Raw genomic sequence first — 60,948 nt, 5'->3', positions numbered from 1 at the left:
ATATTCAAAGACATGATAGAGGATTCCTTATGGATGGTTAGGATCTGCCTTCATCCTATCCTATGGGGGTCCAACTCCCAACCAAATTAACCAATACTGGCCCGCCTGGGCCATATTCACAGGTTCTTAAGCACAACTATTTACCTGTCATACAAGTTTTATTCCTTGTAAATATTCACGTTTCGAATAAAGTTTCTTGACAAAGATAGGAGGTGTTTGGCAATATTTTTAAAATAATAAAATGCTAGATCAACAAAATTGTATTGCCTTTGTCTATCTGACAGTTGTTTTTGTTTCTAAAAACAAAATTATACATATTACAAAACACGATAAAATATTGGCTCATACCTGGTCGGAGGACGTGTCCGGCAAAATGCATTTTTTCACTTATATTTTAGGGTTAAGATTTAATGATTTAGGGCTTAGGGTTTAAGATTAGGGGTTCAGAGTTAAAAATTTAGGGTTTACAGATATAAAAATAAAGAGGTGAATGTCCGACCACGGCATGAGCAAACTAAAGACAGGAAAACACCACCATAGTTTCAAGTTTCATTAAAAAAAATAAAATAAAATATAGTTTCAAATCCTTTTTTAGCACCAGAAGAAAGACAAAAAAGAGGAACAGGAAAAGAGGAAAAGCTATTACATTTATTCATAAGACCCAAGGCTGTTTTGGTTTGTTAGGAAATGGGAGAGAAATAGAAAGTTTAAGGATAAGTTCCCTCAGCTTTTTATTTCTCTCTCATCCTAACTCCTAAGATGAAAGGCCAAAAGGCATAACCAGCTGCATTGCCTCTCCATATACAAGGTACAAAGACCTAACAGGTGGTGGCAATCAAAACTAAAACCTCTGGCCATCACATCAAAATTATTTAAAACTGTAATTCTCTATTTAAAAAAAATTAAAACAATAAATTGGGTGGAGCTGGACTGATGCTTGTAAAAGGGTCAAAGCCGTAGTACATTACATCACACATGGACCCATATCAATTGAAATTTGAAACCCCAACTTCCATCCAGTACCAATCCATGTCTAACTTAAATCCTTATCCCCTCCCTCCACAGACACATACGGACACAGAATCATGGGGTTGAAGGGCCATGGCCGAAATTAAACACTTAAACAGTCAGTAGTTGAAATTTGAAAGTAATGCAGATCAAGAGGTGGGCATCTCTTATAGAGATAGGATGGTTATATAACTATACGCCTCATATCTCATTTGAAGGCCTGAAGGGTGACCGAGGACCAGTGACCCTAAAATGGCCAATAGATGCTCTAGGGATGGTATCCTCCTTAATATTTCTGTTTATCATTATCTATAAGAAAGAAAAATATAACCAGGTTGACCATATCGTAGGCCTCCTCTCTCCTCGTCCTTCGCTGTTGCTTGTGGTAAGTAGGAACATCTGAATTCGACCTAACAGAGGCAATATGAATCTTTTACGAATGAAAGAACTATTCTAATAATTTCATAAAACGAAACACAAAAAAGAGATGACAAGGCTGGCCGGATGAGTGTGCAAATTGACATGGTCTTTGATCAACTTACACAAGCTCCCTCAACATATCCCATGGATTAATTCAGCTACATATCCCATGGTCGCAATTCCTCCTCTTTCGAGAAGGGCAAGAGCCAGCTCACATTCATGCCACCCTCTCAATCCACTGGCCAATTTCCTTAAGATCTCTTGCCTCACCTCTTGTATCCAAGCTGGAGCAAAATGTACTACCAAACCTACAAAACACGATACGTATGCCTTCCAAGTTGTAGGATCACAACCCAGTGATATGTTTCCCTCTAGTGCCCCAGCAACGAAATCCACATGAACTCCCACAATGCGGGCCCGTCTAGAGTGTGCCCTTGTAGAGGACGTGGCCCCAACACCCCAGACAAAAGATCCTGACAGGAACACCAGATAAGCTACTGCATATCCCTCAAGAATTCTGGACACAGGACCCACGCCAGTAGGTTTCTCTTCCCTCGTTGATAGCAGCCATGTGGGTATAGTCTCCTTGTACAGTAGTTGGACAAGCTGGACACCACCTGCCACACATAGAAGGCTTGCACCTAGTGTGGCCACCTCCTTTGCCCAGGATGTCGCAGAGGCCAGTGATACCCGACTAGACTTCAAACGGGTGGAGTCGGCACAGGCCCATCTTGCAGCTGATTCTTGAGCTGACTTGGAAACAAGTCCTAGAATCACATCATTCACAAATTGAACATTGTGTATCGTCCTACATGTGCGGAGGTAGAGGAAACCAGGTGCTATGGAAGGGCGAACTCCACATGCTGAGATCTTGCTGCCCAAGAGACCATTCACACCCCTCTGAGCTGTCATTGGAGAGACTGTGACATGTGGTGATCCAAGGAAGGAAGTGAAACAACTCCTGAGGAGCTGAGCAACTGCTGCCTGATCCTGTTTGAATGCAGAACGAGAACATGAAACGACAATGAAGTCATGCCACCGGCGGGCCTTCTGAGCCCACAAAGCTCCAATAATTGGCATGCTAGGCCAAGGGCAACTTGATGCACAATTGTCCAGTGCAGATCCAGCAACGGTGTGGATATATTCCAAGTTCTTGTCAAGTTTGAATGTTAAGGTTAAACTGAGCATTGCTGCCATTGGCAATGGAAGCATCACAGGTGGACCTTCTGCAGGAAGAAAGAAGGTGAAATGAAGAAAAAAACGGAAATCTCAGATATGTACGCACTCTATATCATCATTCAGGTACCAACAACAAATGTAACAACTAAACAACCCTCAGAAACATAGTACTCTAGGAGAATCTAGGTGACAGTGGAGCACCTAGTTGCCTAGGAGATAGATATAGCAATCCTATTTACCAAATAACAATGAATCTCATAGCAAACCATAATATCTCAAAGACAAATAATTTACACCTTTTAACTTTAATTTCATAGTAATGTAATGTGAAAACTATTTAATAAAGCATTTGCATATAAAAAAGTGAAAGAAGGATACACTTTTTAACAAATAAAAGATTTGATTTGAAGAAAGTTGACATTGAACAAGTTACATATAACTTCATAAGAGTGTGGATTTTAGCTACTACTAACAGCCTCATACTAAGATGGTTTGAGCATGTGCATAGAAGACCGCCAACTGTGCCGGTTAGAAGAGATGATTTGTTAGTCATTGAAGGGGCTAGAAGAGCTCGGAGTAGACCGAAAAGAAAATGGGTAGAAGTAGTAAGAAATGATTTAAGCACTAATAATTTAGCAGTGGATATAGCTGCAGATAAGGAGGCTTTAGTGGTAGATTCTTTCTTGTGTCAAGATGGCAGATTAGTTTGGGTTCCCCCTTTAGGAGAAGTTTTAATGACTGGGAAATTCAGCAGGTAGCAGAGTTTCTTAATCTGTTACAAGACCAACATCTAGATGTTCAGATGCAAGACTCAAGAGTGTGGAAATGGTCAAAGTCAGGAGAATACTGAGTCAAATCTTTTTACAACTTTGTAGTGGGGAGGTCTGAAACTCCTTTCCCTAGTCAGGCAATTTGGGGGACTTTGGCTTCTCCCAAAGTCAAGTTTTTTGTTTGGGTAGTGGTTCTTGACAGGTGTTTGTCCAAAGAAATGCTGATGAAAAAAGGGCTCTTTTTGTCAGATTGGATGTGCTGCCTTTGCAATGAGCAAGTGGAATCATCCGGGCATCTCTTCCTCCACTGCAAGTTTAGTACTGCAGTTTGGTCTCACTTCTTCAAATCTCTGAATCTAAGTTGGTGCATGCCATCCTCAGTTAGAGCTCTGTTTGAGGAATGGAAGATTCAGGGGATGTCTAAAAAAGGAAAATTATGCTGGAACTCCATCCCTTTGGCAGTGCTGTTGGCTGTGTGGTCAGAAAGGAACAAGAGGACTTTTGAAAAACAATCTTCTACAGAAGCGGAGGTCAATAACTGGTCTATAGAAGTTTTGAAAAGTTGGATGTCTATACATACGGTTTTTAAAGATAGTTTTTCTGATCATACTTTTTTGAGGATGGCCTTCTTTTGAGGTCCTTCTTTTGTACAGCTTCTCAATGTACACAGGGCCTATTATTAATAGAATCATACTTCACCTTTTCTCAAAAAAAAAAAAAAAAAAGAGAAGTGGATATGGTGTTGAATAGAATGGATTGGTGAAACAGGATTCATATAGCCAGCCCCATATAGTTGGGATAAGGCATGGATGATGATGATGATTTTTGGTAGATTATTTACTGACCATATGAAGCTGAATTTTTAGGTACTAAAAAAAATAGAAGAAATAGCCACAAGAAAAGAAAGAAAAAAATGAAAAGGAACTCTTTTATCCTCTCACATTTTGTCAAGAAGTATAAGCATCAAACCACATAAACTATTGCGGTTGTTAAGTTTTATTCCTTTATTCTTGTGGTGCCATCAAATCCAAGATTGCACTTCTTCAGTCTTTACAACTATTTCTTTTTGAATTATAACAGTTTTTTAATTTTAATTAAACAAAAAAAAGTTTTGGTGTGAAAGAGATTTAAGGGTCTTCAACAACAAAATCTCATCACAGGAGGCTATTTTGAGGAAACTGAAGGGCATGTCGTCTTTTTGAGTACTGACACAGACTTCAGGGAAGTGCCCCATTCCCGATTTTTTATTTTCTATAATTATATACTGTAAACATAAAACCTGTCTTGATATTTTATGCTGTGGGCTCATTTGGCTGTAGTCTCATGCTATAGTGTCTTGTTGTACATGAGCAGATTTTACATGGTTTTGTAGTTTTTACGTCATCATCATCATCATCTACATGAATCCTGTTTCACCATTCTATGCTGTTCAGTGCCATATCCATCATTGAATTATGGACGCTCAAGTCATATCTTATTACTTCCATCCAAATCCTTTCCAGTCTGCGCCTAGCTTTTCTCACCCCTTTAACTTGTAACAAATCACTTTTCCTAACAGGTGTTGTAGATGCTCTTCTATGTCTGTAACCTAACCCTCTCAATCTACTTTCTCTCATTTTATCACCTATTGCTACTCCTAGGTTCCCTTGTATGATTTCCTTTCTAACCTTGTCCTTTCTATTTTTACCACTCATCCAAGTATTCACATTTTTTTTGATAAATGATTAATACTTTGTTGATATTAAGAGCTTAGATCAGTACAAGCATCCCTTTGAGAGGCGTGAGTTACAACCTCCCCCAAATCTAGAACAAAAAGAAACAGATTAAAAGCAAATTACAGCTGAGCCCAGTATAAAGTATCCCCGTTTGTCCCTTGTTTAGCAAGACAATCAGCCAAAGAATTTGCTGATCTTCTGACCCAGTTACTCTTACATTCATGTCCCTTGTATACTGTTAGAATAATGTTAAAACAACTTAGTTGCAGATGTTAGGGCCTGTTTGGATAATTAAAGTGTTTTTTATTTCTGTTATGTCTGTTATTGTACTCAGGGGCACAAGGGTCTTTTCCCTTGTTATTTCTGTCGCCCTATATATAGTAAAATAAACACTGACGCCGCTAGTACTGTTACATTGCAAACCTTCTCTCTTCTCTTCTCTTCTCTCTTCTTCCTCTTATCTCTGGTCAGCCACACTGTCAAGATGGTATCAGAGCGGGAATGCTGATTAAAAGAGAGCAGATCGATCAACCCAAAGAACAGATCGAACAGACTAGCAGAAAGAAAATCTGATTCTGGACTACAGAATAGCTACGACTGGTACAGTTCTCCCTATTTTTTCTCTTCTTTACTCTCCTTGGTCATGTGCCGAGTGAAAACCCTATGAATCTGGGGCGGCTGAATGTTGTCGAACCTATGTAACCCTAGTTTTCTTGGATCGTGTGATCCTGTTCATGTGTTAAGACAACTATAGGTCAATGCTGACCTGTCTTCTCAATGGTTTGAGTTGACTATAAGTAAGAAGGATCTCTCCTGCTGATTAGTGGCTGTTAGACATTCTAGAATTCTAGTAGGTGGGGACTGATAAAACTATACAGGTCTGAAATCTGCCGAATATTACCTCAGTTTTGTCCGGAATTTGGTACTGTTTGTGCTCAATCTGGTTGGTAAACCCGAGTGAGCTTTCCCATGGCTGTCATTCCCTTTGATGGTCTGAATTACCTTGAGTGGTCTAAGGGGATAAAACTCTACATCACTACTAGGGGGCAAATAGGATACATCAATGGGAGAGTAAAGGAACCGAAGTATGGAAGTGTTGAGCATGATAGGTGGAACCAAGAGAACAGTATGGTGATGTCTTGGCTCTTGGTTTCAATGCTGCCACAAGTAAGGAAGACTTTTATGTGGGTTGAAATTGCTTGTGAGATATAGGAACAAGCGAAGTCCACTTATTCAGAACAAAAACACTATGCCAAGATATATCAACTACAAGCTGAATCTTCTACTTGCAAGCAGGGGGAGAGGAGTCTCTCGATGTACTATTCTGATTTGACATCAATATGGAAAGAACTTGATCACTATCAGAATGTGAATTGGAAGTGTGATGGAGATGCAAAGGCCTATAAGTCACTTGTATCACAGCAACGCGTGTTTGCCTTCCTCCTAGGGCTGAATCCGTCATATGAGTCCGTCAGGGTACAGATCTTGGGTAGTAAAAACTTGCCATCAGTCCAGGAGGTGTATGCCTTGGTGCAGTCAGAAGAAAGCAGAAGAAGTGTGATGAATGGTGTAGAAGGGGAGTCAGTTGCCCTAGCGGTCTGGGGAAATTCAGATACAAATGTCGGAGGTGGCTTTAAAAGGGGTGACACTCAGAAAAAATCAAAAGATAAAAGCAAGCTTTGGTGCACTCACTGCCAGAAGACACGACACAATAAAGATACATGCTGGGATCTCCATGGAAAACCTAAATGGGCACAGGATTTGGGTAAGAAGTCAGCACCGGACCAGGGCAAGAAACCAGGCCAGCAGAATAAAAAAAGGTATAACTCAGCTAATATGGCATCGACAGAGACTAGTCCTTCCGTAACTCAGGAGAGACATCCCGGTCTGACCCTAAGGAAGATATTATCAACTCCTTCCGTGAACATTTGGAATTGTATGGTAGGACTCTTCGCCAGGTGGATTCTGGGCCTACTCCTACCTCATTTGCGTCTACATCAGGTAATGACACAGCCTTCCATGTGTCATCTCATACTACTGATTCACCTTGGATTATTGACTCCGAAGCCTCAAATCACATGACCGGTAAGTCAAATTTGTTCCAGACATATAACCTTCTCTCTGGGAGAGATAAGGTACGATTGGCTAATGGTTCTTTTTCTACCATAGCTGGCCGAGGCACCATACACTTGGCCTTACTCTTCCTAATGTCCTGCATGTTTCGAAATTACCTATTAATTTGCTGTCCATTAGTAGTATTACTCACTCTTTGAACTGCTCAGTCACCTTTTTTCTGTCTTCATGTGTGTTTCAGGATTTGACCTCGGGGAAGATGATTGGTAGAGGAAGCATGGTGGATGGTCTCTACGCGTTGGAGAATAATGCTGGTCTAGTGGCGACTGAGTCCACAAGTTTGTCGAGTGAGAGTCAGGCCTATTTATGGCATAGTCGTTTAGGTCATCTTTCTTTTGAGTCGTTAAAAGTTATGTTCCCAAGGTTGTTTGAGTCATTGTCAGTGAGTCAGTTACAGTGTCAAACTTGTCAGTTGAGTAAGCATTGTAAAAGTTCTTTACCTTTACGAAATAAAAGATCTGAATTTCCATTTCATATTGTTTATTCTGATGTTTGGGGCCCTGTTACTCTACCTACTACGGCGTATTTTGTTACTTTGATTGATGATTATTCGTATGAAGTGCCACAAATGTCACAAATTGTGACATGAAGTGCCACAAATTGTGAAAGATTTTCAGCGCATGGTGTTCACTCAGTTCCAAACGGAAATTCATATCTTCCAGTCGAACAATGCAAAGGAATATTTCCATAGTGATCTCACGAAATTCTTTGCTTCGAGTGGGTCATTTCAACGAAGCTCTTGTGCTAGGACACCCCAACAAAATGGTGTGGCTGAACGAAAAAACCGTCACCTTCTCGAAGTTGCTCGTGGCTTGCTGATTTATATGAATGTGCTAAAACAGTTCTGGATGGATGCAGTATTGTGTGCGACATATATCATCAATCGCATGCCCTCTCGGCTACTAGAGTATAAGGCCCCACATAAGCTCTTGTTCCCTACAGCCCCGCTGTCCATTCCGATGCGTGTTCTTGGGTGTTGTTGTTTTGTCCACAACCTGTCACCTACTCGTGGTAAACTTGACCCTCGGGCTCTTCCTTGTGTTTTTCTTGGTTACCCTTCATCTCAAAAAGGGTATCGTTGCTATGATCCCATTGCCCGCAAGTACTATGTTTCCACTGATGTCTCATTCTTTGAGAGTCAACCGTTCTTCTCGGTTTCTCCTCATGGGGAGAGTAAGGTTGAGGAGAAACAAGCGACGACTCAGATTCAACTACCTCCTTTACCCGATCCTCCTCCGTTCCGGGTTTTCCATCGTCGCCATAAGAGCCAGCAGAGTTCAAGAGTCGTGGAGCTGGATACTATGCAACCAACATCATCGGATTCACCCGAGGCAGATCCGTCTCATCAGCCAGGTACACTTGCTCCCATTGCTCCTTTAAATGTTGATTCACCTGTCACCAATGATTTTAATATTCCTATTGCTAAGAGAAAGCGTGTTAGATCTTGTACCACTAATCATCATATCTCTAATTTTGTGTCCTATGAGCATGTTTCACCTTCGTACCGTGCCTTTCTCTCTTCTGTGGATAATGTCTCCGTTCCAAAGACCGTGGCAGAAGCTTTGTCAAAACCTGAATAGACAGATGCAATGCAGGAAGAAATTGATGCCTTACACAAAAATGGTACTTGGGAGTTGGTAGATCTTCCTGAGGGGAAGGAACTAGTGGGGTGCAAGTGGGTGTTCACAGTGAAACACAAAGCTGATGGAACTGTTGAAAGGTACAAGGCTAGACTGGTAGCAAGAGGCTTCACACAGGTATATGGAGTGGACTATGCAGAGACTTTTGCTCCAGTAGCGAAGATGAACTCTATCCGGATTCTCCTTTCCTTGGCAGCAAATCTTGACTGGGATCTTCACCAATTGGACATCAAGAATGCCTTCTTAAATGGTGACTTGGAAGAGGAAGTGTACATGACCCAACCCCCAGGGTTCTGTGCCAAAGGCAGTGAACAAAAGGTGTGCAGGTTAAAAAAGTCCCTATATGGGTTGAAACAATCACCTCTGGCTTGGTTTAGTAAGTTCCATTTAGCAGCCCAACAGATGGGATTCAAACAATGCTAGTCAGATCATACCCTGTTTGTGAAAAGAGGTGAAGGTAAAATTGCAGCTCTTATTGTGTATGTGGATGACATAGTGATCACAGGAGATTGGGAGGCTGAAATCCAGAGACTAAAAAAATTCTTAGCCACTAAATTTGAGGTGAAGGATCTAGGCCCCTTACGATACTTTCTTGGAATTGAAGTTGCCCACCCTCACAAGGGCATTTTTATTTCCCAACAGAAGTATGTACTAGATCTACTAGAAGATACAGGCAAGTTGGGGGTAAAACCATCTGATTCACCTATTGAACATAATCGCCATTTGGGAGACAGTCAGGGAGAGTTTTTGAAAGATGTAAAGATGTTCCAGAGACTCGTGGGGAGACTTCTGTATTTTTCTATGACCAGGCCTGATATTGCCTATGCAGTGGGTGTCCTTAGTCAATTCATGCACAGCCCGAGGACAACTCACTTTGAGGTTGCAGAGAGGATCTTGAGATATCTCAAGAAGTTTCTTGGAGCTGGTTTGTTGTTCCAAAAACACATCACTTAAAAGTGGAAGTATATACTGATGCAGATTGGGCAGGAGCAGTCAATGACTGAAATGGAGTATAGAGCGATGGCTCATGGAGAAGCAAAAAACAAAGTGTGGTGGATACATCCAGTGTTGAAGCAGAGTATAGAGCGATGGCTCATGGGGTTGCGGAAATCATGTAGATAAGAAATCTGTTAGGTGAACTGGGTTTAGCAGTAAGCAATCCTACGTCACTCTACTGTGACAATAAAGCTGCCATCAATATTGCTGCTAATCCAGTTCTGCATGATAGGACGAAACACATTGAAGTGGACAAGCATTTTATCAAAGAGAAACTTGAAAGTGGAGAAGTGTGCACACCATATGTCAGCTCGGAAGAGCAACTTGCAGATATCTTCACCAAAGGTCTTCATCATGTGCGGCACAAAGATTTGTGTGACAAGTTGGGCATGATTGACATCTATGCTCCAACTTGAGGGGGAGTGTTAGAATAATGTTAAAATAACTTAGTTGCAGATGTTAGGTCCTGTTTGGCTAATTAAAGTGTTTTTTATTTCGTTTTTTTTTATTTTTGTTATGTCTGTTATTGTACTCAGGGGCACAAGGGTCTTTTCCCTTGTTATTTCTGTCACCTTATATATAGTAAAATAAACATTGGCGCCGCTAGTACTGTTACATTGCAAACCTTCTCTCTTCTCTCCTCTCTTCTCTTCTCTTCTTCTTCTTTTCTCTTCTCTCTTCTTCCTCTTATCTCTGGCCGGCCACATTGTCAAGACCATTTAAATTTCTTGATATCATCTCTATAATATCAGGGAACAGAATCCGGGTTTTTGCAGCCATCCCACCACCACCTTGAGAATCCGGCTAAGCTGGTGAGCAATCTGAATTCCTTGTAATGCAGCAAGCAGTTCTGCCATAGTAGAATCTCGGTTTATATATATATATATATATCTTTGAAGGGCTACACAACCGGGGGTAGCCCATCCCGCAATGGCCCAACCCATAACCCTCCCAACCCAGCTGCAGGTGGGATTTGATCCCAAATCTTTGCTATGACCAGCAGGAGACCTTGCCAACCAGCTGGTTGGCACCTTGCCCCTAGTAGAATCTCCTTCCCCCACCGGTCCTGAGGAAAGTGCCAAGATGTTCACATCCTTGTTCCTCACAACCCCACCCAGACCAGACTGGCCTGGATTTCCTTGATTGCTTCCATTGAAATTCAGTTTTAAGCACTCTTATGGAGGTGGTGTCTAGTCTAAATGTGTTCTAACTTTTTCAGAACTACTATTTTCCATCTCCCTCCATTTTGCCCATACAACGTAGCTGGCCTTACAAACATTTTAGAGAATTTCTTTTTAGTTGAAGTGGTATTTGCTTATCACATAAGACTCCGGATGCACCCTTCCATTTTGCCCATCTTGCTCTAATTCTATGGGCGTTTCAAAAAGCTTGTCTACAACGGGACAACTATTTCCTAATGGGCATAATAAGCTTCACTCCACTAGAATACAGCATTATCCTATTTACTGGTTGGCAATTATTTCCTAAGGTCTCCGCTACGACCAACAGGATACCTTATCAACCAGCTGGTTGGCACCTTGCAACATGTAGTGTTTCTCTAGAAGAAAAACGACAGAGTCATCAATGGATCAAAGTCAACAAGATCCACACAACATTCTGACTATATATATTAAAGGAAAGCCCACAGACTAGAGGACTTATCCTTCAGACACATGGCATTCTATTTTTTCACGAAATAGCATCTAAGAAGTGGGTGTTTCCACGTTACAAACCCACATATTTACTTTTCTAAAAAAAGGTATTTATTGTAAGAGTGGTGGGGTCCACTTACCATTCTAATTGAATTTTAATCAAACACAAATTCTTAATTGACAAAGTCTCTATCAATTCTAATGGAGGGAGAAGGGTAACTATGATTCCAGCTTAACACCCTTTCCCCTTTTACTATTTCTTGTGATTTCTTGAAGATGACCTTAAAGGGTCAAACAATGAAGATCAAAATTGCGCACCATAAAAAAGGTAGATTTTCTTCACAACAGAACCTGTTGTCAAGGTTGGTGAAACAAGATACCCTGCTCTAAAAAGGTAGATTTTACTTTCTTTCATTTTATGGCTCGAGTTTTGCTTGCAAATAGAAAGATTTTATAATCTGTTCTGCAAAAGGGATTGAAAATTTTCAAGCTTTTCAAAATATAAACAATGAAATCCCATATGCCAGGCCACAATAATTTTATAGCCTCTTTTCTATCCTATCCCTATTCTGAAGATAAATAAAAAAAACATTCAAATCAAATGATCAATAGTCAAAGAAAAAATGATTTCAAGGCAGTGCTTGGTTTTGAGATAGAGAAATGGGAGAGTTCGTGGAGATAGGCCGCTGGAGGAAAACTCTGAAGATTGAAGCTAAGGAGCTGCTATTCGAGGAACAGAAATTAAAAGGTCAGCTGAGATTGAAATTCAGGGAAGCAAAGAAAGGGATGGTGCTACTAGAAGGATTGGGGGTGATTGAAGGGTTCAAGAAGTTTGTGGGAGGTGTAAGTAAAAAGGGTAAACAAAATGGCTAGAAAGAGTTTCTCTCTGAAACTGGAAGAAGATTTGTAGTAGAATGTAAGAGAAATTATAAAGGTTCTTTCATATCTTTGACAGAATTTTTTGGCAAGGGTAGGAAGCAGATGGTCTGTTTCCCAGAGGGAAGGAAAAGTCAGGGCTGGAAGGAAGTTTATGGGGCATTATGTGAACTGCTGCAATGGTGGACTGCTAAAAGAGAAGGAGACTTAACAGAAAAAGGGAAGATAAATAGATCTACTAGCCAGGAGAGCAAGAATAAGCTAAAGCCTCTTTTAGTGACAGCTGGAGCAGGTAAACACAGAATGGGAGCAAATCTAGAGAGACAAGACTGGGAGAGCAAACTGGTAGTTAAAGCATCTACTTGGATTGTAGATTGGAGGAAAGTTGCAGATGTGTTAACAGCAAGTTTGAAGTACGTTTATCTTAACCCCCTTTGAGAAAGATAAGGCTCTGCTGGACTTGATTGAGAATAGAGTAGAAATTGAGGCCTTAAATCTCCACACTGATTTTGGAAATTTCACAATATCAAGGTGGTGTCTAGGGTCAAACTCCAAAGATGTTTATGTTGAAGATGGGGTACTGGTGCGACTCTTAGGTCTACCTTTTCACTTGTGGAAGCAAGAAACTGCTGAAGCCATTGCTCTGATGTATGGAGGATCACTACGAGGTGCTTTTTGGGGAAACCTCTACTCAGCTTCCATCTTAATAAATGGAGTAAAGCCTGAGGAGACACCTCGAAAGATAGAGGTGTGAGTTGAAGAACAGTTTTATTCAGTTTGGCTGGCTTCATCCATTGAAGCTGGGCTCTGGAAAGAGGCTCGTAGGGAGGAAGATGAGAAGGTTGAAGAAGAAGAGTTGCGTGGCAATAAAGGATTGGTTGGTGGCAGCAATGGACTGGGGTGTCTGCAAGGAAATGAAAGTTCCACAAAAAAGGGCAAACAATATGTGAGAAGTTCAAAAGATTGGCAGGAAGAGGAAAGTTTGAAACGTGCTCTACAAGCTAGCTGGCAAGGCCTCTGACAAATCTTATGCCCATGCAGTTACAAGAGGCGTCAGTCCTAAACCATCAATTACACCTGCTATTCTGTGAGAAGACCAGAAAGGGTTAGTAAAATATGCTGAAGTTGGAAAGGTTAAACAGGTGGGTCAGGGGGAAAAATACAAATCCGGAGTTGGGGGGCCCAGAACTCAAAAGTCTGGGTCGACTAAGTTGGGAGTGGGGAGTTATGGGCTTTATAGAGGAGGCCCTTATAAAAGAAAAGGGGTGGAAGTATTCAATGGGCCGCAAACTTCGAGCCCATATAAGGTGGGTCAGGCAGATATAAGATGCCCACTTCAGGGGCCCAACTTAAAAGAGGAAGTGTTAAAGCGGCACGTGACTAAGGGTGCGCCTCTAATAGATGGTAATAACCATCTATTTTCTTCCTCTTCGAGCTCAGCAGACTGATTAGCAGGTAATGCGACTTCTGCATGTTGGAGGTTCTAGGCAGTGGACTGCGACGATAAGGTTAAGAAAATCGTCGCCCGAAAAGCGCAACCCAAGGTGTGTGAGACGAAGTGATCCAGAGGTGAGAAGGAAGGACTTCCCTGAGTTTGAAGATCCTAGTGATTCAGAATCAGACGATTCAGTGAGTCTGGGTAGCATCGACCTAAACAGATCGAAGGACATTTCTGAGGAAGACAACTTCGGAACGGAAGTCTTATTTCTGGAGGAAGAGAGAGATGGTTCTCAACGCTTTGAGGGAGAACCGAAGTTTCTGAAGGATCGGCGGAAGGCTACTACGGATAGGACCCAGGTTCTGTCTTTACCCGCAAGGGAGGCCAGCCCGGTAGCCCAGACGTACAGGTTTTTGGTTTGGAAGGGAAAGACTCTACCGACATAGCCTGTAATGTATCGCCTGAAGCCAGACAGCAGTGGAAGCCCAACTCAATTGCGGAAGGTAGCAAGGTGTTGATCTCCTATGAAAATTCTCCTATGCAGTTCAGACCACAGGAAACAGGGTTAGACTTGCTTTCCAACGCCGGTCTCACTCACTTGGAAGAAGCTCATATGGTCCCCAACAATGCAGGTATTTTTGTTCTTTCGGATTTAGTTAGTGATACTCTTCCTGTGGTTGAAACAGATACTCCAGCATCCCGAGAGGATTTATTAGGCAGAAAGGAAGGCAGAGAGATGATTATGGGTGAAGGTGAGAGGAGTGAGGGAGAGTTGGAGGTTAAGAGAAAGCGGGAGGAAGAGTTAGAGAGAATATGGGAGAAGATCTGTGCATTATTGGAGGATTATAAAGCAAAGGAGGAGGGGTAGGAAGGCGGGGAACATGAAGCAAACCCTCAGATTATGGAGTGCTACCCAAGCCCTAGGTTGGGGGGGGGGGAGGTGGCCCAAGTGGATGGAATCAGTGGGCCGGCTAAAAAGATAGAAGTCCAAAGGAAAAAGAAAAAGAGATCAGAAGTGGAGAGGCTAATATCGGATATTGAGGGTGATATCGAGTTTAGTGGAAGGGGAGAGAAAAGGAAGGGTTCTGTGCGAGACAAAACCAGTTTAGGTAGGGGTGTCAGAAAGGAGTTTTATAATGAAAATCATTAATTGGAATGCGAGAGGGTTGGGCAATTAAAGACCTGCTTAGAAGAGAGAAACTTGACATTGTCATGTTACAGGAAACCAAGTTGGCAGATTTGGATAGAAGATGGGTCAGAAGTGTGTGGAAATCAAGACGAGTTTGTTGGACTTTAGCTCCTTCTTGCGGAGCCTCGGGAGGGATAGCTACCTTGTGGAGGGAGGATGTTGTAGAATCAGTGGAAGAACTTATAGGCAGATTCTCCGTGTCTTTAAAATTCAAAAGTGTGGAAGATGGATTCACTTGGGTGTTAACTAATATCTATGGGCCAAATAGTTATAGGGAAAGGAAAGAAATGTGGGAGGAGTTGTATGGAATACAAGGCTTGTGGAACGGTCCGTGGTGCCTGGGGGGATTTCAATGTAATCAAGTTTTGTAATGAATCAAATAATCCCCAAAGAACGATTGCTACAAGCATGAGAAATTTTAATGATTTAATTAACACATGTGGTTTAAAGGAATTACCCCTCCTACAAGCTAATTTTACATGGTCTAATTTCCAAGAAAACCCCTTGTGCTCCAAACTTGATAGGTTCCTTTTTAATGTAGAGTGGGAGGATCATTGGGGGAATTTGGTGGCTAGATCTCTTCCTAGAGTTACGTCTAATCACTGCCCTATCCTATTAGGTCAAGAAACTTTAGGTTTTGGACCTCGGCCATTTAGATTCGAGAATATGTGGTTGACTCATCCGGATTTTGTACGGCTGGTGGGTGAATGGTGGAATGAAGAGTTGGGAGGGGTAAAGTGGAAAGGTGTAAGGTTCCACAAAAAGTTGAAGAGATTGAGAGACAAGATTAAAGAGTGGAATCGAGAGTAGTTTGGAAGGATAGAGGATCAAAATAATAATCTGTTGTCCAGGATTGAGGATCTAGACTCCAAAGAATTTCAACGAATCATGAATGAGCAAGAAAAGAATTTGAGAATAAGCTTAAAAAAGGAATTGGAAGAAGTTCTTCTTAGGGAGGAGATTTCCTAGAGGCAAAAGTCTAGGCATAAATGGATCAAAGAAGGGGATGGCAATACAAAATTTTTCCATGCATTGGCTAATGGTAGGAGAAGAAAAAACTGTGTGACCAAATTAGAAGTGGATGGAGAGGAAGTAACAAACCAAGATGAGATAGCCAAAGTGTTGGTGGATCACTTTAAATCAATTGTAGGGAAGCCATTGAATAATAGACCTAGGCTGGAAGGACTAGATTGGCCTAGATTGTCTGAAGAGCAAGCAATCTGGTTGGAGAGGAGCTTTGAAGAAGAGGAAATTAGGCAAGCAGTTTTTTCTATGGACAGATCCAAAACTCTTGAGCCAGATGGATTCACCATGGTTTTTTATCAAGATTGTTGGAATGTGGTAAGAGAAGATCTTTGTGCTGTGTTTAAGGAATTTGAGGACAACAACAAAGTAAGCCCGGGAATCAATGCTACTTTCATAGCTTTAATCCCTAAGAAGAAAGAAGCAAAAAATCCTAAAGATTTTAGGCCGATCAGCTTGCTGACTAGCCTTTACAATATCCTGGCTAAAATGTTATCTTTGAGGATTAAAGTAGTGCTACCCTCCACCATCAGTCAAGCCCAAGGAGCATTCATGCAAGGGAGCCAAATAACAGTTCGGATCCTAATAGCTAATGAGTGTGTGGAGGATATGAGAAAGTCTGGAAATCAAGGTTTTGTTTGCAAGTTGGATTTAGGAAAGGCCTATGATTTGGTGGATTGGAGTTTTTTATTAGAGATCCTAGGGTGTTGTGGGTTTGGAGCTAGATGGCGTAATTGGATAAAGGGCTGCATAAGTTCTTGCCATTTTTCGGTCTTGGTTAATAGGGTAGTGAAGGATTTCTTCCCAGCTGTTAGAGGATTAAGGCAAGGTGACTCCCTTTCCCCTTTCCTTTTCACCCTAGTTGCAGATGTGTTCAATGGGTTGATTTCTAAGGCAGACTTGGAAGGAGTAGTGAGAGGTTGGAAGATAGGAAGAAATGGAATCAAGGTGACCCACTTACAATTTGCTGATGACCTAATAATTTTTTGTGAAGGGGGCGATAGGGGAACAACCAGGAATCTTAAGTCTCTTATAAAACACTTTGAGAGAGTTTCAAATCTGAAAATAAACTTGGTTAAGAGTTGTGTGGTGCGTGTGAATTTGGATGAGAGGGCTATTGAGTCTATGGCTGAGTGTCTAGGTTGTCCTATCTCCTCCTAGCCCTTACAGTATTTAGGTCTCCCGCTAGGAGCTAACCCTAAGGAGAGTAGCTTTTGGGCCCCGGTTCTAGAAAAGTTTGAGAAAAGGTTAGCCCCATGGAAAAAGAACTATATTTCATTAGGGGGTAGAGTAACATTACTGAAAGCTTCCTTAGCAAACTTGCCTGTATACTACTTCTCTGTGTTTAGGAAAGAGGAGGGTGGGTTGGGTTTAGGAAAATTTTGGAGAGATTAATGAGAAATTTTCTTTGGGAGCCAGGGGAGGATAAAAAGGATCATTTAATAAACTGGGGAATAGTATGCAGGAGGAAAGAGGAGGGTGGGTTGGGCTTAGGAAATTTAGTTTTGAAGAATAAAACTCTCTTAAGTAAATGGTTGTGGAGGTGGCCCTTAGAACAGGAGAGCCTGTGGCATGAGGTGATAGAGAGTATACATGGCAGTTTGGGAAATGGATGGGATGCTGGTGTATCGCGTCGAGCCACGTTGGCAACTCCTTGGAAAGCAATTCAAAGTATCCTTCCTTTTGTCCTGAACTTTATCAAGTATGATGCCTATTCTGGTTCTTCTGTTTTATTTTGGGAAGACATCTGGGTGGGCAATTCTGCCCTTAAGGACAGTTTCCCTTCTCTTTATTCCCTATCTTGTCACAAGAATAAAGCAATCTCACACTTTCTTCAAACTTCTGCTTCCCCTTCCTCTCTGAATTGGGACTTTATCAGGTATGATGTCAATTCTGGTTCTTCTGTTTTATTTTGGGAAGACATCTGGGTGGGAAATTCTGCCCTTAAGGACAGTTTCCCTTCTCTTTATTCCCCGTCTTGTCACAAGAATAAAGCAATCTCACACTTTCTTCAAACTTCTGCTTCTCCTTCCTCTCTGAATTGGGACTTTGGGTTTCGTCGAGGCCTGAGGGATCATGAGCTTGTTTGTGTTTCAGACCTCTTGTCACTACTTGGAAGTGTCTGTATGGACCCTCTCAGATCTGATGTAAGAATTTGGTCCCCTAATCCAAAAGGTTACTTCACGTGTGCCTCCTTTTTTAAGTCTCTTTGCTATTCCTTGGGACAGTTGGGTTTTCCAGCTAAGGAGATTTGGTCTAGACCTATACCTCCTAAAATAATAATTTTCTGTTGGGAGGTGTTCTATAGGAAAATCAACACTTCAGACCTACTACAGAAGAGGCGGCCTTCCATGTGCTTGTCTCCTAACTGGTGTGTACTTTGCAGGGCTAATGGTGAGTATTACTCTCACTTACTTTTAACCTGTTCCTTTTGTGTTGTTATTTGGAGCTGGATCTTTGCCTTGTTTGGGTGCAGGTGGAACTTGGCTACAACTGTAGATCAGCTCTTTGACCCCTCCTTTGTGTGGCCCACAAAGGTTGGTAAAACAATGTGGAGATGCATTAGAGCTGCAGCTCTATGGACAATTTGGGAAGAAAGAAATGCGAGGATTTTCCAAGAGAATGAGAGAAATATTCAGAATGTAAAGGACTGCATTTTGACCAGGACAATCCATTGGCTCAATCCTTTAAAATATTCTCATTTGATGACATATGGAGGAATTGGAGAGCTGTGGCTAGTAGTAGTACAAGGAAGAGAAGGGTACCAGCAGTATGGGTGCCTCCCCCTGAAGGCTGGACAAAGCTGAATTTGGATGGTAGCAGCCAAGGAAATCCAGGCCCTTTAGGAATAGGATGGGTGTTGAGAGATAAAGACAGCAATATCTTAGCTTTATTCTCTGGCTCCATGGGTATAGGAGACTCTATTAGAGCTGAGCTTCTAGCGGCGGTACAAGGTATTCAGACTGCAGATCAGTTAGGAGTTCAGAATTTGCTTATTGAAGGAGATTCCAAAGTTGTTGTGGGTTGGTTAAAGAATCCAGATTCAGTTATTTGGTGCTACAGGGACATTATTAGAAAAGTTAAGTGGTATTCAAGGAACATGATTATTAATTCTCAGTGGGTGGGTAGAACAGCTAATGCCATAGTGGATGGGTTAGCTAAGCAAGGGGTATCAAGGGAACTTCTATTCTGGGTAGCTCTGTAATCTTTTTTCTGAGCTCAATGTAATACTTTGTTGTTGGTAAGGAGAGGTACCAGCTCGCGCCTCTCCTCGGGCAGTCTGTTTTTGTAACATCATTTTATTATATCTGAATAAATTACCATTCATTTATCAAAAAAAGAAAAAATGATTCCCAGGTCCAACTGTTATAACACCAAGATAAAAAAACAACAGGAAATACTTAAAGTAATTTTATCAATTAATCTCAAAGAAAAAAAAGGAAAATCATGGTTCGGGTATTACAGTGAGGTCCAAGTAACCACTTCTTACTCATTTCTCCTAACGGCACTTGTTGCTTGTGTGTGATGAAAAATAGTCTTAAGATCATTTCATCACCATGCTGTTTTATGTACAGAGACCACTTCCCACATTATACATCTTTGAACTGGATTGTTTATGTTTAGTTAATCAACCACAAACCCGTTAAATCCCGAAACCCTATTGATGGTCAGAACCATTAATGGATAAAGAGACATAGTCAGATGGTTGTTTACGGATCAAATTGTTTGAACTGAACATTCAAACCATTAAATCATTACCTGGATGACAAAACGGTTCAGTCTTCAAAACATGGAAACACATACAGAGCATATGAGGAAGAAAATTGCATATACGATGGATGGTAGAAGCCTAGAAGCCTAGAAGGGGATAGAAATTTGTGTGTAAAGAAAAAGTATGAGAATTCTTTCATGGAAAAAATAGAAAAAAAGTATGGGATGTTAGAAGAAATAGTTTGGATAACGGCTGAGTTACGTCCGAAGATTCTTTTTCTTTTCCTTTGAGGTTTTGTTTGGTTGGGTTTTGAAAAAAAAATGTTACTTTGGAAAATGTAGAGAAAATGATTGACCAGCTTGTGATCCCACCTCTTCATATGTTTCCTCTGATTATAGTGCTGTTGGAATGTTTTTTTCAGTTGTTTCTAGTGACAGGAGTATTCCTGCCATTGTACCACTTTTATTATAAAGCCTAATATAAATAGCACATGGGGCAGCAGACTAAAGTAGTCTGAGCCCTTCTTTTCTCTTCTATTCTTTCTTCCTCCTCTCTTCTTCCTTTCTCTTCTCTTCATCTCCGTTTCTTCTTTTCTGATTACTAAACAGGTCTGAACCTCATTGGTTTCAGACAACTTGGTATCAGAGCAGGCCTAAGACTGATTAGGGCTCTCATGTAGGTGTAGTCCAGCCGACTACATGAGAGCATTTCTAGTGCTGGAAATTTCATCTTAATTCGCCCGGTTCTTGGAGGTCATTGGTGATTGAAGAAGGTGCCCAAGGTTCAGAAAACTTGGAGAGCTGTCCGGTGACTAGGAAGAATCAGAGAAAATAGGTTGGTTTCTGATTTAGGGCTTAAATCAGAGACTGGGAGTGGCACTCAATATTTTCTGGGTTGTTTTTCATTTCTTTTTGGATTGACAGACGTCTGAATTTTTCTTTTTTTTGGAATCCTCTGAGAGGTTTAGACTACTTTAGTCTGCTGCCCCAAGTGCTATTTATATTAGGCTATAATAAAAGAGGTACAATGACAGGAATACCCCTGTCACTAGAAACAACTCAAAAAAACATTCTAACTGTACCATAATCAGAGGAAACATATGAAGAGGTGGGACCACAAGCTGGTCAATCATTTTCTCTACAGAAAATATTTGTATTTTTAGTATTCAATTGTAAACAAAATGGAAATACACAAATAAATTGGATAAATAAATAAAGAGTTTAGTAATATATAAATAATTAAATATTGTTCTATAGTATTTAAATAATAAGTATATTAGTAGTAAAATAGCAGAAATATGGAGGACAAATAGAGAAGAGAGAAAGGGAGAAGAGAGGAGATTTGAGAGCAGCAACGCCAGATTTTATTAGTATATATAGGCTATAGGGTGAAAATAATAAAAAGGAAAAAAGATATTACTGCCCTTGCAACACATACAATACAAAATATTAACTATTCTAACACTCCCCTTCAAGTTGGAACATATATGTCAATCATTCCCAACTTGTCACACAAATCATTATGCCGCAAGTGATGGAGGCTCTTGGTGAAGATATCTAGAAGTTGTTCTTCTGAGCTAACTTAGGGAGTGCACACTTCTCCACTCACAAGTTTCTCCCTAATAATATCCACTTTCATATGTTTTGTCTTATCATGGAGGACTAGGTTGGCTGTAATGTTGATGACAGCCTTATTGTCACAATAGAGTGACATGGGACTGTCAACTGCAAAGCCCAATTCACCTAACAGGTTCTTTATCCACATTATTTCAGCAAATGCATGGGACATAGCTCTATGTTATGCTTCAGCAGTAGACCTGGCCACCACACTTTGTTTTTTACTTCTCCAGGTGACTAAGTTTCCTCCCACAAAAGTACAATATAAAACAATGTCAGGTTTAGTCATGGACAGATATAAAAGTCTTCCTACAAGTCTTTGGAACTTCTTCACATCTTTTATAGCCTCCCCCTGACTGTCACCCAATCGATGATTAGGGTCAATGGATGAATCAATTGGCTTCACTCCTAACTTGCCTGTGTCCTCTAATAGATCTAGGACATATTTCCTTTGAGAAATAAAGATGCCCTTTTGAGAGCAAGCAACTTCAATCCCAAGGAAATATTGTAAGGGACTTAGATCTTTCACCTCAAATTGAGTGGATAAGAATTCCTACAACTTCAGTATTTCAATTTTCCAATCCCTTGTGACCACTATGTCATCAACAATACACTATTAAAGATACATTTTTTCCTTCGCCTTCTTTGCAAACAATGTATGATCTCACTGACATTGTTTAAACCCCATCTGTTATACAGCCAAGTGAAACCTACCGAACCAGGCCCGAGGTGACTACTTCAACCCATATAATGATTTTTTTTAACCTACACACCTTCTGCTCACTACCTTTGACACAAAAACCGGGAGGTTGAGTCATGTACACCTCCTCCTCTAGATCACCATTCAAGAATGAATTTTTGATGTCCAATTGGTGAAGGTCTCCACAAAGTCCACTCCATACACTCGTGTAAACCCTTTTGCCACCAATCTGGCTTTGTATCTTTCTATTGTACCATCAACCCTATGCTTCACTGTGAATACCCACTTACATCCCACTGGCTCTTTTCCTTCAAAAAGATCTACCAACTCCCAAGTGCCATTCTTGTGCAATGCATTAATTTTTTCCTTCATTGCATTTGTCCATTCAGGTATGGATAAAACTTATGTCACATTCTTAGGAATAGAAATGCTGTCAATGGAGGTAAGAAAAACACGATATGAAGGTGAAATATAATCATAGAAAATAAAGTGAGAGATAGGATTATTAGTAATACAAGATCTAACACCCTTTCTCTTAGTAATATGAACATCAAGATCATCAAATAGTAGGGGGATCAATATCAAGAGGATCAGACATATCAATAGGAACAAAAGTACCTAGCTAAGGAGGATCTGCGTCTAGAGAATTTGATGATGCAGGTAGCATAGTTTTAGGCTTCACGGCTCTTGAACCCTACCAGCCCTTGCGGTGACGGAGAAAAACACGGAATGGAGGAGAATAAGGAAGAGGAGGAAGCTGAACCTGAGTGTGTTTCTCCTCAACCCTACTCTCCCCCTGAGGAGAAATAGGGAAGAATGATTTACTCTAAAAAAAAAAAAAGATACATCCATGGAGATATAGTACTTGCGGGAAGTAGGATTAAAGCACTGGTAGCTCTTTTGAGAGAAAGGGAAACCTAGAAAGACACAAGGGAGATCACGAGGGTCAAGCTACCACGAGTAAGAGATAAGTCATGAACGAAGCAACGACATCCAAAGACAACATCGTTTTGTTTTTTCTTTGATTGATGAAACTTTTATTGTATTAAATTAAAATAAGTGAAAAAACACTACAAGTTTAATTTAACGACCATAACATTCAGCAACACCGTTTTTTTTAGGTGTTTTAACACAAGAACTTTGGTGAAGAGATCCACACAAAGCAAAGAACTCCGTGAGATACAAAGGGTGGATTCGAGCCGAGCCGAATATCTGGCTATTCGAGCTCAGCTCACCAATAAACTGAGGCTCAAACTCAATTCGAGCTAGAGACTTGAGCTCAAATTCAGCTCGAGTTAAAAGCTCATAAGTTTGAGTTTGGCTCGAGCTTTAGCTCAATTGTGAGCCAAACGCTTTATAAAAATAAAAAATTATTTTTTATTTGACATATAAAAACTAGTTATTATTATATATATATAAAAGCTCAATTAGGCCCGCGAGCCTCACAAGCTAAACTTTATTGGGTTCGAGCTTGGCTCGATTAGCAAATGAGCCTATATATTGGGCTCAAAACTTGATTTAAACCGAGCTGAATCGAGCTTTTCATGAGCTGAGCTCGAATATCTCATGAAAAGCTCAAATTGTGGCCACCCCTAGAGATCACTGTGAAAATACTCCTTTGCGTTGTCTGACTGTAAAATATGAATCTCAGTCTGGAATTGAGTAAAACCCATGCGTTGGAAATCTTTCACAAGCTTCAGCACTTCATCTCTAGATCACATGGGATAAATCTAGGTATATCTACAGTAGTCATCAGTCAATGTAATGAAATACTAATAGCCAATTTCAAAAGGTAGAGTAACAGAGCCTCAAATATCAAAATAAACAATGTGAAAAAGGAAATTTGGATCTTTTAATTCTTAAAGGAAAAGAATTGCTATAATGTTTGCTCAATTGACACATCTTACACTCCAACTCATTTAATGACAAAGACTTAAATAATTCTGGAAACACAACCTTTAACGACTTAAAAGAAAGACGACAAAGATGACTGTGACATAAGTAGGCTTGACTCTCACTAGATGAACTTAAAGACTTTGTAGCCACAAGACTAACTTTATTCTCCAACACGTAGAGACCATCCACCATACTTCCTCTACCAGTCATCCTCTGGAGGTCAAATCTTGGAACACACAAGAAGGGAAAAAGGTTACTGAGCAATTCAAAGAATGAGTAATGTTGTTGATGGAAAGTAAATTAATAGGCAATTTTGGACCATACAATACATTAGAGAGGGTAGTCAATTATCTAGGAAGATTCAAATGTATGAAATGACACATGGAAGGCAATGGCAGAGTTACCTAATGTAGATGCAAAAAAGGTAGGAGTAGGGCTTGAATCCACCTGACGAAGTGCCCCACAAAAACAGTTGATAATATCTTCCTTGAAATCAGAACTAGAGGGATGTTCCTAAGATACTGTGAGACAAGTCTCTTGAGAGGCCACATTTGTTGAGTTATATTTCTTTTGATTGTGCTGAACCGGCTTCTTTGTTTGATCAGATGCTGATTTTTTACTTAATTCCTTAGCCCACTTAGGCTTTCCATGGAGATCCCAACATGTGTCTCTAGTGTGCCTGGACCGTTGACAATGAGTGCACCTACCAAAGTTAATCTTTGTCTTCCACCCCTTTTGGAAGTCACCCTTCTTAAAAGAACCCCCTCCATTCCCACCTGTACATCCTTTGACTACTAGGACAACTGGCTCCCCCTCTAAACAATTCATCACACTTCTTCTGCTCTCTTCAAACCAGACTAAGGCATGGGCCTCCTGGACTAAAGGTAAGTCCTTACTTCCCAAGATTTGTGCTCTGATAGACTCATATATAGGATTCATTTCTAAGAGAAAAGCAAATACTCATTGCTGGGAGACAAGGGACTTGTAAGCTTTTGCATCTTCATCACATTTTCAATTCACACTTTGATAATGATCCAACTGTTTCCAGATTGATGTCAGATCTGAGTAATATACTGAGAGACTCCCCCCCCCCCTACTTACAAGTGGATGATTCAGCTTGTAATTGGTATATCTTTTCATAGTGCCTCTGCTCTGAATAGGTAGACTTTGCTTGTTCATGTATTTCACAAGCTGTTTCAGCCTATATAAATGCTCTTATAGGTGCCTCTGCTCTTGATCCCATTTGTCACGTTCAAAACCTACAGTCTTTGGTTCCTTCACTTTACCATTGATATAGCCTATTTTCCCCTAAAAGTAATGTAGAGCTTAATTCCCCTAGACCACTCAAGGTAATTAAGTCCATCAAAGGGGATTACAGCCATAGGGAAATTCATATCCAGGCTCCAGCCCCCCACTCATTCCATTTTGACCTACACAAACACCAAAAGTTGCAAAATCTTTAGAGGACATGATCCAATTCACAGCTTAGCTCTAAACACACACCCAATGATCACTTCTGACACAGATCAACCCACATACACACTCTACAGTCTGGACACAAACCAGCTCTTCCCCTCCCCCCCCCCCAAAAAAAAGGGTTGTTTTCAGGTCTGAGTCACAGGTGTTTCCCTTGATCCCAATCTGGAGAACACAGCAAGGAGGAGAAAAAAAATCTGATCAACCTGCTCTCAGGCCCAGTAGTTTTACTCTGATACCATACTAGCAGTAAAATAGAGCAGAAATATGGAGGAACAAGAGAGAAGAGAGAAGGGAGAAGAGAAGAGAAAGATTTGAGAGCAGCAACAGTTTTGGCAGTGCCAGATTTTATTAGTATATATAAGGTGATAATAATAAAAAGGCAAAAAGAAATTGCTGCCCTTGTGGCACATACAGTACAAAATACTAACTATTCTAAAAAAGTAAATATCCATAATTAAGTATTAAATAATTATTATTATATAAGAGTTAAATAAATAAGTAATAATTAAAACTTAAATAAATCAAATCACAACAATTTAGAAGTATTATAAATTACAAGTTAACTATTAATTAATTAAATATTAAGTAAATATTGTTCAATTAATTTATTCTAAACTAAGTGAACAATATTAGTACATTTATTAAGTTAACATAATTAATTAGATGATTTATTAAATGAATAAATTATGATAATTTAAATAGGTTAGTTTGAAAATAAGTTAGCCTATTACTATATTTTACTAAATTTATAATAAGCTAAACAAAGATGTGTCCAAGAGTTATTAATTAAAATCTTAAATACCATTAATTTAATATTAGGACAAATTACAAATAGCCATCGAATACTTACAGGGGTAGTGACACTTAGCCCCAATTAGTGTTCCATTAAAAGAAAGAGAAAAAGTACAAACCGAGAGGGTAATAAGGCAGCACCCAGAGAAGAAAGGTGACAAACATAAACATAAATTATCTTATTTATTTTTTTATCAATAATAATTTAACTTATTTATAATGAGTATTTATAATAAGACTCATTATAAAGACTTTCAATTGTGCAGGTCCCAGCTTTTAGATGAAATAGATTGTCGATGACAAATTAAACCTGATTTAATTTTTAAATTAAATAAGAAGTTCAAATCAAATATACCATCTAAATAGTGAATCTCGAAACTGACATATAGGTGTAATTGCCCCATACTTAGTATGGGGTCATTCTTTAGTTTGTTAAATAAAATAAAGAAGGGAAGAAGTCAATTATCAAAAAATAAATAAAATAATAATAATAATAATAATAATAATAATAATAAAGAAGGGAAGAGGTGGTTTATGTACCTGTATAACAGTTAGGAGCATTAATGCCAGCAGCAGCAAGTATTTCTTTTATTTCAGATTCAATTGAAAGAAGATTTGCTGCTGGACTAGGCCATTCTATTCCATTCATTGAAACAAGTTTCCAAATACCACGAGTAATTTCAGCAGAGAAGTAAGTAACAATAGCTGCAAGAGAAGCTGGCAGGAAATCCACAAGGTCACTCAGGCCTGCAAGGCATTCAAATTCATTAGGGCATATAAATACAAAGTATTATTGAAAAAATTGTATACTTTGCTGGCACTTTCTCCAATATTTTGTAAGGTTGATTCCTTATGCATCTATACATATTTAGCATGCTAATTTCATGAAAAAATGGTAGATGAATAGGATAAACACGAACCTAGCAGCCATCAGAAAAAAGAAAGAGAACAAAAATGGAAAAATCAACCAGGAAGGCAAAGTGCAGCCATAAGCCCAACACCCTTGGACTAACCTGTTGTCAAGTCTCGTGATGAAAGCCTCCCATGGGCACAGGCAGTTAATACTGTCTCAAGAACAAAAGGTGTAGCTTCCAAAATATCCCATGCAGGGAGCATTAGTCTCTGGTAAGCATCTTCTCCAGCACTTACAGGGGATCCACTCACACTGTTGCTTGAGGGTGGTGTTGAAGCATTACCGGACACAGTTCCACCTTTAGTCATTTTCCGGCAAATCATACTTAAAACCTTATTGGCAATTTGGTGAACTGGACTACCACTACAGAGGCCAGAGAGAGTTGAAGCTATACAAGCTTTGTTTTGACAATACCAGGATCGCAGTTTTGGGTAGAAGTCAATGTAAATGGGGTAAGCAGATGATGGTTCAGGCAGATTAGAAACTTTCTTAGTGTTGTCCAGGGGCTTAGAATTATGTGGTGCAATGCGACTGTTGTGCAGTAATAAAAGATACTCCAGAGTAAGCTCGGATCCGGTTGTTCCACCATGTTCCGTAATACAGTGCTCATGAGGGGGTCTATAGAATTTCCACAACCGAAGAAGAAGGAGAAATGCACAGGAAAAAGTCGTATAAGCTGAAATCTCATCACCAGTACTTGATTTCTGACATGATGTGGGTACAAGTGATCCAAAAGCTTCACAAAGTGGCATTAATGAAGCTGCAACTTCTGGGACCTGCAGCAACAGAATAGTTTAAAGTAACATCTCTCAAGTATATAAGCTTCAGCTTCTGAGGCTGGACTTTGACATAAATACAAAAAGATGAAAATTTTGAAAACATAAAACAAAACAAGAAGTTCTTCTTTGGTCAAGTACCTATAGCATACTTCATAAAAATGGAGCATTCCTTTTTTTTCCCTTATTGATAACCTAACCTAGAGAAATCTATAACCAAACACAAGTTGCAACCTTCTCAAGTCAGTCATATTGGAATGGTTGGACCTCAAAAATCAAACGGCTGTGGTTAGTTACCAAATTCACAAACTTCTAGCCATAAGCTTTTCAGTATTCAAATCATACAAAACAAGGACTGGATGAATCAAGTCTTCCACTCCCAAGCAAACCTTCCTGGAGAACAACTTGAGGACTAATAAAGATAAAGAATGCTACCAAAGAGCCCATATGCTAGGTATTTGTATAAGAAAGCATAAAAGCATGCAAAAATGCTATCAAATCGTGCCAATAGCATATAACTAGTATAATAGTATCAGAAAGAAGAACTGAGTCAAGGGCTTCTAGTAGTCCCATGAACATGAAATACTTGCAACAATTGCAATTCCTTTGTAATATGAAAAAAAATGCCTTAGACAATGCAATTTTTTTATCAGTAACAGTTAAAATTTCATAAACACGAATAAAAGGATCATGTAGATCACTAGATGTAAATCTGTGCCAACCACCCTCAGGTATCTGATTAACCCATTGCTAGTCACCCCACTCATTTGCTTTTACAGCATCCTTCTTAGGGAATCAATCCCAGTATGACAAAAGAAATTTTGACCCGAGCCAGCAGATGAAGTCAAGCTATACTAGCAGCAGTGTGGTATTGTGGAGATAGTATTCAACTAAAGTAAGCCTCATCGCAACTATTAAGTATAAGTTACTTCACTGTTGAGGAGTAAATATTTGTTTTCTTTTTTAGAACCATCAAAAAAGATGTTAGTTATCCTTTTAGGAAAGCACAAGAAAAGCATAAATGCAGAACAATAATAATATAACCCCACAGATGATGGAACTGAAGCATAACTTCACTTACCAAACCATGCAAAGAGAGAATATGGATAGTATCACTAGAAGACACCCCAAAAAGGATAGCATTCAGCATTGACATATAATCTATTAAATGACTCCCAGGTCCACTAAAATTGGGAGGTATTGGAGGAGATAGAAGCCTGACCACAAAGTGCACCACATGTTCCTATTAAAAAGAGACAAACTGTAAGGAAAGTACAGAGTAAAGAGTAAAGAATAACCTTATACCTTGCAAATTTTGAATATACAGAATACCCAATAGTCCATTTTGTCAGTGGTAACCATGGTAATCTAATCATGAAATCTTCTTAATTTCAAACAAGCCCAACAGCACAAAATATGAAATATATTGAGCAGATTTGTTTTGGCCAAAATCTGGAATGTTATTAAAGTAACATAAACTCAACAATATAAATATGAATATCCTATAAAATACTAAAAATCATCATCATCCAAGCTTTATCCCAGCTACATGGGGTTGGCAACATGAATCCTGCTTTGCCATTCTGTTTAATACCATCTCCATTGTTAAATTATGAGCACTTAAATAATTTCTAAGTACTCTGATCCAAGTCCTTTTTGTTCTACCCCTAGCCCTTCTAGCCCCTTCAACTTGCAATGAATCATTTCTTCTTATGGGTGTGGTGGTCTTCTGTGCACATGACCAAACCATCTTAGTCCACCTTCTCTCATTTTATCACCTATTGGATCTACTCTTAGGTTCTTTTGAATGACTTCATTTATAATATATCCTTGTTAGTTTTACCACTCATTCATCTCAGCATATGCATTTCTGCCACACTCATTTTTTAGGACATTTTGTTTCTTGACTACCCAACATTCTACTCCGTACAACATAGCTGGCCTTACAACTGTTTTATTAAAGAAGAGACAGAAAGATATGAAGAATGGGATGACAATTTATGCTTCTGTACATCGAAATTTATAGCTCTCTCTAGGATACAAACTAGGTAACAAATCTCCCTATTTAAAGGAAAGATAAAATTGATTCCTAAAAAATTGTACAGCTCACAAATCTCTCAACTACCTAAAATAGCACATAATCAAATATAATACATAATTACAGAAATCTTCCAACACTCCCCCTCAAGCTGGCATGAATATATCACTCATGGCAAGCTTGCTAACCAAGTTCTCATATTGCGCCCTAGGAAGCCCTTTGGTGAGAATGTCTGCTACTTGGCTCGTGGTGGGTATGTAGGACATGCATATCACACCACTGTCTATCTTCTCCTTGATGAAACGTTTATCCACCTCTACATGCTTTGTTCTGTCATGTAGAACTGGATTATGAGCTATGGAAATAGCTGCCTTGTTATCACAATATACTTTAATAGGTGTTGGTGTAGGAACCTTCAACTCTTCTAGGAGCCTTTTGATCCATAACACTTCACAAAAGCCATGTGCAACAGAGCGGAATTCTGCCTCTGCACTACTCCTTGCTACAACACTCTGTTTTTTGCTTCTCCAGGTGACCAAATTCCCTCCTACCAAAGTGCAGTAACCTGAAGTAGATCTTCTATCATTTACATCACCTGCCCAATCTGCATCTGTGTAGGCTTTGACTTGGAGATGACCCCTATTTTTGAACAAGAGTCCTTTCCCCGGAGTTCCTTTCAGATATCTCAAAATCCTGAACACAACTTCAAAGTGAGTAGGTCCAGGTGAATGCATAAACTGACTTACTACACTTACTACAAAGGCTATGTCAGGTCTTATGTGCGACAAATAGATTAGTCTTCCAACTAATCTTTGATAACGTTCTCGATCAACCACCTCATTTGTTGTTACTGCTTTTAAATTCATATTTGGGTCGATTGGAGTTTCTGCGGCTTTACAACCTGTCATCCCTATCTCCTTGAGCAAATGAAGAATGTATTTGCGTTGGTTGATAAAGATTCCCTCCTTGGACCTTGCAAACTCCATTCCGAGAAAATATTTAAGTTTTCCCAGGTCTTTAATGTCAAATTCAGCCTCAAGCTTATTCTTCAACTTGTTGATTTCAAATAAATCATCCCCAGTATAATATCGTCCACATACACTATCAAAATAGCTATTTTACCTTCGGTGGAGTGCTTGAAAAATAAAGTATGATCAGCTTGACTTTGTGAGAAGCTGTGCCACCTTACTGCATCCCCAAATCGTTCAAACCAAGCTCTTGGTGATTGCTTTAGCCCATATAGGGATTTTTTTTAACTTGCAAACTTTGCCTCTTCCAAGACTTTCTTCAAATCCTAGTGGTAGGTCCATATATACTTCTTCCTTTAGGTCTCCATTCAAGAATGCATTCTTGACATCGAACTGACGAAGTGACCAGTTAAAATTAACTGCAAGAGAAAGAAGTATTCTGATAGAGTTAATTTTAGCAACAGGAGCAAAAGTCTCTTGGTAGTCTATACCATGAGTTTGGGTAAATCCTTTTGCTACGAGTCTTGTTTGTATCTCTCCACACTTCCGTCAACCTTGCACTTCACTATAAACACCCATTTGCACCCGACTGTCTTCTTGTCATGGGGTAGATCAGTAATACTCCACGTATTACTTTTTCTAAGAGCATTCATCTCTTCCATCACAGCTAACCTCCATTTCGGATCATCTAATGCTTCCTGAACAGTTCTTGGCACATACAGATTAGAAATCCTAGACACAAATGCTTTATGAGTATGTGATAATTTCTCATATGACAAGATGTTTTGTACAAGCTCGGGTACCTTTTCTTAATGAAATTGGAATGTCAAGATTTGAAGATGACAGATTAGGAAAATCATTAGATAAAGACTAAATAGGGGTACAAGAAGGATTACTCTGAGTTGTAGGACCTTCACTCGGCAAATTGGATTGGACCTCTGCTGTAGGAACAACTAGAACAGTAGTACTTTTGTGAAACCTCTTCCTGGTATAAAACTGAAGATCAGGATGAGGATTGTGATCCGTTTGAAGTACTTCTCCCCCTATCTCTGATAACGTAGTATCTAGCAAATTTAGATTAAGAGTACTATCACTAGGTTCCATTCTTTCAACAATTGTTTCCTAAACTTGCTTACCAGAATTAATCAAAGGTATAAATTCTTCTAGAATAGGTAAAGTTTCCCAAAAATTATCTTCCTTACTTATGTTCTCCCCCTGAAGAGAATTTTTTTGAAAGAAAGGTTGGTCCTCAACAAAGTGTACATCCATACTCTCGAAAAATTTCTTTGTAACTGGATTAAAGCATTTGTACCCTTTTTTATTAGATGCATAACCAAGAAACACACATTTTTCAGCTTTTGGATCTAGTTTTGATCGAAAAACGTTTGGTATATACACATAACAGACACAACCAAACACTTCTAAAGGAAGATCCGTAGTTATTCGAGATGTGGGAAAACAAATTTTCAGATTCTGTAAAGGAGTTTCATATTTTAAAACTCGAGATGGCATTCTATTTATCAGGTAACATGCAGTTAGGAGAGTATTTCCCCAAAGATATTTAGGTACATTCATAGAAAACATGATGGCTCTAGCTACCTCAAGAAGGTGCCTATTTTTCTTTCAACAATTCCATTCTGTTGTGGTGTGTCACGACAAGTTGATTGATGGATAATACCTTTTTCGGTTAGAAATGCTCCTAAGTATTTGTTAGAGTATTCATTCCCATTATCTGATCTTAGAATACCAATTTTGGTTTGAAATTGATTTTCAATCATTAGGAAAAATTCTTTAAATCTTTGTTCAACCTCTTATTTCCTTTCCAACAAGTAAACCCAACATACCCTTGTATGGTCATCAATAAAAGTCACAAACCATTTTTTTCCAAAAAGTGTGTTAACCTTAGATGGGCACCAAACATCACTATATAACAAATAAAATGGTTTTGAAGCAAAATAAGGTTTTATTGGAAATAAAACACGATGATCTTTAGCCAAATGACAAGCCTCACAATGAAGTTTTGACCAATCAACTCCTTTGATCAATTTAGGAAACAAATGTTTGAGATATGGAAAACTAGGATGCCCTAATCTTCTATGCCATAATATAACTTGATCACAGATAGGGATTGAACTCGTACTACTTAAACCATGAACTTTTTTATTAACAGTAGCAGTTTCATCAAAGTAGTAGAGTCCATTTATCTCTCTAGCAGTTCCAATCGTCTTCCCCGAGTTCTGGTCCTGAAAAACACAAGTGGAAGGAAGAAAAAGAATGGAGCAATTAGTATCTTTCGACAATCTGCTGACAGAAAGAAGATTGCAGGCAAGTTTTGGAACATGTAAAACAAATTTCAGAGTAATTTTTTCTAAAATTTTAATGTTTCCTTTGCCTACAATAGATGAAAGACTACCATCAGCTATTCTCACTTTTTCAATACCAGAACAAGGATAATAGGAACTAAATGGGTTAGAGCAACTTGTCATATAATCGGAGGCCCCTGAATCTATGATCCAAGGACCGGATTTTCCTAGAGGTGAGAGTGCCAAAGAATTGCTACCTGATTGTGCCATAGACCCGACAAGAGTATCAGATGACGAATAGGATTTTAGAAGTTTAAGAAGATGATCTATTTGCTCTTTACTGAATGGGGATGATTCAACCTCGTTTGCTGTAGGTATATTCTGTTCACTAGGTTTGTTCGCCCTCCAATTGGATGGCCACTTGTGTAGTTTGTAGCAATTCTCTCGGGTATGGCGAGGTTTCCCACAATAATCACAGTGTAGGTTATTCTTGTCTCCAACCCGCTGATTTTGGGCTGACTTTCGACTGAATTGGGCCTTGGAAATAATCAAGGCTGACCCTTCCACAGGTCCGGTTGTACCTGCAACCTTCTTTCCAAGCATCACTTGTCTCCGGCTTTCTTCTCTGCGTACTTCTGCAAATACCTCACCGATTGGGTGCAGAGGGTTTCTTCCAATAATTCGGCCACAAACCTCATCGAATTCAACATTTAAACCTGCAAGAAACTTGAAGACTCGGCCAACATTCACCATCTTCTTGTAATAATTGCAGTCATCGGGTGACTTCCACTCGTAATCGTTGAATAAGTCCAGGTCCTGCCAAATTCTCTTAAGAGAATTAAAATACTTAGTCACAGAGTTCTCACCTTGGCGAATATCTCCGAGTTGTAGAGTTAATTTGTACACTTGGGATTGATTCCCTAAATCAAAGTACATCTGTGAGACATTGTCCCATAATTCCTTGGTTGTAGAATAGCAGAGATAATTTGCACCTATCTCTTCAGTCATGGAGTTAACCAACCATGTCATCACCATGGAATTTTCAGCATCCCAAACAGCATAGGCTGGATCCTTCACATCAGGCTTCTTCGTGTCTCCTGTGATATAGCCAATTTTCCCTCTCCCTCTGAGATACATGCGAACAGATTGTGACCACCGAAGAAAGTTGTCACCATTTAGTCGGATTGTAGTGATCTGAATATGGTGATTTTCAGGCAGATTCCGGACAATCTGGGGCTCAGGCTGAGAAGGCTGAGAACTAGATGTGACTTCGGACATTTTTAGGGACAGAAACAAAGAAACAAACCCTAGGTCTTTTCCGCTCTGATACCATAAAAAAGAGACGGAAAGATATGAAGAATGGAATGACAATTTATGCTTCCGTACATCAAAATTTATAGCTCTCTCTAGAATACAAACTAGGTAACAAATCTCCCTAATTAAAGGAAAGATAAAACTGATTCCTAAAAATTTGTACAACTCACAAATCTCTCAACTACCTAAAATAGCACATAATCAAATATAATACATAATTACAAAAATCTTCCAACATTTATAAATTTTCCTTTAAATCTAAGTGGTGTTCATTTATCACGTAAGACTCAGGATGCACCCCTCCATTTTGCCCATCCCGCTCTAACTCTATGGACAACATTCTCCTCAATCTCTCCCTTGTTATGAATTACTGAACCAAGATACCGGAAAAGGTCACATTGTGTTAATCCCAAGTGAATCCTCATTTGCACTCTTATCATTGTTACATATCATATATTTTGTTTTAGTCCTACTTATTTTAAAACAACTTGTTTCTAAGTTATTTGTCTATAAACTTAATTTTGCATTTAATCCTTCATTAGTTCCATCAATTAAAACAATGCCATCAACAAACAACATACACCAAGGACAAAGTGCTGAACCTTGGTGAAGACCCATCATAACTGCAAAACCTGATGTTTCTCCCACAGGTGTTCTAACATTGGTTATTGCACCCTCAAACATATCCATAATTAGATCAATATACCTATTAGGAAGTCCTTTCTTTTCCAAGACTCGACATATTATCTCTTTGGTGACTCTATCATATGCTTTCTCTAGATCAATGAACACCATATGGAGAACTCTCTTCTTTTCTCTAAACTTTTCTATCAATTGTCTCAAAAGAAAGATAACTCCGTACTTGATCTCTTTGGATCTCCGATACGCTTGTCTCATGATGTAACCTTTGCTCAATTATTCCCTCCCAAAGTTTCATAGCGTGGCTCATGAGTTAATCCCCCAATAATTATTACATATTTTATATCACCTTTCTTCTTAAAATATAAGCACCATATTGTTCTTTCTCCATTCATTGTGAATCTTCTTTTCTTTCATTATCTTATCAAATAGCTTAGCTAGTCATAATAAGCCTACCCCTCCCATACTTTCCACACATCTATTGGAATATCATCTGATCCAAACGCCTTTCCCTTCATCTTATTTAGCGCCTCTTTTTTTTTTTTATGAACTTATTTAGTGCCTCTTTCACTTCAACAATTTTAATTTTACAAAGGCACATGTTATTTCCAACACAATTAGTATGACCAGTCTCCCTTTTGCTAGTGACCTCTACATGATGTTCATTTATTAAATTTTCAAAATAGTTTTTCCATCTTTCCTTGATTTCCTAATCTTTTATCAAGACTCTTTGATCTTCCCCTTTAATACACCTAAGATGGTTTCAATTTTTTTCTTTCCTTTTTCTCATCTTTGCTAGTTTATTGATTCCTTTTTCTCTCTCTTTAGTGTTTAGTTTATGAGAGTTCATTGTAAGCCAACTTCACTTTCTTTTTAGCTTCCTTTCTTATAGTTTTATATTTTTTTCCATTTTTCTCTATTTCTACATTTTTGTCGATCTTTATACCATGCTTGTTTTACCTGATCATATTTTGAACCTCTTCATTCCACCATCAAGTTTCTTTAGCACCTTTTTGGTTTCCTTTAAATTCTCCTTAAACATCAGTTGCTACTTTCTTTATGTAGTTTGGTATTTCAAGCCACATCTCGTTTGTCTTTCCATCTAAATCCCATTTTCCTTCTACTATTAACCTATCTCTAAACTAGCTAACTTTTCTCCTTTTAGATTTTCCCACCTAATTCTTCTTTTTATCAATAACAATTTCATTAATTCACCAAAGGGGTTACATAAGGAAGGCAAACACACTTATCTTCCAAGTACAATCAAGAAAACAAAAGAATAGGTAGAGACAAAAAATTACAACTTAGCCCAAAACATTGAATCCCTTTCTGCCCCTTATTTAGCTAAACCATCAGCTAGAGAATTGGCTGATCTTTTGACCCAACACATTTTAACTTCCATCTCCCACACCAGCCACTTAAATTTCTTCCTCTGATTACTATACCTCCATAAACCATTGTTGTCTGCATTCAGCCACCCTATCACCACCTCCGAATTCCCTTCAATTAAGAATTTCCCACCACTAATCTATGTTGTGTGATTAAACTTGCCCCTGGGATAACTTTGTGATCCTTACACATCATTCATTTTTGTTCTCCTAGTAAGGAAAAAGGTATATTTGACTTATATTTGGACCACTTTTAAATGTTATCAAGTGTTCATCCTTCTTTTGGAAAAATGTGCTTACAATTTCCACATCATATCTCATAAGCTACTACAAATTCCAAGATTGTATCCTTTGCTTCATTCCTCTCCTCAAACCCAAATCCTCCATGCACCATATCGTATATTGCATTTCTTTTTCCAACATGTCCATTTAAGTCTGTACCTATAAAAATCTTCTCTTCATTTAACATTTCTTAGGTTAATCTTTCTAAGTTTTCCCAAAATTCTCTTTTGATGTTTTTCTTCTTAACCCACTTAAGGTGCATAAGCACTAATTATGTTAATGATTTCTTGACCTAAAACAAGTCTAGTTAAAATTACTCTATCGCCAATTCTTTTAAAATTTACAACATATTTTAGACCCTTATTTACTATTATCGCTACTCCATTTCTATTATTTACTTTTCCAACTAGCGGGGACCTGTGCAATGCACGGGATTTATTAAGAGAAAGCTAAATAATAGAAAGGGTCATATACTAAAAACCACTTTTGCCCTTAACAAGACATGGGCAACCACTCTATTGGCTATATTTGGTAAATTTTTTTTATACAAAATAGTGTTAAAGGTATTTTTGGAATAAAATATCATGGGCCTAATGGCAAAACAAACACTCCTTAATGAAAGGTTGATTAAGTAAATAAGTTGTAAAATATATTGGATGCTTTAGTAAAATGAAAATTATAAGGTAGGTTTAAGTAAATATGTAAAACTATAAGGTGTGTAGGAATGGCAATGGGGCGAGGATCTGATTCCGACCCCGATTCTGAAATAAACCCCCATCCCCGATCCTCGACGGGGATGGGTTCCCCACGGGGACCCAAATCCCCAGTATTTTTTAAAATAAATAAAAAAAATTAAATTATAAATAATGTTTTAAATATGTTTTGATATATACCCATTCCCAACCCCGACCCCGACCGGGGATTCCTATTAATCCCTGTCCTCGCCCCCCCCCCCGCCAAAATAATACCCATCCCTAGCCCCATCGAGTCGGAGAAGTCGGGTCCCCATCAAGGATGGGGAAAATTGCCATCCCTAAAAGTGTGTTCTAATAAATGACCCTAATAGAAACACATAAAAGTATACAATTGTTTTATATTTTCAACTTTTTAAATAATTAATAATTATTAATATTTTTTATACTACTTTTAATAAATTTTTTAAAATACAAAAATAACAATAATTAATTTCAGTTAGGTTTATTTATCAAACTGATGAAACCGACCAACCCGATTAACTCGACCCAAATTGGTTGGTTTTCTAGTATTTTAGGTTGGCTTTCGTTCAAAAACTTCCCAATTTGACCAAGTTGGATTAGTTTCACTTTGGCCATTTGTAAACTGACCAAAATCGAACGACCTAACCATGGAAATATATTAATATTTTATATTTTTAATATAATATTTAATATGGAAAAGTGGGAATTTTCCCATATTTCTTAGTCTAAAATGCTTTATATCATAAATCTAATTTTTAAATTTATTTTTTAATAATTGCACTATAATTTTTAAGTTTAAATCTTTTGAACAGATTGACCAAACCAAAAAATTGAGTCAGTTTTCACAAAAGGTTAGTCGATTTCAGTTGACCAACTCCCTAACCTGACCAAGTCAATTTGGTTGGCCAAATAGCCTACGACCAAACCGAACCAACTCATGAACACTCATTATTTTAGCTAAATTAATAATCTTATCTCAAATAAATAACAATAGTTTAATCATCGATAATTATTGAAAAATTATAGCAAAAAAACACAAATATTGAAAATATATGGATAATGAAAAATACAATAATTACAGAAATTACAAACATACAATAAGTACTAAAAATATATTAACATAGTCAATAAATAGTATAATCTAAAATAATTGTTTAATCTCTAATAAATATTAATCAATAACTTATAACAAAAATACAAAAAATACAATACGTACAATAAATTAAATTTAAAATTTCAATAATAGTAATCTAATCTCCAATAATTATTGAAAGTTTTCAGTTAAATAACAAAACGAAATAAATTTATACATAATCATTGAAAATACATTTATCACAAAAGACAATAAATATTAATTTTAGTATATATAATTATATAATAAATACAAATCAAGAGTTTAAAATTATTATTAATAAATATTAATTTTTTTGAAATTTATTTTCTCAAATTATTGCTTGATATAAGTGAAATTAATTATTTACAATATTATGTAAAAATATTAAATTATTATTAATTTCAATATTTTAACTATTTATAACTTTGTTATAATTATTTTTCTACTTTTTAGAACTTTGTTAAATTTATTACTTAATTTCTTTATTTTAACTATTTAAAATCTAGTTATGTTAAATATTTTGTTATTTAAAATATTTAATTATTTAAATACGTAAATAATATGTAAAATATTTAAATTTTAGAATATTAATTATTTATTGAATTTAATTATACACAAAATCATAATTTATACTATTATTACATAATTTTATTATTAATTTTGTAATATATTAAATTATTATTAATTTCAATATTATGTTATAATTATTTTTCTACTTTGAATAATTTTTTAAATTTATTATATAATTTTGTTATTTTAACTATTTAAAATCTAGTTATGATAAATATTTAGTTATTTAAATATTTAAGTAATCTATAAAATATTTAAAATTTTTTGTTATTTGAATTTTATTTATTTAAAGCTATTACATATTATTAAATATTTAAAAAACATTTAAATTGATAATCCGAAAAAACATAATTTAAATTGTTAGTACATAATTTCATGATATATTTTGTAAAAATATAAAGTTATTTTTTTGTGTTTTTAATAAATATTTTAAAGTTATTATATAATTTTGTTAGAATATTTAAATAATTCTTAAATTTTTTAATCCAAACTTTCTTTATATAGATAAAAATAAAAAGTATGGGAGAGGATAAATAGGAATTAGAGATAATTTTGGAGAAAGTGGGGGATAGTGAGGGAGGTAGTTTAGGAGTAATTTTACGAGAAGAGATTATTTAGGTTATTGGGAAAGTGCATCTCATTGATTGTTTCAGAAATGACATGGAATTAAAAAAAATCAAAAAATCAAAAAAAGGAGAAAATTTGATGACCGCTCTGTTTTAATATATATATATATATAGCCATCAATTTCCTTATCATTTTTACCTTTCATTTAGTTTCTTCTAAGCATGCAATACATAGTTTTCGAACCGTCGTTGACCCGGACGATCGGACCGTTCAGCCCGGGAACCGTCCAAGCAACCGGTTCCGTTTTACCCCAAACCCGGTCCCTGGCAAAAAAACGTTGAAAAAGTCAATGACCCATTGACTCGGGTGGTCGAACTGTCGACCTGTCAACTCGTTCAACGGTTTTTGGCCTTTTTTATTTTTAATTTTTTTTTCTATCAAAACAGGCCGTCCATTCGAATCGGACGGTTGGACCATCAACCCAGAAACCGGTGGCCAAAATGGTTCCATTTCCGAGTCATTTTTTAAAACCATGATGCAATATTTATCCTTCTCTTTTTCATAATATCTACTAATTCCATAGTCTTTCTTGTTAGTTTTCTACGTTTCAAGTGGCTAAATGAAGTTGTGATTGTAAAATACTAAAAATATTAAAATATTTAAAAATTAACTAAAAAAGTTGCCCAAAATTCTGAAATTTTGAAAAAGTCCAACACAAACTAAAACTGAATGGAATCCAAACATTTAAAACCTAGTTGGTAACTAGCTAACAATTTGTAATTCTAAAACTAGACACAAAAGATTTTATTAAAAAGTTTGCTATATGTAGAAAACCATTCTTATAATGATATGTGAATACAGAAAAAGTGGTATAATCATCATGTAAGCCTTGCCCCTACTATATGGGGTTGGCTACAATAACCATATTTCACCATTTCATTTTGTTCAATAGCATTTTCATTGTTACATTATGAGCCCCCTAAATCATTTCTTACCACTTCAACCCATGTCCTTTTTGGCCTGCCCCTAGGCCCCTCTAGTCCCTTCAACTTGTAATAGACCATTTCACTTATTACAGGTGTTGTAGATGGTAGTCTTCTCTATACATAATCAAACTATCTAGTCTGTTTTCCTTCATTTGATTACTCTACTACTAGGTTACTTCAAATGAATTAATTTCTGATCCTATGCTTCCTAGCTTTCTCACTCATCCATATCAATATTTGCATTTTTGTCATACACATATTTTGGACATGTTTCTTGGGTACCCAGTGCCCTGCTCCATACAGCATTGCTAACCTTGCAACTGTTCCATAAAATTTTCCTTTTAGCCTAGATGGTATTCACCTATCACATAAGACTCTGGATTGCACTGCTCCAGTTTTCCTGTTTGTCTTCATCTTTATAAGGGTCAAAACTACTTCTACCCAAGTGCGGATCTCAAGGCAATATCATGAGTGATAAATGTACTCAACACCTTTACGCATTCACAAAAGAAAAGACCCGATTGATGCCTTTCACTGCACATTTGCTCTCTAAGCAATGCAAATGGAGAAGTATCTTACCATAAGATAATATCCTGTCTTTTTTTTACTAGTATTTGGGCATGGTTTCTCTCCCTCTTTGGTTGTCAGTGGAATCCCCCTGCAGATCTAGAAGGCCTATTTAGATCCTCTTTCATTGTGTTACCAATGAAAAGAGAGAGGACGTTATGGAGATGTACAAGGGATGCTATCCTTTGGAAGGTATGGAGATAAAGGAATAATAAGGTGTCCAATGACAAGAAGAGAACTAAGGAGGACCTCATTGAGAGTATTTCTGTTCAAGTGGTGCATTTAGTGAAGACAATGAAGGCTCCATGGCTGATATTTTGAGAGGTGGGTCGTGGATGGCTTACTCTTCCATCTCAAGAAGAAAATGTTCAGTACAGTGGCTACCACCTGGGAGGAATCTTATCAAGCTCAATTTTTATGGCTGCAGCCCAAGCAACCCCGGGCCTTCAGGTACAGGGTGTTCAGAGATGAAAGAGGATCTATTCTGGCCATGTTTTCTGGACTGATATGTCAAGGGAATGCTATCAATGTGGAATTGAAAACTGCTTCGTATGCACTCAGAGCTAGGAGTGTCCAACTTCACTAATTTGATTGTGAAGGTGATTCTAAAACAGTAGTGGATTGGCTAAATGGAAGAACCAAAGAACCTAAGAACCATGGCAAATATAGATAAGGTATAAGGGAGCTAAAGAGCTTGGCTAGAGGTTTGATCATCAATGTCTCTTAGGTGCCAAGGGCAGCCAATGGATTGACAACAACTGGAAACAACTGTTACAACTCTCAGACTGACTCTTAGACTGACATAACTCATAACAAACCACCTTACAGACTCCACTATTTACTTAAACATAACCTTCTTCTTCCCCACTATTAACACCATAATAGCCCAGATCAGTTAATGGTTTGACTGGGTCTTATGCCTACAATGACATGAACTGAGGCTGGAGCTATGCACGTAACACTTAAGCTAAGAATGGAGTCAATAAGTCTGAAATATTTTGAGACAGTTGTAATATCTATCAAATGTAAGGATCAGCTACCAAGTCTGTCCTAAGAACCCAAGAATAGGGCTGACAGGCAGTTTTTTGTACTATTATAATTCTTTCTTCATGGTCAATAAAATTTCAGTTATCCATAAAAAAAAATGTAGTCAAGATCATGATTTGGCAATGGATCTCTAGTTAACATATATTCAGAAAGTCATATCATGAATAAAAAGTAGTTTAAAAAAATGTAAGAGGATTCCTCAATAAACACAGTTTCATATCAAACAACTCACTAGGTCAACTAATGATCTTAATATTCAATTGGAATCAGATATCACAACCCTTGTTCAGCTAGAAGTATTGCTAAATGCTTGAGGTACCTGAATATTCCAACCACGGCTGAGAGATGCACCACATAGAATCTTTGCAGCAGCTGATCTTTCCTCCTCAGACCCATTTATTGCAATATGATACAACTTCTCGATCTCCGCTAAGCTTAAATCAGATGAAATTGGTTTTAGATAATAACATACCCTAGTCACCACTGCTACTAGCAATTAAACCACTGAAATACCTGGAAGCAGGGGTTGCAATTAGGGCATTTCTTAGGGGACCAGCTAGGTTAGCTCCATCCATGAAGGCCGACCAAGGAGATACTTGAACTGGTGATGAATCTGAAAGTGAGGTTGATGATGTAGACACATAACCAGGCCAAAAGTATGCTGAAGTGTCGATCAATTTTCTTGCAATGCAAGCTTCCACTATGAGATGAAGCATGTTTCCCCCTGCCAGAGAGTGGAAATATTAAGCCCAACTGACATAAAGAAGCCATCTGTATGTACAAAGCAGACAGTGAGCAAAACAAAGAAACAAGCAATCTATAAAACCACTCAGCACTCACTAGGTAAAGAATGCATTAAGAGTTAGTGAAATGACTAGTAGAGAAAATTAGTGATTTAAGCAAGGTCACCTGCTTTAACACAATTATCACCATGGCCACTTCCACTAAAACCATCATTCCCATTCCTGAAATTTGAAATAAAATTCGCTGCTTTTGAAGCAGCACTATTAGCTGCACTAGCAATTGATAATGGAGGAGATAACAGTCCAGAAAACTGCCCAAGAACCTTAAGGCATGCAACTAATCCTTGTCTTCTGGAAGCATAGTCAGTCCCACCCATTCCATGATTACAATTGGTCCCCATATTCCCAGATGAAGTACCTTCCCTTTCATCCTCCAAAACATGAACAATAGCCAAGGGAACAACACACAAAAGAACACAGAGGCGTGCATCAAGATGTGGAATAGGCCCTTCCAGAGGATCACGCTCCTGCAATAAAGAATATTCGAGATGGTAAATATCATAACATTTCCTTTTCAAGGAATTTTACGTAAGAGGCGTGGGTTTCTCAACTCGCTGAACAAGCCGAAGGGCTGAAACCCAGAGTGCTTGGAAGGTCTCTTGCCAGCTTGCCCGGTTAATTACTTGGAGTGTTTTGGTTAAATCTGCATTTAGATTATCAATATTATTAAAAAGGAAAATGAAAGAAAAGAATATAAGCTGTTAAAAATCCTTCATTTCTTTAATCAAGATAACAACAAACAAGATAATAGGAACATGATGGACATGAAACATAGTAGGACCAAAAGAGAATTCTTGGGGGGAGGGGAGGGACCTGTAAGTACATCAACAGCCGATGTTGCAGGGAGCTGTCTCCCATCCATTGCAGTCTCCACGTATATATCAAAAGGAACCCAACAGGCAGCCCGACCAGCTCCAAAATTGTAACTAGATGCTGAGCTACATGATCCAATATCAATCATCACTCCAAAAAGCTGGCGCTTGTTCAATTGATATTCCAAATCCAGACCCCTCTTTATGTTTGCAGAGAGCCTTACCAAAATCTGACTTGAGGATTTTATATTTGGGGACACCGATTTATGAGATTCAAGAAACTGAATCCTCTGGAGTAGGCCATTGAATTTTTCAGCCCTATTTCTCAAAAGAAATTGCCAATCAGTAACTTATTAAAATTACTTTCAAGTTACAGGGTATCATGAAACAGAAACAAAAAGAACAAAAAACTTAACTCTAACTTCCACAAGTTTGCATATGATTTAGCAATGAGGAAAGGAAGATCAACAAGAAAAAGCAAATTGATAAATAGTAACAGAAATTTACTAAATTAATATTCAACCAATAAATGAAATAACTGTTATAAACTAAAGACAATCCCAGAACTTCTTGAAGAGCCTGGTCAGATTGGTGACGAAGCTCATTTGCTTTGGCATTTCTGATTGCAGACAAGGAAGATACACAGAAACTAGAATTTGCTTTGGCATTTCTGTTGATAAACTTTGCAACTTGTTGCACACAGATCCAGTACAGGTAAAACGTTTCCAAGGGATATTGCATGAATATGGTATTTGGGGGGAAGATGACAGAAGGAAACTTTGAACCCGCAGGAAGATGTCAGAAGGAAATCAGAGTGGATGTGAAGAAATTCCTGTTCAAAGAGGTGAAGATTAGGAGACAAGAAACATTAAAGATAAGGGAAGAAAAGAGAGCGACTGTTTATCTGCTGAGAGAAGCAATAACCTGATTTAAGTGTTTTCTACACGTGGCGATCAAATTGGTGAAGATGCAAAACTGGAGGAATTTTCTGCAGAGGAATTGAAGACTTCTACAGTAGAAATGATAAACAACCTCAAAGGCTGGTTTATTATGTTGACTGCATGGTTTGGGAAATGAAGAAAACAAATGATTTGCCCCCTGATGGATAAACAAAGGGAGGGTTGGGCTGTGGTCTCTGAAACGTTACAGGGGTTCTAGTTGAGAAACGAAGATAGCATGACAACTAACCCAGTTCTTGAGGCCAGTGAAGAACTACCATCAAGGAAATGGAGGTTGACAGTGTGGCTAAGCAGAAGAACCAAGAGGAAGTTACTACCTCGATGTTTTGTAGTTCACACATGCATAAGGCCATGGTGAGAGGGTTGAAAAACTTTTTGAATTGGAGCAAAAGGTTTGTTCTGTTTGTTGAATAAGAAAATTACAAATTGGAATCGGGTTGCAGATGGAATTAAGAAAAGATTGTGACCTGAGGAACCCTGGTGTTAACTCCTTTTTAGGACAGAAAAGCATTATTGGACTTGCCCAGTATCAAGGAGGAGATTCATGCTCTCCAAATCCAAATGGAAGAGGGCTTGGTGGTCATCGGAAAATGGAATCTTGCCTCCAACATGGTTATCCTAGAAAGAGTCCCTTTGGTGAAAGTGGTAGGGCTCCCCTTCCATGTTTGGTCAGAAAAAACGTTCAAGAAGATTGCTAATCTCTGTGGGGGTATTCTTGAAGACCTGGATGCAACAAAGATTAGAGTGGTGATGTTGAAACTGCTAAGGATCAACCCTGAAACCATCCCTAGAATGGTGGAGGTTAACGTTGAAGGTGTCACCTACAAAGCCTGACTTCTGTTGTCTTTGGAAGCCAAGCTCTGGAAGGGAACTTTGGAGGAAGATGATGGTGACATGGATGCTGCTTGTACACATGGAGGTCTGGCATAGGAGGAAGGAAAACATTTCAGGAAGGTAACTCAGCCATTTCCCCTCTTGGAAGAAAATGGAAGTTGAAAGGCCCCTTGTCAATCTTTGATGGAAAGGCAAAGTCCCAGGGATGCCCATCCAAAGTCAGGTAGAAAGAATTTTGGTAGCAAAACCTTTGGCTTTACCTTGGTTGAGAATGCCATGACCCCACCCAGATAAGCCAAATCTGAAATACTGTAGAGCTCAAGGAGAAGATTTAGATGCCAATAGTGATTGGGAAGACTTGTAAGTGGAGGAGGATGTATAAGTGGACCAGCTTTTGAGCATTGGAAGTAATTCCACCAAGGCTTGTAAACTGATGGAAGACAAGTCCTTGGGGACAAAACTACTCTTTAAAAACCAGCCAATGGCTAGGTGCCTAGAAAGATACCCTAGCCAGACAAGGGAGTGAAAAACAAGAGTTGTGGTTAGATGGCTGAGGCTAGCCTACTAGTAAAAGGGGTGCTGGGCATATTGTGCATACTGATTCTTTTATTCAGTTTTAATAAAATTCTAATTTATCAATAAAAAAATGGTCAACAGACCTCTTTCCAACATCTACTTGGTCACAGCTTGAGGATCCCCTTTCACCTCCAAGGATATGCAAACCAACATAGATTTAATCTGAGACCTTGTAAAAGAAATGCTAGATCATTATTTGTAGGATTTCCATTGTCAATTGAAACTGGGCAATAATTGTAGCCCATTCTTGGGCCACTATGACTCTATTAACTTGATGAGATGCCACCATGTTTGAATTCCTTGGTTCCTTACCATGTCATCCATGCTATAAGCCTAGAACTTCTGAATTCTTCTTCAGTGCAGATCCAATGAACCATCCTGATGGTGATTAGGTCAATCAGAACTTCCAGAGGTCACTTTTTAACCTGAAAAAAAAAATCTTTGTTTCCAATACCACCAAAAGAACAACACCCTGTGAACATATCCATATGATCCTCTACCTTTATGTACTTGAAGAGATGGAAGAAGACTTGAATAACTCTCCACATTAGAAGGCCAGAACAACCAGGAACCAAACCAACCAAGAATGCTTCCACATACTAGTGGCATAAGGACAGGAGATGAGTAGATGATAAATGATCTCACTACATGCAGCCTACAAAAGAGATATATTGCTTTTATTGCTGTTTAGTTGATATTTTTATTTATTATTGTTGGTCAAATTTTATTCTTTCATTAGTGGACCTATGGGCTAAGCTACTAAGTTGCTTATTTCATCATTTAATATGCTGCCTATATGGGAGAACTGCTGCAATCTCCCCTTTAGTTATGATAGTTAATAAAAGAAATCATGGGAAAGACTAGAAACCATGATCCGTCTTCACCCTCCTGTCTCTCTTCTCTCTTCTTCTTTCTTTCTCCTCTCTTTGCTTTACATTACTTGAATCCTGTTGTGAGTTTATTTAATTTTTATTTTGCTACTAAATAACAAACTACATCAGTATCTTGGTTGAGCCAGTGTCTCCAATTATCCACTAAATATCCAAAAAAAATGATATCTCCATCAAGGAAAATCCATCCTACCCAGTGGCTCAGCATTCCAGAGAGCTGCCATCAAACCTGCAACCTACTCATCAACCAAGGGAATATGTTACGATCCATTTGTCCCATGTTGGTAGTATGGGATGCTAATGTGAGGTATCCCACATCGGTACAATGGGATGCTGTTGTGGGGTATACATGTGTTTGGGTTCCCTCCCTCTAACAGCTAGCTTTTAGGGGTGAGTTCTCCTAAGGCACATAACAGAATATGTACACCTTTCTTAGAAGGATGTCTTGGAGGGGGATCAATAATCTCTAAGAGAAAAGCTATCATCAACTATGAAAACTAACAATTTATTCTTCAAAGTTCAAACAGCATGAGGAAGCTCTGTTATTTAGAATTGAAAGTACCATAATAAGCAGAATATCAATATTCAGGACAAATGGTATAAAATTAAAGGTGCAGTATCCATCATCCAAATGAATGTAATCTATGAGAGGTTCTAATCCAAAATTAACATGATTCTTCGATCTACAGATTTCATTAGGAATGGCAACAAGGAGGGGCGGGGACAGGGAGCCACTCCCTAGTCCTATCCCCACAAAAATCTCTGTCCCCGTCCCTGCCAACAGGGACAGGGTTATCCCTGTCCCCGCTCCCATGGGGATCCCCACTCCCCACCATTTTTTATGATGTCAAATTCATTTTATTTTATCCCCATTTCATTGCAAAATTTTTTAAATAAAATAGTTACAATTTGCAATCTTATTAAAATAGATTCAAATGAAATGATTTTCCCTATTTCATTTTATCCCTATAAAATGATTTTCCCCATCCCAACAGGGGAAAATCATCCTCATCCCCACCCCATTCAAGGTGGGTGCCCATGGGGATTGAGGAAATGGGGAAATTTGCCATACCTAGATTTCATTCCTAGATGCTCTATCAGGCTTTTATTAGTTTCTGGATTCTGATTAAGTACCACTAAGTACTTGAGATTCAAATTTATCTAACAAAGGGGCAAATTTTAACAAGAGCAAAACTGAACATTATATGCTCTACACCTGAAAAGGCACTAGAAAGAGAATGGCGACCACATACATGTTCAAGTGGACAAGACGAAGTAGAACCATCACTTTTCTGTTTTCAGTCAGTTTTCCCAACACTTCCATAGACATAAAAGCATTTGTTTTCTTTAGCAGTTCACGGTGTTCCCTTCTTTTGTCATTTTGATTCCCTTTAGAATCTATATCCATGTCCTGGTGTTCTCCACCTCCAAATAAGCCACTGATTTTGCCAACTGATGCAGGTTGCAAACCCCAATCATCCATTGTGCTGTCAATTAAATTGATTATGACAGTAAATAGAAATAGCACTACTGCCTGTCCAAACTCCACTACATGAAACCCATAACTCTTTGAAAGCTCTAGGGCATCATCAACAGATATTGCAATCCTGCAAAAGAAGAAAATGCATGAGAATAACTAGGTTCAAGTGGTGATGTAATGGCATATTGCTGGGCATTTTTACATTTCCTCCAATCATCCCTTGCCTAACTTTCTGGGTACAAGAAAGGAAAAAAAAAAAAGCATTATAATGTTCTTATTTAGCATTTTTGAGTTTTATAATATCATAGGACATAGCAAGCATGCACCCTCTGTTTCAAGATTCAGAGACTACCAATATGAACTGGAGTGAATTCAGAACCAAGAACAGTTCATAGAATCATTATCACTGAGTATAGATCAGCCACTTCTGAGGCATTCATCATGATATGCATGGAAATGACAAAAGTTAAAATAAATATAAATAATCATCCATGCCTTATCCCAACTATATGGGGTCAGCTCTTAGGAAATAAATATAAATATTATCAGCATATAATGAAGTCTGGCACTAAAACATAATATTAGGGATAAAACATAAGGAGAAAAAGAGAAAATAATGCATCTAGGAAATATTAGAAGATACTTTATATATTTGAATTAAAAGCTACAAGACATCTAATTAACAGCACATAGATATGAAATTCTTCTTTTACTTGCATAATATATTATCATCAATGCTCAGTTGATTAAATATTGCTTTATTATGTGCAAGATGTAGTCATTTATATCTATAGAACCATCTAAATTCAAGGTTTTAAATTTCAATTTCATACCAGGTTTCAACCTGGCTAGAGACCAGAATTCTACTGAAAAATTGGCAAGATTACATCAGAGGACTTGACAATTATTAATATATCTATTCCTTCTGACACTTCTACAGTTATTTTCTGCTTTCCCTTTGTTGTGTTTTATCTTTCAATGTTCTAATCCTATCACTGAAGCCTCTTCCCTTTTTTTGAGAGAAGATAACTACATCTCATTAAAGAGAAACAAAACACATGAGATATTTTTCATAGATTACATTCTGTTTACAATTGTAACCTAAATGAAATCTCAAAATATTGGAAATTTCAATGGCATTTTTAATACCTTTTTAAACTCCTAAGGAAATTAAATGAAGAATATTTTACTTAAAAAGAGAAGACATTTTCTCTAGCTGGAACTTTTAACCCTCATTGATACTTGGATCAAATGAAATAAAAATGCTCACTTCTCCCTGCAGGGATTTGTTCCCACTGGAGCAAGGAACAAGGCATATCGGCTGAGAAGTTCAAGATAGAGTCTATAAGCCTCTGGTTGAGTTCGACGATGAGGAATCACCCTGACATGAAAATGAGTGACAGAGGTGAGCATCAATCATATTACTTTCCAAGCCAATTAAGAAAGAACCAGTAATCATATTTTAAAAAAAGCATGTACCTATTATTACTTTTCCAAAATGCACAACAAAGCTACAAAGTACAACAAGTCATCCTAGTACAGGAAGGAAAAAATGAGGGGTAGAAATAAGGAAGTGAAATAAAAACATAAGTTTACTTTAGCAGCCATATAAAACAGTCATCAAATGACTGGTCATGCACTGCTGTTGTCGGTATGCGTGTTTAATTATTTGGTTGGCTATCTCTTGAGGTATTTGTACTCTTACACTTCTTTATCATCAGTAATAAAAGGTGGGAAGTGAGGGGTGTGGCCTTTATTTCATTCTCCCCAATCATTTATCTTTCTACCACTTGGTTATCTTCTTCCGTTTTATATCTTCTTACAGAAAACCCTAATTTATTACTTGGTAGTATCATAGAGCTCAGTGATCTCTAAAGATGCAATTTTTTTACCACAGTTGACTGCTTACAAGTTCACAGACATCGCCATGCCATATCCATGATCCATGCAATTACTTCTCACAATATCAGAAGAAGCTTTTATTTATTTTTTATTGCACATCTTTCTTGGGAACTAATCCATATTGCTTTCATGGTTATTTGAGAAGAAAACAGTTTCCCAGGAGTTTCTGAGGAAAATCAGGAGAAAAAGGTCCAGATTGAAGAATTCTGACTGGCAATTCATCAAACATGGGGGAAAAAAGAATTCTTTGACACTCTGGTGGATGAGTCGTAGCAGGTTGGTTGGACAACTGGATTTTGATGGGAGGGATGGCAGTAAAATAGAGTTCAAGGATCCACCACAATTCCTTCAATATTGCATATGTGTTTGATTCCATTACATTGCTGTTTCAAATGATTCTTGCAAACCTTCCCATCAAAAAAAAAAAGATTCATGCAATACTTGGAAGTTTGTGATATTCTTTCTTCCTTAAGCCTGTGTAGCCAATAATTTGCCATGCTTTGAGAGCTCTGAGCATCTATTCCTCCACTGCATGTTTAGCTCTGCAGTTTGGACTCACTTCTTGAAAGCTCTGAATCTAAGTTGGTGCATGCCAGCCTCAATTAAAGCTCTGTTGGAGGAATGGCATCTACAGGGGCTGCCCAAGAAAGGAAAGATCTGCTGGTCTTCCATCCCTCTTGGCAGTTCTTTGGGCTTGTGTGGTCAGAAAGAAACAATAGGGTTTTCAAAAACAAATCTTCTACTGAAGCTGAGGCCATTAACTCGGTTATAGAGGCTATTAGAAGCTGGATGTCTATACATACTGGATTCAGAGACAATACTTCCGATTATACTTTTTGAGGATGGCCTTTTTTTTTAGGTCCTTTTTTGTACAGCTACTCATTGTACAGAGCAAGGTTTAAAATGTCGATGTCGATGGAAATGTCGCTTACCAAAATATAGGACATATGTCGGAAATGTCGAGGGGAAATATTGTAAAAATTAGAGACATTGTGGAAATATGCAAAGATATTTTGTAAAATGATAAAAGAAGCATTAATACAAATTTCTAGACTATTAACTTATTCCCAACCATTATATAAAGCTAAGAAACTAAGATCAATAACAAATTAGTAAATGACAATTTACTGATTTATTATGCATTTTGATGTTTTTACAAGGTTATCTGATATTTTCTTTTCTTATTTTTTGTTCTGATTTATTATAAATTCTAATATATTTATTTCACACTAGTAAATAGAAATACATTTATTCTGATTTTTAAATGTTAAAGTTATAATACATTATGTTTTATTATAAATTTAATAAACTGATTCTCCTTTTTGTAGTCTTAAGATTATGATAAATTCTGATTTCTTATAAAACTTAATGAATTTATTATGATTTTTAATACTAAATTTATAATAAATTATGATTTAGTATAAAATTTATTAAATTTATTCTGATTTTTTATATTAAATGTAGAATATGGTTTATTATAAAATTTAATAAACATTTTCTGATTTTAATAAATATTTTAAAAAATACTAACTAGTTAATATTTTATTACTTGAAAAATATTTTATGTTTTATATTATAAAGTAATTAATTTATTCTTTTGTTTTTATATTTTGTTAATTCTTTTTATAAATATTTTATTTGAAATATTAAATAGAAATATTAATGGAATAATCTATATTAATATACTGTATTATATTAATATAATATACTAATATATTATATTTTTAATGTACATTAGTCGACATAATGTAATTTTTATATTACCATCCATTTTCATGTCGGTGAGACTCGACATCGACATATGTCGGGCGACATTAGCAACATTTGGCGACACTTGAAACCATGGTATAGAGGACCTTTTATTAATACAATTATACTTTACCTTTTCTCAAAATATTTGCCATGCTTTGAGAGGAATGTAATATTCTTAATAAAGAGAATTGCTATTTTTTTTCAATTAATATGCATGCTGAATGGTATATAAAACTAGGGAACTAGGGAAATTTTAGTTTTTTTTATTTTATGAAATTCTTATCACCTAGGTGATTAGGCACCCCACTGTTGCCCAAAATCACCTAGATGCCTTGACAACTATAGTCACGAAGAAAGGCATGTCTATTAACAATGGTTTGATAGGATCCAACCATCTTGACTGATCTTAATCGCCTATTTAGACTATAACAAGTAGGAATCTAAAACCTAAATGGTCATGTCTTGGCTTTTTATACTCTATGCAGCCACAGATAATTAAAGGGTTCTTTTTTCCTTAGAACAGCAAAGAGGCTCAGGATGTGGCTACTGAAACTTGTCTCAACAGAGAAAAAACATAATACACATCTATCAACTACAGAAGGAGATGCCCAGTGTGTGACAGCGGATGAAATTTCTTGTTGAGTATTATTCATCCCTTCATGGTACACGGGAGGACATGATCATTTATCGAATGTTCAAACCTTAGTATAAAACTAATTGTGAGAAATTCAAAACAAATTGAGTAGATTTGAGTTTCTGACAGGACTAAACCCGAAGTATGAGTTAGCATGTCCTTAGATTATTGGCAGAGATGAACTTCCCTCTCTAAATCAAGTGTATGCTGCCAATGACCTAGTACTTGAGATGGTCACTTGGCATTACTCCAAAAATGGAGGCACAGGATCAAACCCACGGAACTGCAGGCTCTCTGTGGTGAGGTCAGTAGATTTTACATGCACCCTGCTCTGTCCCTACCCCTGAGTCCCCCTGTGCTGTGTATTATATAATACCAAAAAAAAAATCAAGTGTATGCCTACATCTAGACTGAAGAGAGTAGGAAACTTGACATGTAAGACCATCCGGTTTCCCCATTACCCAAATATTGTCTCACCTACTTCCCCCATAACCCAAAAGCACTATTTTGGGCACATTACATGAATCTAATCCCACCATTGTCTTCCATCAAGAGTCATGTTTTCTGTTAAATAATAGGTTGTATGGTCATTTCTTACGACTTCAGCCTACACTTTTTTTGTTCTCCATGCTCTTTTAGAACCTTTTACTTGCACAAAACCACTCATTGCTGCAGAATCACTGGGAATCTATTCATATGGCCTAACCCTCCCAATCAACTTTCGGCCATATTGTCACCTATTGGAGCTATTCACGAGTCTTATTGAATGTATTGATTTCTGATTCTGCCATTTTTAGTATTTCCATTCATCTGCCTCAACATCCTCATCTCATATTCTAAGCTATACTCTTTTTTTTTGTATATATATATATTTTTTTAATTGCCAAACACTTTATTTCGTATAACATTGCCGGTATTATAGTTTTCTTATAAATTTTTCCTTTTAATCTCATTTCCATATGCCAATATATGATATACCAAAGGCACTCCTCCACTTCACCCATCACTCTAATTCCATGGTCAACATTTTCTTTAATTTCTCCCTCATCATGAATGATTGAATCATGGTGACAACATAACCTAAAAACCCCAACAGATCCCGTGCCAACACACATGGATACCATCCAGCATTGCAGTTGAGAGAGTCGTATCTCTTATGAACCTGTCACATATTCATATGAGACTATAGAACGATGGTTTCTTAGGCTAAAATTTGCAAAGAATTTGTAAATCAGTAGAAGTTGAATAATTTAATATAACCAATCAGAAAATATTTGAACTGTCAGTTTCGTCATCATTGATTTATGCTTCTAGAAATTTTAGCCAATTTCTATTAATTGTTGCATAAAGATCAAGTATATCTGCTGAATTCCATTTTGAGCTATTTGGCATTTTCCCCTTCAAATTTTGACCTTTTGACACTCAAATCCACCTCCATGAACTCTTTCCCTGTAAACAGACCATGTATCAAGGCAAGATGAGTTGAAGAAACATCTCCACATGAAGGACCAGTACACAATGTTGGTCCAGCTATCTGAGGCCTTGGGAGGGGTGGCCATGGCCTGGATATGAACTAACCACTGGCACTTTTTGCACAAAGTGGCGGACTCCAACCCATGTTGTCACGCTTGTCAACCCAGCATTTTACAATTGCACCAAGCAACGGCTCCGAAGAAATATCACCACAAAAAACACTATTAAATACTGAAAGGGTAATGACTCTGGAATATGTACTTGGTCGGCTCTTGGAGACTAGAGTGAACACGCCATGCATCAAGGCAAGAATAGTCGAAGAAACATCACAACGTAAACCACTATTAAGTACTGCGTATTTGATCGCCTCTTGGGAACTAGATAACTGAGTTGACTCGGACACCTAAGAATGGATTATTCCAAATGCAAATGCTCTCTGTTTCCTCCTCTGAACATTGTGTATAAAATCAACCACCATACACGTTTTTATCCTCTCTTTCTTTTTGCTTTTCGAACAATTTGTACCAAAATCATTTAACTCGGTTGGGATGCCGTTACCACGTTTTCAGGAACTTTTTTTTTAGCTCACTACGTTTTCAGAACATTAGTTTATTAAAAAAATATCCACAAATTTAGAATCATAAATTTAAGCTGGCCGAATATAAAACTAAAAGAAATCAAGAAAAACAAGATACGAAGATAAATTAGCAAATCGAAAAGACCAAATTGAAAACAATAACAACGTGCAAAGAGATTTCGTAAGCACGTATAAGGTATACAATGGAGATGGGGTGGATACCTGGAGGTAAGGAGGGCGAGAACTTGTAGGGAAGAGAGGAGGCCGGAGGAGATAGCTTGGTCGAGAAATTTCCAGAGGTAAGGGTTGTTATTGCTGAAGCAGAGGCTAGAAACCAACACCACACCTAATTCAGGGCTGGGGAGGCTGAACCCAGCCTCTCTGACACATTTGGAGACCTCCATAGCCCATACTAAAGGTGGGTCTTTCCGTTCTTGGCAACATTTCACTGTCTCTAGCACCCGATCCTCGAAACGAGTCGTCTCGGCCACCATGGCTACTGTTGCTTCAGGTCCTTGGCATTAGCAGGCAGCTCTGTCTCGACTCGAGGAATAGAAGTATCCCGCTTTGGCCTTTGGGGAAAGATGGGACAGATAATAACGATGACTAATATTACAGACTCAACGAGGGGATCCCTCGGGCTCGGCCGCTCGGGTGGAAGAATGTGGGGAAATGCCAATGGAAGTTGAATATATTCCAATCTGATGGAAGAAAAGCCTCTATATGTGGGGGCAATCGTTGAAACTGAAAATGAGGCTGCGTTATCAAATATAAAAGCTCTATCATGGACCATGCGTACAGTGATTTGTAGAGTGGCGGTCTGTTTGATTGATTTTTTTAACTCGAGAAAATAGATCGGTTTGAATCTTATAAAGTCTGTGTGTGTGTCACTGTCAAGATCAAGAGGACACAGTGGACCAAAAGGAGTCCATCACAAGGAAATTTGCTCCCAGAAATGCCAGCGGACTCTGCTATGAACCCTATGAATCTTTGAAAGAGTATTTTAAGTTTGCTAGGGAAAACAATAGTCAGAACCCAGGAGGACATTTGCAACTTCGATGGGCTAAGCGAAGTTGGTTGGATCGTGTTATGGTCAAAATACGACAACTGCAACTTGGACGGGTGGGTTAATCGGAGTTGGGTCAATGTTGTATGTTATGTTGACACATCCCTAAGACTAGGACTTGGAGAGTACTACGTTTCATGCTACCACCATTGAAGGACGGGTTGAGTTAATTACAAGCTAGCCCTGTTTATGGGCCGGGTGGCCCGATGGGTCGGCCTGGCCCCAGACGGGCTTGAACACGCATATGGGCTCGTAGGCTTAACCTCGGGCCAAAAAGCCCAGCCCGCAATAAATTCGAGCCGGACTTGGGATTTGCCAAAATAGCCCAGCCCGAGCCCGGCCTGACCTGACCTATAACTAAACCTAAAAACCCTAGTTGAAGACCCCCTCTTTTTTTCACCTCTTTGCCTCTTTCCTTTCTTTTTCCAGCCGAACTATTCTTCTCCAGTCTCCACATCCTCCATAGTTTTCAACTTCTCATCCTCACACTCTCAGGCAGCCACACAAATGGCGAGGCGACGAACGTTCACCGGCGCAACAACTTCGGCGGTGAGTCCTCTCTCTCTCTTTCTCAGACGCGAAACTGATCACTATTAAACTTAAAATCATAGGTCGCAGGCTCCCAACTCACAGACCACAGTCACTGCGAACTCAGTTCTGGCGAACACAATCACCTGCGAACACATTCATCGGCTAACACAATCAAGCTTCGGGCTTAGGCTTGGGCTTCGGGCTTTTTATCAGGGTCGGGCTCGGGCCCAAGTTGTAGGCCCGTTGGTCGGGCCAGGCTCGAGCTCGGGCCTAACAAATTTTCATTAATGAAGAGTAAAAGCCCAGCCCGACCCGGCCCATGAACAGGTCTATTACAACCATGGTTTTCAAAACCAGACCGGACCAAACGGTCGGACCAGAAAAATCGGGAATTGGTCAGGTGATCGGTTTCATTTTTCCTCAAAACTGGATTTTCTCCAAAATCCGTTGATTTTGGTCAGCAAACCGCTGACCCAAGCAGCCAATCGTTTGAACGGTTTTGAGTTTTTTTATTTTTTTGTCAGAACGGGCGAACGGTCAGACCATTCAACCAAGTAACCAGACCCCTAACCGATTCGATCTCCGGGTCAGTTTTAAAAACCATGATTACAACACTGGGATGTCTCGACCAGCCTCTCGGGTTTCTCATGCGATTGTGGTCCTTCCATCCTAGGGATGTAGAGCATTAATTGTTGCAAGCAAGTATAGTATAATGTCGAATGTATAAGTAGGGGTGTCAATGGACCCGTTTGGGGTTGAACCCGTTCAAATCCAAATAAATTTGGATGAATTGGACAGACCAATAAAACATAGTGAATTGGACCAGTTTAGGCTTAATGGCCCAAAGTATGTATTGGATTGGATCGGACTTGGTCCATTATATATATAATCAGATTGGGTCAGATTAAACCAATATAGTCCAAAGTATTCATCAAATTGGATTGGACTTGGTCCATCTATAATGGACTCATATTGGATCGGATCAGACCAAATGGATCCACATATAAAGAGGCACAATAGATTGCTAACTAGGCTATTAGTAAGACTTGAATCCATGATCTTTTTATCTGTGTTTATTTATGGCTCTTCAGTGTATTTATTGTTTGAATACACATGTACTTTCTAAGAAAATGCAATTTCAAATACTTTAACCTTAATCATTTGCTTTCAAAACTAAGAAAATAACCATCTATCCACTACATTCAAATGCAACATCATTTGTTTTTTTTTTTTCACCCAAAACTTTACTCTCAATGGAAGGGAGGCCATTGGTTTGACCATGGTTAAACTTTTAACCTATGAATCTCTCTCTTTTCTGGTTCTATGCCATGTCCAATTCTCTAAACACTAAGAAATTCCTGGGAGCATTATTTTTAAGTAATTTCAAGCAAGAGGCATTTAGCTTCACCATGGACAAGGTGAATTTGAAGTTGAAAATGTTGGAAAAATAAGTATGTGTTGCAAGCTATGAGGATGGTACTAATCAAGTCAGTTCTCAACTTTACTCCTCCCTGTTTTACAAACATATTCAAGATGCCTAAGTCAATTTATTTGGACCTAAATGAGGTCATAAGGGATTTTTTGTGGGATGGATGGTCAAAGAAGACACTAGTTCATGGAAAGTTGGGGAAGATTCCTCAAAAGCAAGAAAACTAGTGGTCTAGTCTAGGGATAAAGAAGGCTAAAGCTTTGACATTGTTGTCTAAGGTGGTGTTTGGCATCTATGCCATTTTCTGAGAAAATGGCGCCATGTAGGCACCACATCAGAAAAAGCAATGCTCCAGAAAACAACATGTTATTTGGTACTATTTTTAGAAAAAAAAAACATTACTCCATACCACACCTTAGAAATTGGGGAAGTGCTATGAAGAAACACCAAATTCAATGTTTTCTCAGAAAATAGCCCTATTGCTGCCAACGGTGCAATGATGTGGCATCAATGTATCATCATCTTGGGCGTTGGATAATGTAGACCAATGCTGAAAACTGTCATAAAGCACTAGTATCAAACAAAACCAACGTTGTTTTCTTAGAAAATGGCATATGTGGCAACATTGATGCCAAACGAAAAAAATAGTCATTTTTTAGAAAATGGTGCAACAGACCCTCATGCATACAACACCACTTTCTCAAAAAACATCTACGAAGCAACAACATCGATGCCAAACACCTATTAAAGTAGGGTGGAGACTATTGAATGAAATTGATGCCCTTCGGGTAAGATTCTTACAAGAAAGTTACCTCAAGAGCTACAACTCTTACAACATGGTCTAAACTTCAAAGCCTCATATATGGAGAAGCATTCTTCAATGTATAAAGACCCATGGGGTTCCAAGTTTCCTAGAGTTCAGATAATCCAGTTATGTTGAAGAGTTGAAGAGAATGAAAGTGGCATCTCTAGTAGATGGTTTTCAAGGGGCACAAGACAAGAGATTAATAGAATACGAATTTGACAAAATGACAACCAATGTCATTCAACAAATTATATCCATATTATAGAATGGTCTCGTGTGGATCGGCTTGCATGACTACCTACTATAAATAAACAATTATCTATTGTTTCAACTTACTCATTGACCAAATAATGGGTTATTGCAAGATTACCAAGTTCTATAGTTCATAATGGCCCTATTTGGAAGCTCATTTAGGGTCTCAACAACTTGTGTTTATGAAGATGCTTAGTGGAAGTCATCCCCACAAGAAAAAGAATGTATAAGATATTCTCTATTGATATCTCATGCATGCTTTGTAGGAGGTGGTCAAAACTTTGGAGCATCTTTTATTTTCAATGTGAGTTTGCAAAATGCATTTAGTCGGGTTCATCTCTTACATACATTGGAGCATATTTTATTTATAACGTGAGATTGCAAAATGCATTTGGTTCGATTCATCACAACCTATGATAGATTGGCTAATCTAGTAGAAGGAAATGTTGCTTTGGGACTCCAAGGAAGAAAACATGACTATGTTTGCAGTTGCCCTTGCAATTTATTTAGAAGCATCACAATGAGATTATATTAAAAAATTGCATCTCTTGACCTAGGAAGCAACATTGGGAAGATCCAAACTCGAATATAGAACTCAAGAGAAATTTTAGGATGGAAAGTAGGACTATCAACAGATTTTCAAAAATCCATGGCCTAATAATCATATCAAAATCAAATGGGACTAATAGCATTCGATTATTAGGACCCGTTTGAAAGGGTTTTCGAGACATGGCTTTTGGCATTCCAAGTTGGACCTCATATAGGAACACCATAAGCTATGTTTGATAAAAATCCAAAAAGCCAATATGGACTTTTCCGAATTCCCAAACCATTACTCAAATATGAAGCTACTTTGAATTGTTTCTCCAAAACACCAATGTTCAACCACTACAACTCAATTAGTACAACACACCCCAAATGTAGAAGCCCTTCCAAATGGGCTCTTAATAAGATTGAATGTGTATGTACCCCCAATCTAAATCCATAAACGTCTAACTCTAGTTAAATATCTTATTAATTATAACAAAATATATTATATATGTAACACTGCTATGTGCCAAGACCATCATTAGTGATCGGAACCCTAGGGTCACAGGCAGGTTTTGGACGAATTTGTTCAACCTCTTAGGCTCGGAGTTGTGCTTCTCCACCAACTTCCACCCTCAGACAAATGGTCAGACTGAGCAGGTTAATGCCTTACTTGAGCTATACTTGAGGCACTATGTGAGTGCCAACCAAAATGATTAGGCTAAGAAGTTGGACGTAGCCCCAATTTTCATACAACTTACAAAAGCATGAGTCAAGCAACCAAAGCCCCTTTGAGCTTGCCATAGGACAACAACCAATGACACTGCAGGCGCTTGTAGTTGGCTATACAGGAAAGAGTCCAGCAGTCTACCGTGATGCCAAGAGCTGAGAGGACTAGGTAGACTTGGCTTGGGCCTACTTGGCCAAAGCCACTAGAAAGATGAAGTGGGCTGATAAAAAAAGGCAGCATGTAGAGTTCAACATTAGGGACTTGGTGTTTGTCAAACTACTCCTTCAACAGTTCAAGTCTCTAAGAAAGGTACACAAGGGATTAGTTATGATATATGAAGGACCATTCCCCATTGTCAAGAGGGTGGGCAAAGTGTCACATCAAGTCCAACTACCCTCTAGGTTGAAGATACATCATGTCTTCCATGTGAGCTACCTCAAGCCATATCACAATGACATGGAGGACTCTAGCCCAAGTAACTCAAAGAGGGCAC

The 60,948-nt window shown here is 38.0% G+C and overlaps 1 protein-coding gene across 1 annotated transcript; it reads right to left on the bottom strand.

Annotated features, from left to right (window-relative positions):
- Nucleotides 1–1,439: 1,439 nt before the first annotated feature.
- LOC148853242 (mediator of RNA polymerase II transcription subunit 33A-like) lies at nt 1,440–55,860 on the bottom strand. The gene is made up of 12 exons (XM_088946860.1): nt 55,337–55,860; nt 50,047–50,157; nt 48,550–48,903; nt 44,039–44,355; nt 43,777–43,868; nt 43,332–43,692; nt 42,936–43,146; nt 42,742–42,856; nt 29,005–29,166; nt 27,248–27,923; nt 26,775–26,981; nt 1,440–2,654 (listed from the first exon to the last, which is right to left on the bottom strand). Exons 1-12 carry the CDS (start codon nt 55,606–55,608, stop codon nt 1,561–1,563), a joined length of 3,972 nt encoding a protein of 1,323 aa, XP_088802986.1. The 5' UTR covers nt 55,609–55,860; the 3' UTR covers nt 1,440–1,560.
- Between the last annotated feature and the right edge of the window lie 5,088 nt (nt 55,861–60,948).

This window comes from Nelumbo lutea, chromosome 5, assembly GCF_056320005.1.
Source record: "Nelumbo lutea isolate HS-2025 chromosome 5, American lotus-T2T, whole genome shotgun sequence".
In the NCBI taxonomy this organism is placed as follows: domain Eukaryota; kingdom Viridiplantae; phylum Streptophyta; class Magnoliopsida; order Proteales; family Nelumbonaceae; genus Nelumbo; species Nelumbo lutea.
Note: the sequence above shows the minus strand (reverse complement) of the source record. Positions and strands in the feature narration are given on the sequence as shown.

Bases quoted from the DNA above. Each gene is read 5' to 3' on its own strand.
- LOC148853242 (XM_088946860.1), bottom strand. From the start codon at position 55,608: ATGGTGGCCGAGACGACTCGTTTCGAGGATCGGGTGCTAGAGACAGTG. The intron at 44,356-48,549 runs GTATGTGGTCGC...TTTGAGAAATAG, and splicing joins CGTCTTGTCCACTTGAACAT to GGCTGAAAAATTCAATGGCC. The intron at 27,924-29,004 runs GTAAGTGAAGTT...CTGTTGCTGCAG, and splicing joins TTCTCTCTTTGCATGGTTTG to GTCCCAGAAGTTGCAGCTTC.